The sequence below is a fragment of the Rhinoraja longicauda genome, chromosome 1 (genome assembly GCF_053455715.1).
Source record: "Rhinoraja longicauda isolate Sanriku21f chromosome 1, sRhiLon1.1, whole genome shotgun sequence".
Classification (NCBI taxonomy): Eukaryota; Metazoa; Chordata; class Chondrichthyes; order Rajiformes; family Arhynchobatidae; genus Rhinoraja; species Rhinoraja longicauda.
In genome coordinates, this window is record NC_135953.1 from 125,851,397 (window position 1) to 125,903,267 (window position 51,871).

General features: G+C 40.6%; 1 protein-coding gene across 2 annotated transcripts; it reads right to left on the reverse strand.

Annotated features, from left to right (window-relative positions):
* Positions 1-11,008: 11,008 nt before the first annotated feature.
* On the reverse strand, positions 11,009-31,954 carry htra3b (HtrA serine peptidase 3b). 2 transcript variants are annotated; one of them, XM_078406204.1, is made up of 10 exons: positions 31,703-31,954; positions 31,109-31,593; positions 27,524-27,623; positions 26,238-26,463; positions 24,463-24,657; positions 23,177-23,209; positions 21,356-21,470; positions 19,560-19,608; positions 16,912-17,007; positions 11,009-13,071 (listed from the first exon to the last, which is right to left on the reverse strand). In XM_078406204.1, the coding sequence occupies exons 2-10, from the start codon at positions 31,566-31,568 to the stop codon at positions 12,906-12,908; spliced, it is 1,440 nt and encodes a 479-aa protein (XP_078262330.1). In that variant the 5' UTR covers positions 31,569-31,593; positions 31,703-31,954; the 3' UTR covers positions 11,009-12,905. The 2 variants fall into 2 exon arrangements, with proteins under 2 accessions (XP_078262330.1, XP_078262322.1); XM_078406196.1 differs by having other exon boundaries at positions 19,560-19,614.
* Between the last annotated feature and the right edge of the window lie 19,917 nt (positions 31,955-51,871).

The following is a 51,871-nucleotide window of genomic DNA, read 5'->3' on the forward strand; positions in this document are numbered from 1 at the left end:
AGGTCACCGACTTCAAATATTAACTCTGCATTGATGCTGCCAAGATGGCAGAATATTTCTAGTACTTTCTCATTTAGTTTTGTGATAGTACTAACAAAAATGATATGTCAATGTCTCAGTAGAGACCAGTTATAATTGTGGTTGATAACACAGCTACATCAGAGTTTGTAGCTGTTGGCTCCTCAAAGCAACTGCCTATATATTGGGTGGGGTCATTTTCCTTTTCATTGTAAAATGACATATGAGGTAAGAGGCAACCAGTGAAATAATTTTGGTTGCTGGAGATGGAAAGGCACCAACAGCTTTGAGGAATAATATGGTCATTATTGGGAAACACGGTCCCGTTTTAGTCTGAAAGCTTAGCCAAGAATGAGTAAAGGGAAAAAAATTACAGAATGGAGGGAACCAAAAAGCTCTCCAGCTACCTAAATTTCACCACCACCTCCAGGTTACACACTGTAGAACTGCTGACGAAAGTCTTGCTACCACAGGAAAGAATACTCAGTTAATGCGTTAGTTAAATAAAGCAGAACTATTGTTTTCTACTTTAGTGTGAATCTGTTCTCTTTCTTCACCTTTCTTCAGGTGTACGATTGCAGATTACTGGCAAGAGCATTCATCGAGTTTTTCGTCAGGATCTTTCTTCAGCTGATTGGAGTGGGGGGGGGAGAAAGCTGGAAAAGAGATGGGAGTGGGGCAAATCCTAGCAAGTGATAGGTGGATACGCTGGAGTAACGCAGCAGGACAGGCAGCATCTCTGGGCAGAAGAAATGGGTGATGTTTCGGGTCGAGACCCTTCTTCAGACTGAGTGTCAGGGGAGAGGGAGACAGAGATAAAGAAGGGTAAGGTGTGAAAACGAGATATCGAAAGGAAAATGTACAATAGATCATTGTTAGCTAGGAGAAGGTGACAACAAAGCAAACAGAGATAAAATGTAATCGGGGACAGTCAAACTGGTCCGAGAACTGGGAAAGGGGAGAGATGGAGAGAGAGGGAATGCAGGGGTTACTTGAAGTTAGCAAAGTCAATGATCATACCACTGGGGTGTAAGCTGTGATATGTGGATACAGGTGAGGAGGGTTTGGAGGCAGATGAGTGGAGGAAGTGACAACAGCAGAGATGAAAAGGAAACAAAAGGGTGTCAAATATGGAGAGGAGTGAAATGTAAAACTTTTTTTTGCAAATTATTATTTTAGTGAAGAATAAATGCAATAAAAATGAAGTCAGCCCACCATTCTGACTTTGCGGTAAATGATGCCAACTTTACCAATGATCCTGTCAACCTCAGCTCCTGCACTTTGTTCAGACATAACAATCAGGTAAACTATTAACTTATAGAAACACCTTAGATTCTGTCCAATTAATGAAGATGCAGTAACCGAAAACTAGATTAATATTCACTATTCTGAAAGTGAAATGTGAATCCTTGTCTCTGGAAGTAAAATTAAAAATGTTGGAAATGCTCATCAAGTCAGCCAGAATCTGTGGATAAACAAAAGAGTTAACATGTTGTTTCAACGACTTTTCGCCAGGATATTCTAATTTGTATCCTTCTCCACATCTGATTGCAAGAAGTAGTTCAGGATTAAAGATGAAGGCAAAAATTAGGTGGAAATCCTGTAGAAATAAAGATCTGTCAATGCTAGTTTACGCAAAAGGACACAAAGTGCTGGAGACAGGCAACATCTCTGGAGAACATGGATATGTGATGTTTCGGGTCGGGACTGAAACGTCACCTAGCCATGTTTTCCAGAGATGCTGCCTGTCTCATTGAGTTACTCCAGCACCTTGTGTTCTTTTAGATGGAAATTCTACCTGACAGGGATCGGTGTGCAGTGTAGCAAAAATGAAATTCAAGTGACTTACTTTTAGGCATTTTGGTTTATTGCGCATCGTTTAAGTGGTAGTGCTTATTATGCTGTTTAACTTATTCAGGTGAAGCAAAAAAACGGTTGTAATTTAATAATTTTACAGTTCAGGTTGAAACTCTAAATACAAACCATATTTTCTTTCCACTAAATGTGAATTTTACTCTTGAGAAATGTAAGATTTTTCTTCAAAAGAGGAATAAATGGGTGTGTTTCTTTTTTGCTATATTTCCGGTGGATAGTTAAGGCTAGACGTTTTATGAAATCATTCTGTGTGGAAAATATATATATATTGGAACATTGAGGTGTGGAACCATGTAATTTAAAGTAGAAAGTTCTAAAATTACTATTTTAGCCTCTTTTTTATCAAGAGAGTTAGATAGAGCTCTTAATGATAGCAGAGTCAGGGGGTATGGGGAGAGGGCAGGAATGGCCAACTGATTGTGAATGATCAGCCATGATCACATTGATCAAAGGGCCGAATGGCCTACTCCTGCACCTATTGTCTATTGTTTATTGTCTTATAGTTAATTTGAAGAGTAAACATTACCACATGTCTGAATTACAAATATCAATTGCTAAGAGATGAAAGAAGCTTCGTAAATAATCAGAATCTGAAGCATTTACCTCAAAATGTCGTATAAGACAATAACTGCAGATGCTGGTACAAATCGAAGGTATTTATTCACAAAATGCTGGAGTAACTCAGCAGGTCAGGCAGCATCTCAGGAGAGAAGGAATGGGTGATGTTTCGGGTCGAGACCCAGTCTGAAGAAGGGTCTCGACCAGAAACGTTACCCATTCCTTCTCTCCTGAGATGCTGCCTGACCTGCTGAGTTACTCCAGCATTTTGTGAATAAATACCTCAAAATGTCTTATCATTTCCATTATGTCGATTATGTCAATTCGCTGTTTACTTACAGGAGGATATTTCTCAGGTGCCCAGCCTGCAAGGAGCTTGCAGAATTTTGTTCTAAACCTCTGTTCTCAGGTATGGTATTAACAATTGAATAACTGACTATTTATCATTCATGTTCAATAAATATATCTGATTAAATAATTTGTGCCTGCTTCCTGTTTGGTAAATTGTGCACAAAAGCATGATGTAAACGTGGAAGCCTTGCCTGTCTAAAAGTTGCACCAGGTTTTTCCTTTCACTGTTCACCAGTTATTTTAGTTTAGTTTACTGTCATGTGTACCGAGGTGCAGTGAAAAGCTTTTGTTGCATGCTAACCAGTCAGCAGGAAGACAATAGATGATTACAATCAATCTATTTACAGTGTAAATACACATGATAAGGGAATAACGTTTAGTGCAAGGTAAAGCCAGCAAAGTCCGATCAAGGATAGTCCGAGAGTCACCAAAGAGTTAGATAGTAATTCAGCACTGCTCTCTGGTTGTGGTAGGGTGATTCAGCACTGCTCTCTGGTTGTGGTAGGGTGATTCAGTTGCCTAATAACAACTGGGTAGAAACTGTCCCTGAATCTGGTGGTGTGCATTTTCACACTTCTATACCTTTTGCCTGATGGGAGAGGGAGTGGCCAGGGTGCCACTCATCCTTGATTATGCTGCTGGCCTTGCTGAGGCAATGTGAGGTATAAATGGAGTCAATGGAAGGACAGGTACCAGCTCCCCATTGTATTGCATGCCAGTAAAGGATGTGCAAGGCATACATTCATGAATACTCACTGAAATTGGACCAAAATTGACGTGATGACTGTTGCTGTTCACATAATAAAACAAGGAGAATGACACTGGAGAAAACCTGGATCCAAACTGGCTCATCCCTCTGTTTTCACTTGCTCACCCACATTAACTTATGAATAATGCCCTTCTCCAAATTAGTTGTAACTGAAAACCTCTGCAGTAGATGTCCAGAATTAAGAGTCCAGAGTGTTTAATTCTCATATATACTGGGAACGCAACAATAAAATTCTTACTTTCAGCAGATTTTACGCACATTAAATCAACAATACAATAAATATACAAAAAACAATAATACAATATGTTTTTAGTTACACTAGGTAACCTAGACAATAGTAGGGCAGCCCAAAGTACAGAGTTCAATCCTTATGCAAAGGTCATTGTAGTTCTGTGCTGAGGTAAGTTTGTGGTTTGGGTTAAATACGAAGAACTGCAGATGCCAGTTTACAAAAAAGACACAAAGTGCTGGAGTAACTCAACGGGTCAACGCTGGAGAACATGGATAGGTGATGTTTCGGGTCGGGACCCTTTTTTAGACTGATTGGGGGGGAAGTTGGGAAAGAAAGGTGGATGAGAGAGAAGGACAAATCCTGGCAGGTCATAGGTGGATACAGATGAGAGGGGGACGGGACATTGGGTTGGTATGCAGATGGTTAGACAAGGGTCAGAGATAAAAAGACAGAAGGTGTGAGACAAAAGAATTGATGAGTTGCAAATTGTGAAGTCCTCCAATTTGCGTTGGGCTTCACTTTGACAGTGGAGGAGGCCGAGAACAGAAATATCTTTTAACATTTAATTCCCAACTTTGGTCACTTTGTGACCGCATCTTAGTGGATATTAGTTTATACTGAGTCTGAAGAGTCCTGACCTGAAACGTGTCCTATCTATGTTCTACAGGGATGCTGCCTGAGCTGCTGAGTTACTCCAGCATTTTATGTGTTGGGGTATGGGCCAAACACAGGCAAGTGGGACTAGTGCAGATGGGACATGTCAGTCGGTGTGGGCAAGTTGAGCCAAAGGGCCTGTTTCCTCACTGTATGACTCAATGACTCAATGGTGGAATTGAGCAGCACTTTTGACAGCAGCATAAGTGCAAGTTTACATTGCAAAGTGCTTCAAGTAAGCTGTTTATAGGACTTACAACAGTTTTGTTAAAAAAATATCAACCTTGCACTATACAAGTTTTTTGTTTGCGTTTTTGCTTCAATTCCACGTTTTGTTTTCCATAATCATTTCAGTTCAGTTTATTTTATTGTCACGTGTACCGAGGTACAGTGCAAAGCTTTTTGCCGTGTGCTAACCAGTCAATGGAAAGACAATACATGATTACAATCGATCCATTTACAGTGTATAGATACATGATAGGGGAATACTTTTTTAGTGCAAGGGAAAGCCAGCAAAGTCTGATCAAGGATAGTCCGAGGGTCACCTAAGAGGTAGATAATAGTTCAGCACTGCTCTCTGGTTGTGGTAAGATGTTTCAGTTTCAAGAGATGACAGGAACTGGTGTGAGAGATGCGGAGATTTATTTTCCCAACATCAAGGCTTCTCTGCATAACTGTTATTCCCAATGCTGGCATAATAGCACACGGAAACTACTTGAACTACTGTGTTGTATATCTCTCTGCAATGCTGCTCCCAATGTCGTTTTTAAGATGTTTAGATTACAATTGTATTAACATTTTTAGCATTCTTCCCGAGACCAGCAGATTTCCTATTCATTCCTCAGCAGAAGTGCCACTGCCATCTGAGCTTCTCATTTCTGTGAAAGACTTATAATTGACGAGAACAAAGCAGTAAATTGAAGGATTGGGAGGATTATAGAATTCAGCAAAGGCTGTTCAAGAACTTTATGATGAAAGGGAAAATAGAGCATGAGAAAAAATCAGTGAAAATCGTAAAAATACTCTTTAAATTTTTTTTTTAACGATTTTTAAAAAACTTAATGAGATAGTGCTGCTTTATTTTATCTTTCAGACTCAATGTTGTCCTGATTTCTACAACAGTATAGCTTTAAGAATGGGGAAGGTTATTATTTCTAGAGTTTGGCTTGCTTTGACTCTGATACACCAGCATAAAAAAAGCAAATTAAATTGCGTTGATCGACATCAGGCCAGACTTTACAGTCTCACGGGGATGGGTGTCCACAGATTTCAGTCAGAAAACCTAAACAACCATAAAATATCTCTTGAATTAACTTTTACAGTCAGCAGAAATGAGATGACATGATTAAATATTGACCGTATACTGACCTCAGTGCAGACATTATCACAACAGAACTGCTGCTGTATCACGGACCTCACAGCATTTCCAGTGAATGCAGTGCAGTCAACATGGTTAACAACCAGCCCTTTAACCACATATTAAATATGTTTTGTGGAATTGCTGTATGGTTCTGCAAAATATTTGAAGACTCATTTGGGAAGTCTGAGAAAACTAGAAGTGAGACAGTTTTAAAATGGGATGAGTGATTAGAGCAGACAGGCGCACAGGCTCGCTGCTGTTGCTGGATATGTGGCAAGAAGAACAGACGGCTCACAGGCTCGCTGCTGTTGCTGGGGTATGTGGCACATTCTCGCAGTCAGCTCCCCTTCTAGTTGCTGGAGGCCAAATCAAATCTTATAAGAGCTGGTGCTCTGTCTGTAATCTATTAGGAATTTAGAAATGTAGACTACATCGACTGCCCTGCCCTCATCTTCTTGGTTATTTCTTTAGAACTCATTCGAATTGGTGAGACAAGATCTCCCAGGCAAAAAGCTGTGAGTACTAGCCCTAATCAACCCACTTTCCAAATGCATATGCATCGTATTCCCCATATTGAGGCTGCTACACCAATATAGGAGAGGCTTTGGGTCCAGGGCTCACTCAGTCACACCCTCTCCCCTTCCCTGTTCCCCTTCTACGAGGAACGGACCTCGTTATCTAGGTCCATCTAGTTATCCATAAATACAATCATCAAACTCAAGTAAGATAGAGCAAATGGGAAGATACAGAATGTAAAATATAATCCTTAGCAGTGTAGCACGTCAGTTCCAAAGACAAAGTCCAATGTCCGCAATGGGGTCGAGGTGAATCAGACAGTACCCTAGCTTATGGAAAAAAACCCCACCTGATAACAGACAGGAAGAGCTTTAGTCTACTGCATAAGGTGGTCACATGTTACCCTCCTCTAAATTGGAGAAACCAAATGCATATTAGGTGACATTTAACACGTGTCCCTGCACTCATTCTGCAGGAGTGACCCTGTGCTACCAATTGTCTGCTATTTTAACTCACCATGCACGCTGATCTCTCTATCTGTGGCTTCCTGGATAGTTACAGCCGGACCCAATGTAAACAAGAGGAGCGACACCTCATTTATTGTCTGTGCATGCTGTAGACTGCGGGACTCGGGATTGAATTCTCCAACTTCAGATAAGTCGCTCTTTCTTTTTGTACCATATCAGGCCATTTGTGCTTGCCGTCTGCTTCCAGTTGTATGTTCTGGCCTTCTGACCCCGTTTATGTAGCCCAACCATCCAAACATCATAACATTAAGGACACATTGCATTGACAAAGGAGCTAACACTGGCATTCTAGAACATCGAACGGTAGAGCACAGGAACAGGCCCTTTGGCCCATAATGTCAGTGCCAAACATGATGCTAAAATAAAGTCATCGCATCTGGCTACGGACGATGCATATTCCTCCATTTCTTCCATATCCATGACCCTACCTTAAACACCACTACCGTATCTGTCTTCACTACCGTTCCTGGCTGCGCATTCCAAGTGGTCACCTCCCTCTGTGGCACAAACATCTTTAAACTACTGCAGTTGTTTTTCTATCTCTGTACATAGAATATTAGATAATTTCAGATGTTGTGTGATAGGTGACCCGTTAGAAGATCCTGATAATTAAGATCACTGGCCTCAACGCAAAACGCAAGATCTAATGCAGAAATACAGTAAGTTCTACAGTATTGATAATTACCCTTCTTCAGATTAGGACGGTAAGTGAACAAATGGAATTTTATTTTTGTTTCTGGTCCAATGCTTCTGGAATACAGCCAAGATTTCATGCATAATAAGCCAACTGAGTTGCCCCAGAGAATAAATAGTGTTGGCACTGTTTTCACTTTGGATTATGGTTTGAAATAAGTGTTGGATTTTTTTTTTAATGCAATTCATCAACCTGCCAGACTTAACTATTGTTAATGTAACTGTCTCACCAGTTTAACAATGCATTGTGCCTTAAACTGAAAACAGATTAAGCATTTCTTCAGAACATGCAATTGCATATTCTTGAGGAGTATCTAATTATTTTGCCACTTTGAAGAATGGAGTCCTGGAGGTGAAGAGGCCTGCCCATTATAACGTCAGGTTGCAAGCATGTTGCCCACAATATTCTGATTAAATGGATCAAGCTTTCACAGATAATTTAGAAGATTTAAGCATTCCAAACAAAAACAAAAACAAAGAGTGCTCTCTCAAAAGTCATCAGCCTGACTCTATTATCTTCACTTTGGTTTAAGAACCACTTTCATGGTTACTTTCAAGTCAGTTTTGCTGCAAAATAAATGTGTGACTCTTCAGTGCAGCCTTTTTATTGAAATTTAAAGTTACATAGTTAGACATGCACAATTTAAGGCAAGTTATTATTGTATTCATGGTCAGATAGATCCCATGGCACTATTTAATGTATAGGGATCACCCCTTGCTAACGGTATTTTGGTGTGTGCAACACTGAAATAGCGATTATAGACAATAGACAATAGGTGCAGGAGTAGGCCATTCGGCCCTTCGAGCCAGCACCACCATTCAATGTGATCATGGCTGATCATTCTCAATCAGTACCCCGTTCCTGCTTTCTCCCCATACCCCCTGACTCCGCTATCCTTAAGAGCTCTATCTAGCTCTCTCTTGAATGTATTCAGAGAATTGGCCTCCACTGCCCTCTGAGGCAGAGAATTCCACAGATTCACAACTCTCTGACTAAAATACATTCTTTGAAATACATTCCTAATGTATAATCTTGCTGCAGTTGTATTCTTGGAGTAACATCATATTCCTTTTCAAGACTGATATAGCCGTCCTATAATGTAGTACCTAACACTGAACATTACAGTCAGGGTGTGGTTAAATAGAACTCTGTAACCTATATCTTCCCGCACTCCATTCTAGATATAAAGGGCCATAGTTCATAAATATTTTGATAATTTCTTACACTGATCCATGACACTTTATCGATGTACACATAATGATCAATGATCTCCAAAGTTCCTCAAAGCAATGTTTCCAACATTTTGAAAGCACTCTGCTCTAACCATTTTAAGTCAAAAATCAAAGACCTTACATTTCCATACATTTGAATTCATTTGCCCTCAATTGTCAATTTATTAGCTTGGTCAATAATTTTACCTTGATTTCAAAATCAACAGTGTCTCATATGGAAGTTCATCAACCACCTCTGGAAGTCTAAATGTATAAGTTCCATTGACATTCCCCGTTACACCATTTTAGCCCCATTCTTCAAAAGGATTCCTTTATCAAATCTAAACTGATCTCCCTGATCAGTTTAAAGTTCCGAGCCACTCAATCACCAACCTTACTTGTGGTCTCTGGTAATTTCTGGGATATTAGTCTAATATGAATAAACATAAAATGCTCAAAGTGCTGATGAGATCAGTAAGCATCCAAGTGAAAAGCAGTTTAGATTGGTGACCACCTAGAGCCAAAACAACACTGTTGCCCACACAAAACCTCAACAATGGTATAGATATGATATCCAGACCATTTGAATGACTAATTAGATTTGAAGCAGTCCTGTGAACCTCACCTGTAGCTGGAGCAGTCCAGTAAATCAGCCCTGTAAGCCAGAAGAGTCATGTAGTTAACTCACAGCCAGACCTCTCCTGTAAACCCACCTAAAGCCTGAGCAGGCATGAAATCCCCCCACAGCTAGAGCAAGCACCTGCCATCTCTTACAGTTGGAAAAGAGGTGTAACCCAACTAAAGCACGATGGCACAGCGGTAGAGTTGCTGCCTTACAGCACTTGCAGCGCCGGAGACCCGGGTTTGATCCCGACCACAGGGGCTGTCTGTATGGAGTTTGTACGTTCTCCCTGTGACCTGCATGGGTTTTCTCCGAGATCTTCGGTTTCCTCCCACACTCCGAAAACGTACTGGTTTGTTGGTTAATTGGCTTGGTGTATGTGTAAAATTGTCCCTAGTATGTGTGTGTAGGATAGTGTTAATGTGCAGGAATCACTGGTCGCCGTGTACTCGATGGACTGAAGGGCCTGTTTCCATGCTTTATCTCTAAACTAAACTAAACCCAGAATAAACCTGCAATCCACACAAAGTTAAGGCATCCCAGCAGGCCACACGGCCAAGCAAACAAAACACTTACAGCCAGAGTAAGCCAATAATCCACCTACAGTGGGCAAATGCACAATCCAATTAAGAATGAAGCTGCCTGTAACATGGTCATATTAACCATCTCCACCAGTTGGAATCATCATCTAACTCACCTTGAGACAATAAGCATGTATTCCTGGACCTTACTCATAGTCAGAGCAGCTATGTTATGCACATAAAGCTTGTGTGTCATATAACCAATTATTATTGAAGCATTTCTGTAAACTCATCTACAGACCATCGCTCACCTCCATCTTAAGAAGGTTAGTAATCCACCAGCAGACGTATAAACTGCACATGGAGCACTTAACCTACCTATAGCAAGAGTAACCATGTTTATGTCATCATTTGGAACAACCACATATACCGATGGGCAGATCCTCACTGTAACCCAGGAACGTCCAGGAATTTGCCCTGAAGACAATATGGGAATGGCAAATTTCCAAGTCAGGACAATGTGTTACTTGGAGGGGAAGTTGCTCTTAGACTTGATGGTAGAAGTTGTTATTGGTGAGCAAAGCAGCTAATGGAGAGTTTTCTCTTCAATTCCCATTGATTTCATTTTTACCAGCGCTTCTTGATCAAGGGCATCATTCCTTTGCTTCTTAATATTTGTGCACAGGCTTTCCTGCACAATGTTCAATTTTGTTGGTTATATGCAGGTTGTACCTGCAATGTACCAGCTTGGCCTGAGATATAGCTAGTTCTCAAATGTAAATGAGCTTTAGAACGGCTATCTGATTTGACCTCAAATAAGGTAATCATTTGTAGAGACGATTGATTGCCTTTTGCCTCGAGACAGGCTAACTCTCTTCAGAGCTGAAGATTGTAGCTTCCTTTTCATGGCTGATCCTGCTAATTTTTGGTTGACGAAGAGTTTACTTTCAGACTCACCATTCTTCACTGCAAGAGTTCAAGAGAATAAGAGAAAATAGGGATTTGAAGCAAAAGGCAGTTACACGTGAGTTTTCATTACAGTACGCCAAAGGAATAAATACCAACAAATATACAAGACACATTCTCCACATTCACTGCAGATTTATTTTTTTTGGTTGTTGCTTTTACAAAACGGTGGCAGTTTAATTATTCACAATAACTCCATAACAACTTAAACTTGTCTTGTTAATTGATTACTGCATCTTGTCACATTAGGAAGTACCTGTATATCTTTTTTATGCATTGCAGTATCCATTTGTCACTCAAAAGCACGCTACTTTATGAATGGTTACAAATACATCACATTTTCTGTAAATACTCTTTTGCTGTGTATAGAAGAACTCTCAGTTACAGTTAACAATTCAATTGGCGTTTCAATATAAAATACCATATGGTCATTAAAATATATTTTAAAATATGATTTCTAAATCTACAATTTGCCTGAAGAATAGGAACTTAACCCGTTGCAACCTGTATCAGTTTTGTGCTTTTCAACAATTTAATTGATTGGAATGGAATGAGACAGCGTGGAAACAGGTGCATTGGCCAACCATGTCCAAGCCAACCATTGATCACCCATTCACACTAGTTTTGTTATTCTTCATTTTCATCCACTGTCTAAACACTAGGGGTCATTTATAGATGCCAATTAACCTATAAACCCACACGTCTTTGAGATGTGGGCGGAAACCCACGTGATCACAGGGGAAAAAAATGCAAACCCCACACAGCACTGGGGTCAGGATTGAACCCAGATCTATGTCACTCTACCACTGTAACACCCTAAAGTTAATAAACTAGAATTTTAACATTATGGAACTTTAATATTTAAAACAAAATTAATTCCACCACTTCCCCATGCCAAGATACGCAAATGAGACAAATGCAACAGCATCTTTCAAATGGTGCATCAAGGTATAGACCACAATTCTACAAGCATGGCAGGTATGATGCACACATGCCCCAAAATGGACAGAGTACCTTCTTGCTCAGTGATGTGATAGTCCACCTAACCATGACCTGTATGGACCGGAGTGAAAGTTGGCACAAGACATCACCTCCAGAAACCTGTGTGGATGGTTCTCACCAACGAGTAAAGGCACAGGTCGCAGGACCAACAGGAGACTGTCAATGAGAAATTATGGAAATGATTGAGGGGGCAGGGATATTGAAGAGGTAATGAACTGTGGAGGTACTGAAGACAATCAAGGGGGGGGGGGGGGGGGGTGATTAAAAGACTCTGGCATCCAAATGTCTTCTTTGTGAGGCCTCCTCGTCCACAAGGAAACCAAGACAAAATACTGAACCTTACCTATTGGCAAATTCTGTCCACAATTCATCTCTCAGCCAGATTTACTGGATAGAAAAGCAGCCACTAGTTCCCCCCTTGGTCTTTTAAACAAGACCACCAATTAATCAAATCTACACAAATAAAGCTCGTCAGGTTAATGTTATGTTAAAAAAATGTGTTGAGATTGGGACTGAACAGGAAGGTGGTGTGTTCCAAGGAGTTAAATAACAACCTTCATTGTAACCGCATCTTCACCATCTGGCTTTTTGCTAGGCAGGGGCAGTCAACATTAGGCCCCCTAATTTCCAAGGCAGATGTGGAAGAGTATGAATCCACTAATCCAGACAGCAATGTTCTGATACAGAGGAGCAACTTTTACGGCACCAGGTACAATGGCGTGTCCTGCACTGTTAAGCAATTTCACTCCAATAATATGTTCAAAACCATTGAAGCAAATTGAAGACAAGAATGAGAAGAATAGCATTTATCACTTGCAAGTACTAAAATTGCAATGTAAGGTACTTTTATAAATCCTTTCCAGTGGAATGCAACCCGAAGACTACTTCTCTCCAGTTGACTGGTTACATTGTAAACAGCAGTTTTGCTCCATTTTACTCTCCGTTCAAGCAGCTTTATTGGCCCTTAGCAAGGAAAACAGGAATTGTGATCATTCCTGACCGGAAAGGGTTAACTATGCTGGCCATGTTTTAGTCAATTAAATCAGGCTCAATGTTAAAAAGTATGTCTTCGTTTCCCCTGCGAACCTCAAGCAACAGAGGAAATTTATTCTTCACTGCTTCCTGCAAGTCATTTGTTGTCTTTAAGGGTATTCCATTCACTTTAACAATAACATCTCCATCTTGGATTCCACTCCTGGTGGTAAGAAAATAAAATGTTTTAAAAAGTGACAGTAAGCTTACCGAGATATTTTCTTCAAGTGGAACAAGAGATCTTAATGTATGATAGAACATATTCGCCAGAGCCAAGTTAAATCCCGATTGATACCGAGATCTGTGCTACTAAAATTACTGCTTACTTTGCACAGGCTCGGGCACATTGCCTGGAAATTGTTCTCGATGTTACAGATTCAACAGCATAGCTAGAGTTTGCTCTCTGAGCAGTGGCATTGCTTTCTGTTGTCTGTTATGCAGTTTTATGGGTACGAGCATGCCCTTGATTTTAAAACTCAATACATGTGGGAGGGACAGTTAAACTATTAAGATCAAGCAGCCCAAACCCAGTTCCTCTTGCTTAAAATTTCGTAAACACATATTAGTTCATCACACGACCTCCATAAAATGAAAAACGCTAAATTCAATTCATCACCTGCTTCCTAATCAAGTTTATCCAAAGGCAAAGTGGGAAACTAGAGAACACATTCCAATAGCCCTGGTTGAGATATATGTTTAGTTTAGTTTCGAGATACAGTGCGGAAACATGTCCCTCGGCCCACCGACCAGCAATCCCTGCGCATTAACACTATCCGACACACACTAGGGGCAATTTACATTTATACCAAATCAATTAACCTACAAACCCGTACGTCTTTGGAGTGGGGGAGGAAACTGAAGATCTCGGAGAAAACCCAAGCGGTCACGGGGAGAACGTACAAACACCATACAGACAGCACCCGTAGTCAGGATCGAACCCGTGTTTCCGGGGCTACAAGCACTGTTAGGCAGCAACTCTACTGTTGCGCCACCGTGCCACCCATATGAATCATAGTTTGACACGGGTGAGGGGGAGGAAGACTAGAGGGTGGCTAATGTGCCTCTAATTAAGAAGGATTGTAGAGGAAAAATTGGGAACTATAGGCTAACATGCCTAACATCTGTGGTAGGAAAGGTACTGAGAGGTTTCAAGGTGATAAGATATATCCTGGTTTGGAAAGACAGGAGCTGATTAGCGATAGTGAACATGGTTTATATGTGGGAGGTTGTGTCTCACGAATTTGATCGAAGGTTGACGAGGGCAGGGCCATAGACAGAGTTGGCATAGACTTCAGCAATGCATTTGATAAGGTTCAGCATACGAGGCTGCACTGGAAGGTTAGATTCTATGGGACTTGAGAGAGCTAGCCAACTGGATACAGCATTGGCTTTATGAGAGGTAGAAGAGGGTAGGGGAGGTTGTTTATCAGACTGGAGGCCGGTTACTAGTGGTGTTTCTTGGAGATCAGTATCGGGTCCATTGTTGTCGTTATCAATATCAAAGATTTGGATAACAATTTACAAGACATATATAGCAAGACTTATTCCTTGGAGCGCAAGAGGTGATCATATAGAGATGTATAAAATCGTGAGGGGATAGCATGAATGTGCCAAGGAGACACTGTTGGTGGTTTGCATCCTGACCTCTGGTGCTATCTATGTGGAGCTTGCACACGTTTTCTGTGAACTGATGGCCATTGTAAATTACCCTTAATTTGGGAGTAAGTGGGGTGAGTTGATGGAATGTGGGGGAATAAAATGGGATTGGCATAGATGAATGGTCAATAGTCACCATGGACTTGGTCCGCTGGAGGGCCCGTTTCTTACTGTACGACACCATGACTCTGAGCATTTCCAGGAACGTCTCCCTTGAATAGGTGCAGCTCCTCTCCACGAGATGTATAAAATCATGAGGGGAATAGATTGGGTTAACGCAGTGTCTTTTTTTCTCCCCCAGGATGGGGGTATCAAAAACTAAAGGGCATAGGTTTGAGGCGAGAGGAAAAGAAATGAATAGGAACCCGAGGGGCAATTATTTCACACAGAGAATGGTGGGTATTTGGAACAAGCTGCCAGATGTAGTTGAGCTAGTACAAAAATAACATTTAAAAGACATTCCGACAGATGCATGTATTGGACAGGCTGAAAGGGATATGAAAGAAAAGCAGGAAAACAGGGTTAGCTTAGATGGGGCATCTGGTTGGTCTGGATAAGTTGGGCCAAAGGGCCTGTTTTCATGCTGTATGACTGACTGACTATGATTCTCAAGGTAGAAAGGTCCTACCGACCAATGCAAGTAATGAGGATCTCTTCAGGGGGTGCTCCTTATGTGCCAAGAGAAGTAGTGTATCACATAGGCCTCCAGAAAGGTGCAGCCTTCCACAGCCCCTAATGTGGATCCAAGATCCTGGCTCCCTAATAATAAATACATTGCACTCACTTACACCTACCAGTTTTCGCAGTCCTGATCTCAGTCCAAGCACCAATTAGTACTGGCATCTCCAAATTTGCAGGTTGGCAGTCCTTCCCCCACTAGCCAGGCTTTCTATATGGCCTGCACACTGAAGTCTACTTTAATGAAACCCTGCCAATCTTCACAGGGGGGAATCTAATATCAATCGCATCCCCACTCTATTCATTTTGGGTAAAAGGGCTCCTACAATCTTCAAAAATGAATGCTCACTTTCATTGCAACTTTTTAAAAGCACAGCAGAAATGACTTCTGTCACCTTCTTTGTCAAGGACACATTCGTTATTCCGGTTCCCACAAAAAATCAAGTGACCTATCTCAATTACAATTGTCCAGTAGCTCCAACATTGACCATAATGAAATGATGAATCACCGGTCATGGCCCACATTTCTATCAGTCTTCCAGACAATCTGGATACCCTGGACGTCTCCAGGAAAAATAGTCTATGGAAGACGCCATCTCTCTTACACTACATTCAGTCTTATTTGATAATAAGAATACCTATGTCCGGTTGCCTTCATTGCCATAATAGCAAATAACCGCATCTCTGAACTCCTAGACCTTGGCCCGGGACTTCCATCTGCAACTGGGTTCTGGATTTCTTGACCGGCAGACCTCAGTTGGTTAGAATTGGTCATAAAATTTCCTCCACCCGCAACCAGAGTGTTCCTTAGGGATATGTGCCCAGTCCCTTGCTCTGTCCACTCATGGCTGCGTGCGTGACCTCAGTCGTTAAGTTTGCCAATGGTACCACTGGCATCAGCTGGATGAGATGATGAGATGACAAACAACGATGAGACAAGATGCAGTAACGGGGTCAAGAATCCAGTGTCGTGATGACAGTAACCAAGTTTGGTTATTGCCATCAAGCAAAAGAGTTGGTTGCTGACCCAAGAAGGCAAAGGGGTGAACACAACCTTGTCCTTATCAACGGAGCTGCTGCAGGGATGGTCGACAACTTCAAGTTTTTGTCATCCATATTACACCAGCAACCTGACCTGGTCCCTTCACACTGATACAGTAATCAAGGAAGTGCATCGGTGTATTTACTAGGAAGACCAGATTTCTGAAAGGAGACATCAAGGAGGCTCGCCAGCAGTACATTGGAAGTCAAGTCTAGAGCTCGCAAAAGCATTTCAGCTGCAAGATAAGCCAAAGACAAGGGACACCATGGGAATGAAAAAAGGCAAAATTAGTGATCAAGGACATGAGGCCCAAATCAGTCCAGTTCAATTTCAGACAGAATCTCAACAAAGGGAATGTGTTCGGTGGCTTGGAAATGGAGATGGAACCAAAGACAGGGCTGTGAACTTTTCACGTTTAGTTGGAGGAAATTTCTACTTGTTCATATAACAATAAAGCAGCCTGGTAATTTGAAATAGAATTGAAGCTTTTTTAGGAATATTCCCAGCAACAGAATATAAAATAGCTGCAATATTCTGTCGAGATGCTTAGAAACGCTGTGCTATTCATTTATTTTACCATTCCTTACTGCAGGTTTCTTACATTGTAATGAAAAGGATAGACCTTACCTGTATGCAGGGGAGTTTAAAATCACTTCATGTACATAGATGCCAGTGCTGATATCAGGAAAATCAGAGTTCTTTTTCTTCAATTCCTTTCTTAGGCTGGAAAAAAATGGAATCAGACATGACTAAAATAGGTGGAGAACAAAAAAATCTTTACTTTTCTATTCAATTTCAATTTAAATGTATGAGGAGCAAGTCCTCAGAATGCACAAAATTAATGCTAATGGATCCCATTGACCTAATGAACATGAATAATGTGCAAAGGTTCTCCGATTAAAGTTTACCAATTATTACTTTTAGTGTATTGCCACCTCTTAATGTCATTAATATATAATCTGACCATGAGATGTATGAAGTAGGATTCCCTCCCCTCAATGTCCCCACACTGATCCTGCAACACTGCAGGCCATGACTTTAATCTGCTTGCCTGAGCAAAGCGAGAAAGAAGCAATCAATGTACTTGGGCAGGGAGGTTGATAATGGTTCATCGACAGGCCGAGCCAAAACAAAGTGCAATCGGGTTTGGGAGAGGCCCTAAAAAGGGAAATTGGGTACTTGTTTTCCAATTTCCATTTGTGACATGAAACACTAACAATCCCCCCCACCCTCTCAATAACAGTAAACAGGTGGGCAAAGAAGTGGCACTGAAACGGCAAGCAAAAATAAGAAAAATCCCAAAGCATTATATAAACATAATAGCGCTGGCAGCTCATATTCCTTCATTTCCACCTGCCGATCCCCAAACGACTTGAGTCCTGCAAAATCTCCTTCCCCACAGTACCTGTGCAGCAGCTGCCCCACCCAGCTTGCCTCCAATGTGCCTACCATAGAATCATGAAGAACAGAAACAGACCCTAGCCATCAGTATCTATTTAGGCTAATACTACAGCCTTCAACACCATGGCATTTCAATCACTGATCTAAATATTCCTTAACTGTAGTGAGAGTACCTGCCTCTACCACCCCATCAGCTAGTTAACTCTTCCGTGTGAAAAAAATATCTTCCTTGCATCGCCTCCAAAAGTCCTACCTCTTTCCTTAAACTTTGTCATTTCCCTTACTCTTGCTTGCCAGTGCCATATCCTGCCACATCTTTGCCCGCCTCATTACTTTTTTAGGTTATGCACTCCACCCTCTCCCTAAACAATACACATACTCTCTAAATCTACCATAAACTAACCGCTGTGCCATTACCCTGCCCTTGATATTCTCAAGTGGACAGGGCTGTGTTGGTGACTTCAGGGGTTTCAGGATTTCAGGCCTCTGCTTTCGCCCACCCAATTCCAGGCCCAACTTAAAAGTGTAATCTTCCAATGAGTTGAGGAGTAATTGAATTTGCCTTTACATTTCACTTCTCCTCTTGTTTCCTTGTGCTACCCTTTAGTCTCCTTTCCACCGCCAGCCTTCCACCCATCGACCAATTAACCCCATGACATATATGCATCTATCACGTGCCACCATTTGTCCTGCCCGCTTTCCCAGCTTTCTCACCCCTACTGCATCAGTCCGAAGAAGGGTTCCGACCTAAAACGTCGCCTATCCATTCCCACTGCACATGTTGCCTGATCCGCGGACTTTTCCAGCACTTTGATTTTTTGATCAAGTTTCCAGCATCGGCAGTTTCTTGTATCTGTCATCACCCCTCTGGTTGTATAGGAAGGAACTGCAGATGCTGGTTTACACCGAAGATAGACATACAATGTTGGAGTAACTCAGCGGGACAGGCGGCATCTCTGGAGAGAAGGAATGGGTGATGTTTCAGATCGAGATTGAAAAAGAATCTCAACCCAAAATGTCACCCATTCCTTCTCTCAAAAAATGCTGCCTGTCTCGCTGAGTTACTCCAGCATTTAGTGTCAACCTGCTGGTTGTACATCCATTCCAATTTATGAACTGACCACTATCATAGCCAGGGAAACACACAGAACCTCGAATATATAAGTTAGGTTCTGATAATGTAGAAAGGACACTAAATACCATTCTAACCTCTAAGTACTGTTACTTCCTGAGTTTGCCAAATACAGAGCTCATCAACTGCTGAATTGATTTTTAGGATTTGAGATATATCTTATTGCATATAGGATTGATGATAGTACTCTCTTGACTTTGCAGAATGGATGTAGAGACGATGTTTCCAGTAGTGGGAAAGTCTAGAACGGGAAGTCCTGGCAGAATTAAAGAATGTTATTTAAGAAAGGAGATGAGGAGAAATGTATTTAGTCAGAGGGTGGTGAATCTGTGGAATTCTTTGCCACAGAAGGCTGTGGAAGCCAAGTCAGTGGATATTTTAAAGTCAGAGATAGATAGATTCTTGATTAGTACAGGTGTCAGAGTTTATGGGGGAAAAGGCAGGAGAATGGGGTTAGGATGGAGAGATAGATTAGCCATGATTGAATGACAGAGTGGACTTGATGGGCCGAATGGCATAATTTTATTCCTAGCACATGACATTTTGACCTTATGCATTACTGGAAAACATTTCATTTAGCAAAATTTCCTCAATCAACATAATGCACCATGGGATTTTCAGTACCCATGAGCAAGTGCAGTGTAATATTCATTACAATGAAAAAATGATTTGCAGATCAAAGCAAGGAATTGCAGTATTGGGCAGACTGAGAAAGTTAACTGCAGCAATCAAGCAAACTTACGCAGGAGTTAAGGTCAGCATCCTCACACCAATGAACCGCTTCTTCACACCTGTGACTTCCCAATTATAAGCACAAGGAGAAAGTACAATTACAGTGAATTTTAATAAAAAGGTAATCATCAAGTTGTTTTCTACTTATTCGGGATAATACTTCCTAAAATGAGTCATATTCATCTTCACCCCAATGCCTCCTGAATCTGCTCAATGACTTGGTGGAGCAGATGATTACTGTCATTTTGTTTTCTAACAGTTCTCAGAAACGTTGAATGTACTACTACCACCTTAAAGAATTTTCCCAGTGGGAATCTTTGTTCTTTTCACCATCTTTCTTGAGAAAGCAAAGGATTGCAAAGAGACTAAACTGAATAAGAGATTTTCTGAAGCCATATGCCAGTAAGATCAGCTTTACATATCTCATTGCTAACATCTTCAATAGCACAATTATGTAATCAAAACATTGACTGGTTCTACAAAAATAATCTCTGTTTTTCAGGATCTTAGTGTTGCTACATGAAAGAAAGCATGTTTGGCCGAATAATGAGAATTGAGACATTGACACGCTTGGGTCATCTGCCAAAATATAACATTCATAATTGATTTTATATTTATAAAATGAATTGTTCTGATTTTATTCTTTTTGCATGCACGATCGGTATCCACAAACAGAAAGAAATGCACATAATCCATGTCTTCATCAGCTTTTAGTGTTAATCGCAACAGAGTTCATACTCTAAGCTATTTATTACTTATACTTATAATACTCAAGATAATGTTTTTAAACTATAGCATGTGCATGTATGATTTCGATGGAGGAATTGAAGGCTTTGTGGCCAAGTTTGCAGATGATACGAAGATAGGAGGAGGGGCAGGGACGCTGCAGAAGGACTTGGACAGGTTGGGAGAGTGGGCTGAGAAGTGTCAGATGGAATACGGGGAAGCAAAGGATGGAGTCATGCAATTTGGTAGTATGAATAATTACTAGGGGTAGACTGTTTTCTAAATGGGGAGAGAATTCAGAAATCTGAGGTGCAAAGGGACTTAGGAGTGCTGGTGCAGGATTCCCAAAAAGTTAACTTGCAAGTCGAATCGGTGATATGGAAGGCAAATGCAATGCTGGCACTTATTTTCAGAGGACTAGAATATTAGAAACAGGGATGTAATGCTGAGGCTTTATAAGGCACTGGTCAGACCACATTTGGAGCATTGTGAGCAGTTTTGGGCCCCATAACCGAGGAAGGATGTGCTGGCGTTAGAAGGGGTCTAGAGGAAGTTTACAGGAATGATCCCTGGGATGATTGAGTTAATATACAATGAGCGTTTGATGGCACTGGACCTATACTCTCTGGAGTTTAGAAGGATGAGGGGGGACCTCACTGAAACTTACCGAATAGTGAAAAGCCTGGATAGAGTGGATTTGGAGAGGAAGTTTCCTCTAGTGGGAGAGTCTAGGACGAGAGGCCCATAGCCTCAGAATAAAAAAACGTACCTTTAAAAAGGAGAGGAGGAGGAATTTATTTAGTCAGAGAGTGGCGAGTCTGTGGAATTCATTGCCACAGAAGGTTGTGGAGGCCAAGTCAATGGATATTTTCAAGGTGGAGATTGATAGATTCTTGATTTACGTGAGTGTCAGGAGTTCTGGGAAGAAGGCAGGAGAATGGGACTGAGAGGGAAAGATAGATCAGCCATGAATGAATGGCAGAGTAGACTTGATGGGCCGAATGGCCTAATTCTGCTCCTACAAATTATGAACACAGTTAAAAATAAACTAGCTTAATTTATGCTCTGAAAAATTCTTACCTTTGGTTCGTTTATGCAGAAAATCAGTAAGAAACATTGTAATGCGATCTGATGGAATTGCAAATGATATTCCTGCAGTCACCTTCAATGTGTTTATTCCTATAACTTCCCCATCCTGTAGATGAAATTTTTAAATTAAATGTCAAAACATCTGGGTATATTATGATCATTATTATTTCCTGGTTAGATTTGGAGAATGAATTGCATTTTGACGTTTTACATAAACTTATTTTTGTAACAGATAATATAATGTCCTTTTTTTTTTTTTTTTTTTTTTTTTTAAATTTTTATTCTTGAAAAGCATATGTACAAATCGAAATAAGAAAAAACACATTTGTTACAAAGTTCTTACATAGCTTCAATTTTTAAATTTTTGAAGAGAGAAAGTATAAATAAAAATATAAAACTATAAACTTGGGGAGAGAGAGAGTAAGAGGGTTAAAAAAAAAAGAAAAAAAGATCTAACAATAAAAATTAACGGGAGTAGATCCGGGAGACAAAAACCACAGCTGTACATCCAACCCCCAACTCAAGTTTCAACTTTTTATTTAAATTTTTTTTTTTTATTTTAGTCCTGTGCCAAGCCCATTTACTTTTCTAAAAATTCAATAAATGGAGACCATATTTTTAAAAATAACTCAGGTTTGTCGATTAAGGCAAACCTTATTTTTTCCAAATGCAGGGTCTCTGTCATTTCCATAGTCCACATTTTAATTGTGGGGGTTATTGGTTTTTTCCAAAATTTAAGTATTAGTTTTTTCGCAGTTATTAGACTGTAATCAAGAAAATGTACCTGACTTACTGTAAAATTTGTAGTATGTTCTGATAATCCTAATATAATTAATTTTGGGTCCATATCTAATTTTTTATTAATAACTTTAGAAACTATTTTAAAAATCTCCAACCAGAAGTTTTGCATTTTTATACAAGTTACGAAAATATGAGTTAAATTAGCTTCTTGAAATTGACATTTATCACACATAGGAGAGATACTAGGAAAAATCCTATTTAATTTCGTCTTCGAATAATGTAATCTATGTATTATTTTAAATTGTATTAGGGAATGTCTAGTATTCAATGAACATTGATGTATATGTTGTAAACTTTCATCCCATATATCTTGCATTATAACTTGATTCAATTCGTCCTCCCATGCTCGTCTATAAGATTCTGATGACGGAATGTCAATGTCAAGGAGAATATTGTAAATAAAAGATATTAATTTATTTGAGTTATTTGAGGATTGTTTACCATTCGATATTGGTGCGATCCTCTTAGCTCCAATAAATTTAAATAAAAAAACATATGGAGGTAATTCCATTATACATAGTGTTATCCGTACCTGGAAACAATTAAAGCTTACGTTAAAATTGAGTAAATTATCTGTTTTCCTTCCTATTGCGAATAATCCTTCTTTTAAACCGTCTGTCTTAGATAGAGGCTTTGCTCAATGGAAAAGTTATGGAATCAAAAGGGTGGGAGATCTTTATCATAAGGGAACTTTTCTTTCGTTTCAGGAGTTACAGCAGAAGTACGGATTACATGTTAATAATTATTTTAGATATTTACAACTTAGAGATTATGTAAAATCACACATGCAAGAATATAAGTTTAGAGGTCCAGAAATACTTGATGTATGCCTGAATCGACATTATAACTCATATAATGTCCTTTTTAAGCAAAATAATTTAACTATCTCAAGATGTTAAAGACAGTTTCGAAGAACTGGAAAAATGACAAAAACGCTTGGAATGCAGTCAATAAGGTGCACTGACTTTCAATAGGGAGAAGCGAAATGGAATGAAACATAATTTGGCTTACCAAATTCACCAATGGGCCTCCCGAGTTTCCGTACTTCAGATATGGGCAATGTGGAAAAGACAACATAATTTATCAGATTACGGAAATACAACATTCAACAGCATTGGACTATGCAGCCTCATGTACAAAATTACTATTGACTGCCATGTCTTTAACTATTATTATAGTCCAACATGTGAGATTTTATTAAAACAAAAATCAATATTAACTCACTCTCCCATTTTCCTCTTATTATTACTTCCACAAGGCAGTGACTCATTGTTCTCCAGCAGCCTACCCGTGGGTCTTTGCAAATCTTAATAATGAGTTGCATTTTGTATTTGCAAATCCTAACAGTGAGTTGCATTAAATAAGCATAAAGTACTAGAGTAACTCAACGGGTCAAGCAGCATCTGCAAAGAGCATGGATAGGTGATGTTTCAGGTCAGGACCCTTAATCAGTCTGAAGAAGGAAATCCATGTTCTCCAGAGATGCTGCCTGACCAGCTGAGTTATTCCAGCACCTTGCACCTTATCGTGCAATTAACATTTGTGCCAATTATCCCAAATTGTTTTTGGCTACATAACAGAACAGGATCCAGCACATTAATATCGTACTTTAACCTTGCACTGAATAAAAACAACCTGTAAACACAAACCTGCTCTTCCATCACTGGATGTTTTCAAGAGAGAGTTGGATTTAGCTCTTAGGTCTAATGGAATCAAGGGATATGGGGAGAAAGCAGGAACAGGGTACTAATTCTGGATGATCAGCCATAATCATATTGAATGGCGGTGCTGGCTCGAAGGCACCTGCACCTATTTACTATGTTTCTATGTATCTTAATTCATGGGCAGTAGCATCTGCTGCAAGGATCCAATGTTTATAAAGTAAATCACACTCAATAAGGTGGATTAAAAATACGCACATTGGAGTTCAAGTTAACAGCCACCGAAAGCATCAAAAACACAGGCTTGTTGACTTCTAGCTGCACAAGCCTTCCAGATGCCTGGTCTCAAAGTTTACTCTTACTGTTCTCCAGGTGTAATCTACTATGCGGAAGCCAGGTCCCATTGACGAGGAGGCCTAATTTTAACAGGTAGCCCGACCCTCCACAGTTGCTTTCAAAGTTGATAAAGCCCCCCTTCCCTCACGCCTCAGACTCCCTAGCTATCAAAATTATCAAAGAGTTTGAACATCTGAGAACATCCTGACATTAGCTTGAACTTGACCTTCTCTCACCAATCAATTTTAGCCCTTGAATTCAATGGGTTTACTAAATTTTCAGTGGTTTATTTATACTTACATTGATTATGGCATCTGTTTGTATGAAGTCCATGTCGGAGTCTTTTAGACCTAGTTCCTTTCCATCCCTCTGAGCAGAGCTGACAATCCCTGTTGTTACTGTGTTTTGTAAAGCAAAAGGACTTCCAATCGCAACTACAAATTCTCCTGGTCGGAGTTCAACTGACCGACCCAGCGGTAGCACAGGTAGCTTTCTCTGCAAAGGATCATATATTTTATAACATCACTATTATGTTTTTCTGTCAAATAACATCCCATTTCCTGATGGTAGATAAACATTAAATTTGATATTTTTAAACTTGTAGGAACTTTCCAGATTATATGATTTATTTGCATTATAACAGGAAATTCACATCAGAATTTTGTCATTGACTATGCAGCATCTCAAGTTAGTTAAACAACATTCTCTCTCTCCCCCCCCCCCCCCCCCCCCAGGCATTCCCTCTAATATCTTGAATCTTATTCATAAATTCACATGGACTTAACCATTCAGCGATGCAGAACATACAGCTTAATGGCCACTAGAATACAGTGATGAGGAAATGTGTTGTTTTGTTGAGCCTGATTGTGATCAATTTAGAAGTCTACTCATTTGTGAGAATGATGTGGAAATTCCAACACTAACTATTCATCCATCTGTCCATAACCTTCGCTGCATTTTGTCCAAATGCAATTAAGGCTCAAAATCAATTCTTATTGATGTATTTTAATTGTAAAATAGGAAATGATTTCAGCTTGCCATCTGCTACTTACTTCTAAAAAGCATCATTCCAAAATCTATCTTAATTTTCAAAATTAAAGGTCTCAGCGCAAAGTGTACAAAAAACGAGTCACATCAGCTGAAAGACTACTTATCTGCTTAATCAAATACACAAGAAAGATAGACACAAAAAGCTGGAGTAACTCAGCGGGACAGGCAGCATATCTGGAGAGAAAGAATGGTTGACGTTTCCAAAACGTCACCCATTCCTTCTCTCCAGAGATGCTACCGGTCCCGCTGAGTTGCTCCAGCTTTTTGTGTCTATCTTTGGTTTAAACCAGCATCTGCAGTTCCTTCCTGCACATAAGAAGGATGTCCACTTAAATTTGTGGATCACCTGCGCCTGATATGCATTGTTGGTGAGGTTAAAGTTACCTTTTATAGAAATGTATGTTTTGTGGTTTAAAAATGAGCGTGAAATTTGTTTAATAATGTAGAGCAAGATGAATGGTAGATTCTTCGATTTTCCTTTTCGCCTAATGGTTAGCTTCACCCAACTGCTATTAGACTTCTGGATTCTGATCCAGCCCTCCAGATTGGATTGAAAGCTCTTTCTCTCTCTCCAATAATTGTGCTTGTTCTAATTGAGACTCTAGTATGTATTGATATTAATACAATAAATGTATTAATATCAATACATACTAGAGTCTCAATGTATTGATTGTATTGATCAATCAATGTATTGATTTTATTGTATTGACTATGCAATACTATGCATTGCATATTGTATTGATGTATTGATTTTAATTCAACAATGCCCAGGAGGGAATTTGGAATCTCATTTAAAAGACACGAGGAAAATACCATAGGAAATGGACACATTTTCATAAATGCAAAAGAGAAAGACAAAGTTCACTCTTGATATCAGAGGTGAAGAAACTTAATGAACTAAGCATTACTGTGCATCTGACCAGGTAAATATCTAACCTGGGAATGACTGATATTCTGTGCCTTGAATGAGTGAATGTACCAAACTAAAAGAAACTTAATTTCAAACTAAAAGATGATTTATTCACCTTGGAATTAATTTTTATTGTTGCTATATCTGCCTTTGTATCAATATCTTTTATTGTTGCCTCGTAGAGTTTTCCATTGTGTACTTGGACTTTTATCAGTTGTTGACCTGACATAACATTGTTACTGGGTACAACCACATGGGCATTGGTCACAATTAACCCACGTTCTGATATTATAAAACCAGAACCACTCGACAATGGGATGCTTCGTCTCAGCAGTGGATGCCTGTACAGATGAAGAAAATTGAAACAAGGCTATGACAACTTATTTTTACATTCTTTACAGCATACAACGAACATTTTGTTGCCAATACTTAAACTTTACGAAAACTGTATCCTTGCCAACATCTTCACGTATTAAACATTAGGAAAATATTTTAAAAAGCATAACAATTTGATAAAAAGTATCACATTTCTACAAATTTTACCATTTCATTAAATTGCAATTGTGCAATGAGTTATTGAATTTTGACAACAAAAAATATATATTTGGAATTCTGTGTATTTTACCAGGGATTCTCAGGTTCAGTTTATATTCAAGGCTGAAATTGATATATTTTTGGGACTAAGGAGCCAAGGGATATGGTGATTGAGCAAGGAGTATTTTAATATTCTTGTCCTTATAAAGTATTTTTATGACCTGATCTTCTAAACCTTTTCAACCTTAACCCAGTGACTCTGCTTCTAATCCTGTCTCTCTCGCCCATTTCCTAGCCTCTGTCATCTCACCCCAGACTTGCCACCCCAACCCTTGCACAAACTGGACATAGACTGATCTGAATTCTTTCATATGCCTGGCCGTGGTGACGAATGCAAAGGCTTTTCCCTGAACAAGATCTGTTCACTGAAATATATGACTCCATTTCACATTGATAGATCTTGGAACAAAACTCTAAAATGGACCACCATGAAATTACTCTCTAATGTGCCTGAACAGGTATGTTTCAATTTTAACATAGTTGATGACTTTAATAATTAAATGACTAAAGCTCACTATTTAGAAGATTTTGCGACACGTGGAATAAATGCTAGCAGGGCTTGGAGGGGCATGTGAATTCAAGTCCACATCATGCATCAACCAACGTGTTGTTAGAACTCAATTGCCTAATTGGGCTTTTGAATAGTCCTCTATGCTAAACATTTATCCAGGAACTATCTTTGCAGGGCACCTAGAAATGGAAACAAAGCACAAGCCTTCCAAGCTAGTCTGGTGTCGCAAGGAAGAAAGATACAAGTGTACTGTACCTAACATATGTCATTTTCAAAGCACTTATTTTCAGACTTACCTTAAAACTAGTTCAATGTGAACAACTGCAGGTGCAATCTTTTCCACCACATCCGCAATAAAATTGAATTTATATCTTAGACTGTTTGGATGTGAATGATCTATACTACGCAGAAGAAATGTTGGATATTATTTATGAAATTCATAGTGCTCCTGTCTTATAAAATCAGCGATATCCATTTAAGTGATAAAGTACTGTTTGTACATTGAAAATACAATTCTAGCCCAGTTAAAGCAGTTCGACTAACAACAATTTTTAAATGCCGAATAAATTTTATTCTTCAGAATTTGTGAGAAGAAAACGAACTAAAAATATATACAAAATGTAAAAGATACAATAGATTTTGTCAATCTTCACATGATGGAAAATCATAATATGGACAATATTCAAAGAAAGTACTGCACTGTACATGCATGTAGGAAAATAACTGTAGATGCTGGTACAAATCGAAGGTATCACAAAATGCTGGAGTAACTCAGCAGGTGAGGCAGCATCTAGGAGAGAAGAAATTCCTACTCTCCTAGATGCTGCCTGACCTGCTGAGTTACTCGAGCAATTTGTGGTACCTTTGACACTGTACATGCAGATGTGTACCATGTAATCCATCAATGAAAATAATTTGCCAAAAGAACAAATTAAACGAACTAAAAAATTACACAACTAAAGGATGCGAGTACATTGGTAATTCTTAAGAACGTTGAGAAATTAAAATCTTATTCAACAGTGGGTATCCGAAATTTATATATTTTTTCTGAGAAGCCATGTCAATGAACTGTTTACTAAGTATCTGATTCACAAATTGATCTGGAGAATAAAAGGACATCTAATCGTACAAAAAAAAAATTTGAACAATAAACTTTCCAGTACAGTTAGTTCTAGGAAAATATCATTCATGTAATATGTGGGCAAAGTTATGTATTGTTGGAAATATTGGATTTATGTCCTTGAGTTTCGCCCAGTTACTTTGAGTGGTTGAGTGAACATTCTAAGGAATATTATCTTTTAAGGTTTTTTTTGCCAAACTTACTTTGCTTAAAATATTAGCATAAAGTGTTCTGGATCACATGGGATAGTGAGATTTGTAGGTTTGCACAAGGTCAAAGTTATATAACGTGTAAAAAGGAACTGCAGATGCTGGTTTAAACTGAAGATAGATGCAGAAAGCTGGAGTAACTCAGCGGGACAGGCAGCATCTCTGGAGAGAAGGAATGGGTGACGTTTCGGGTCGGTATCCTTCATGCTAATTATTTTCCCACTTTCGCATATACTCCCTACACTTCTGAAGAAGGGTTTCGACCCATTCTTTCTCTCCAGAGATGCTGCCTGTCCCACTGAGTTACTCCAGCTTTTTGTGTCTATCTTCTTTTATATAACGTGTATTGTAGTTCAGGTTTGTATCTGGTTTGGCTCTGGTTACTCTCCAGTGCAGGTGGATATGAGACTAAATGTAAGGGTACAGTGAGCATTTTGGAGATCTAAAAAGGAATTGGATAATTTGAATTCTAATTTATCAAAGCCAAATAACACTAGCCAAATCACTAATCTGACCAAATAGGATCATATGCGAACATGTTTAAATGGTCACATATGTAAGAAAGAAAACACAAAGCGCTGGAGTAACTCAGCGGGTCAGGGAGCATCTTTGGAGGACATGGATAGATGATATATTGGGTAGTGACAATGAAGGGTCCTGGCCAAAATTGTCACCTTACCATGTCTTCCAGAGCTGCTCCCTGACGCGCTGTTACTCCAGCACTTTGTTCTTTCTGTAAACCAGCATCTGCAGTTCCTCAAGTCTCCATTTATGCAATAATATGTACAGTGCCCTCCATAATGTTTGGGACAAAGACCCATCATTTATTTATTTGGGAACTATGTATAAACACTGCTGTAATTTCTACATGGCGAACCCAAATGTATAAAATGGCCTTTATTGAAATCTGACAATGTGCACTTTAACCACATGTGATTTTTTCTATTACAAATCTCAAATTGTGGAGTACAGTAGCAAATAAATAAATGATGGGTCTTTGTCCCAAACATTATGGAGGGCACTGTATTTAATACATATCAACACAAGCTGGTAGTAAATCTCATGCGCAATAACGAACAATAATATTCAATGTAAATTGATGCGTTAAAATATATCCAAAAAACTGATACTCAAGAAGTTATTTTCAAATTAAACAATAGAGTAAATATTTGCGGGCAATTCTTTTACTTTTACAATACTCTTTATTTATATAGTGGTAGCTTTATTTTAGTTTTGAGATACAGCCCTTCAGCCCACGGAGTACATGCCAACCATTCACGCTCGTTCTTTTCCCACTTTCACATACACTTCCTACACTATAGGGCTAATTTACAGAGGCCAATCAACCTATAAACCCGCACGTCTTTAGGATGGGGAGCATCCGGAGAAACCCCACAGTCGGATAGAGAACATGCACATGGATAGGACAGGTTTGGAGAGTTATGGACCAAGCGCAGGCAAGTGGGACTAGGGTAGCTGGGACATTGATGGCCGGAGTGGGCGAGTTGGGCCGAAGGGCCTGTTTCCACACTGTATCACTCTATGACTCTATGCAAACTCCACACTAGCAGCATCCAAGGTCAGGTTCAAACCTGGATCTCTGTTGCTGTGCAGCAACAGCTCTACCAGCTTCACCACTGTGCCGCCCTTCGCATGTTTTAGAACTTGTTGGAAGAGACCGCAAGTGTTTTGAAAAAGTATATTATGCCTATGTTTTATTCCAACTGTGGCATGAGTTTCCAATTTGATGTGCAAGTACCTTAAGATTGAAAGATGTAGTGGTGCAATACATTATTGTAACGTCGATATATTGTATCTGTTAATACTTAAAAATTGCTAAGAGTGGGTGCATAACAATATGTTTAGGAAGGAACTGCAGATGATGGTTTAAAACCGTAGACACAAAAAACTGGAGTAACTGCGGGTCAGGCAGTATCTCTGGAGAGAAGGAATGGGTCGTTTCGGGTCTGAAGAAGGGTCTCGACCCGAAACGTCACCCATTCCTTCTCAATACAATACAATATATCTTATAGACAATAGGTGCAGGAGTAGGCCTTTCGGCCCTTCGAGCCAGCACCGCCATTCAATGTGATCATGGCTAATCATTCTCAATCATTACCCCGTTCCTACTTTCTCCCCATACCCCCTGACTCTGCTATCCTTAAGAGCTCTATCTAGTTCTCTCTTGAATGTATTCAGAGAATTGGCCTCCACTGCCCTCTGAGGCAGAGAATTCCACAGATTCACAACTCTCTGACTGAAAAAGTTTTTCCTCATCTCTGTTCCAAATGGCCTACCCCTTATTCTTAAACTGTGGCCCCCTGGTTCTGGACTCCCCCAACATTGGGAACATGTTTCCTGCCTCCAACGTGTCCAACCCCTTAATAATCTTATACGCTTCGATAAGATCCCCTCTCATCCTTCTAAATTCTTTATTGTCATTGTACAGGGGGTACAACGAGATTGGGAATGCTCTCCATAGATGCTGCCTGTCCCGCTGAGTTAATCACTCCATGACAAAGCGTTAACGGCGGCGGAATATGAAAGCTCACCTGGGTCACATGCACCTTTGTGAACTTGCACCACCGCTTGCAGCCTCAGGTGCAGGGCTCTCCGGCTGGCTGACTTGAGCTTGCACACGTTGTCGTAGGTTATGCCGTCGCCGCCGCACACTTTGTAGCTGAGCTTGCAGCGGCACACGCCGGGACCCTTGTCCGCACGCTTGCCGGAGAGGGGCTTGCATTGCATCCCATCGCCGCAAGCCACATCTCGGGCTCTCCCGCAGGCTTGGCCCTCGGCGGCGGCGCACACCAGGCAGCAGTGGCAGGCGTCGTGCACATAGCCGTGCAGGCAGCTGGGGCTGGGGCACACGGACACGTCGCAGCGCTGCCGACACACGGCCTGGCCCTGGGCTGAGCCCCGGGGGAGTGCGGACAGGAGCAACGAAGCCCCCACCACCAGAGACCAAAGACAGCTGCTCATCCCTGCAGCAGAACCCGCCACTGCATTCATAGGGAACAGACACCGTCTGGGAAAGCTGAAACAACAACAAAAAACACACACACACACACAAGGTTCAAGAGAGCAAACTAGAAAGATGCTTTAAAAAAAAACATTGCAACTTGCAAGATAAACCGACTACTTACAAAATACAGTAATCTTTTTTTTTAAAAAAGAATGTAAATTGGTTGTTGCGAAGTGGAAGGCGAATGCAAAAAAAAAAAAAAAAATCTTGTTTAAAACCTGAGCTTTTTATAAGTATTTAAAGTTTGCACCAGTGACCAAAGGGCATCAAACCTCTGATCACAGAAAAATCGCAACGAGGACAAAGACTTGAATCAATCGATACTTTTCTAATTGTAAAATGAAAAAAAGAAGCTATCAGAGGATGGAATCAGTCTCCGTGCTGCTGCTGCTGCTGCTGAAAATGATGTGTAAGCCTTGAAAGCAAACGGTGAAAAAGAAGCCTTGATGAGCTTTCCGGCTGACTCACCAAGCTTTAGCCAATGTTTATGAAATTGGAACGTGGTTCCAGATGCCTACAGCTGGGCTGACCCAACCCATCATGACACATACCAAATATAGCATTCCGTCTGTAATCTTTGAACTTGTTTATGTTCTTTAATTTTCCTCATTACTATCCAGTGATGTACTGTATGGGAGATTATCTGTACGCCAGAAAAGTATCACTATTACGCGGCTATCAGCATCTAAGAACTGACCTATTTATTTGTAGAAGATTTAAATATATACAATGCTACGATAATAAGACAAAATAAGCAATGTAAGTGGTTACCTACAGGTTATATTTTAATATACAAAGTGGTTAATTTAGCCATTTAGAATTTGCATTTCAAAGTTAGCTCACATTGAACTGAAATCAATTATTCAATTAAATATTAGTTATTCATATTAAGCAGTGACTGCAGTAATATATCATTTAACTGTACAGGAAAGAACTGCAGATGCTGGTTTACACCATAGATAGACCCAAAATGCTGGAGGAACTCAGCGGGACAGGCAGCATCTCTGGAGAGAAGGAATGGGTTCTCTCCAGAGATGCTGCCTGTCCCGCTGAGTTCCTCCAGCATTTTGGGTCTATCTCAATGTGGGCTCCACCTCTCCTTGATCATCGTTAGCTTTTTGCATGTATTTCATTCATTTGTTCTATATCTCCATATCACCGTTTATATTTCTCGTTTCCCTGACTCTCAGTCTGAAAAAGGGTCTCAACCCGAAACGTTGCCCATTCCTTTAATTTAACTCTCCTGACTTTAGAGTAAATTAATAAACAAATTAACTGTAGATATCCCAATATAGTATATAAACATCAAAAGTTCTGATTTATCATGTAATAATATTTGCATTTTGAATTTTTAAATATTCCGAGGCTCTTCAGAGGAGAGAAGAAAAATAATTGTATCAACAAGTAATGGGAGCGATTACCAAAATATTGGTCAGAAGTTAACTTGAATATGCATCTGAATGGAGGAGAGCTAGATAAAGTAATAAGGTTGGAGATAGATTTTCTAAAAATCAGGATGATAAATCTATCAAATAAGGGGGCTAAAAGAAACTAGGATTGGGAGAGTGCAAATATCTTGGGTTTGTGCAGCTGAGTGAGATTACAGAAATAGAAAAGGGCAAGGTTAAAAAATAAGAATTCAAAAATTAATCTGTTGCTATCTGTGAATTGCCAATGTTGGTCAGCATGCAACAGGTGAAAGAGTCTTCACTTAATAAATGATATTAGGTGCAGAATCTCAAATTTACGGGATGTCAGCTAGGTGAATAATGAGCATCCAAGACAGCAGCAAATAACAACAACGTGCATTTATTTGCACCAGGAAAAAGTGACACAGCTGTGCTGCAGTGTTGACGAGAAGTAAGAAAGCCATGAATGAGGATTTCACCAGCAAATGAGTTTAAGCAGAGGTGAAATAGAACAATGTTATATAGAGATGAGGAAAAGGGCTGGTTCCTGGGGGGGGGGAGTGATTGAAGAAAGTTCAGAAGCCGGAAAATAAGTTTCTCTCCAGCCATAACAAGATGGAAACTGCTTCTGAACTCAGACTTGCAAGGGACAGGGTTCTAGATGCTGACAGTCTGAAAGAAGTCCCAAATGCAGAAATAGTATATTAAGATACCATTACCACATGTATGATCCTGCAGTTTAACTCATGTTGACACATTTTACATAACCTCCTGGAAATAATTAAAGCTGTTTTTTTGTTTCCGTGTGCTGAATAAAATAACTGCAGCTGCATAACATTAAATCTAAGGCTTTGATACTGAAAATACTGTTCAGGATCAGAACCAGAATCATCCCTTTGGAAATGGTTTTACTGTGCAGGAGCATAGAAAATTTAAAAAAACAATGAACTCCCATCACTGTGAACTCCAGGAAAATGAGAGAAAAAGACTTAACATTTACAAAGCATTTTTCACAACTCAGATGCCCCCAATGTGCTTTGGTGCTAATATAAGAAAACAACAGCCATTTTCCACCTGGCGAACTCTCACAAACAGTAAAATAATAAGAAACTACTAGGTGACACAGTGTCACAGCTAATAGGCCCAATGCCTCACAGCACCAGAGACCTGGTCAATCCTGATTCCAGGTGCCATGTTTGTGGAGTTTGCATGTTCTCCCTGGTGCTTCAGTTTCCTCCCACAGTCCAACTATGTGTGGTTACTGTTAATTGGACACTACAAATTGCTCCTAGTGTGTAGGTGAATGATAGGGAGTTAACTCTGGAGGGAGCTGATGGAAATATGGGAAGAATAAAAAGTGGGATTAACAAAGTGTTAATGTAAATGGGTCGTTAATAGTCAGCGTGGTCTCGGTGGGTCAAAGGGCCTGTTTCCATGCTGTGTGACTGGTTGTTCTGACATAAGGTAAGAATTGGAATCTAATGTATTTCAATTTATCTGTTCCTTCTTCATGTTCCTCACTGCTTATCTCCTTTAAATATTTTAGATAAAATAATCAGTCTGAGCTTAATATCATTCCTGGCTTCATTTTTCTCTTATTATGAGTCATCTCTGAGCTACAGTTTTGCCTGGTGTTTCCACGTGTATTTTTTTAAGAAAGCATTAAATGTTACAACTGAACTATAAACCAGATGTTATCCAGCTGAAATTTCTCTTTCAAAATCAAAATCATTAATTTTTTTGTGAATGATATTGGCAGAAGGAATATCATCCAAATTTTTAAGTTGCATGAATACAAAAGTTTGACATTGTAATTTGTATTAATGCAAGAAAATACAATCGCTACTTTTCTTTATGCAAACATTTTTCACCCTATAAAAGTTTTTTGCTCATTGTGCGAGATTTAGAATTAACATCATAATCGAAACAAACTGCACAATGCAATGAAATATTTGTGATATTTATGGGCTGGTCTTTCCCAATTAATTTTACCCAAAAGATATATGTGAGTATATAAGCAGGAGCGAAAGGAGGACATCAGCTCTGTACTGTTGTTAAACAAAACATTTCACCAAAAGGTAAAGTACATAATAAAATAAAATATTAAAGTATAGCCTTAAGTCATGTTAGTTTTCCAAAAGGACTTAACCGTTATAATAAAATGACTGCATACTTTTCAGCAAAGACATTAAAACACACATTATAATTAGACCCATTCTTCATTTAACTGCTATCAAAGGAATTTATCACTGAGCTATTTGTGAGTTAATATTTCAATTCATTTCAATCTTTATCATTAAAATTAAAGTTCTTCACCTCAGGAGCAATGCAACTTTTAGTTTTGAAGCCTCGATATCATACACAAGCCCAATGAAGAGTAAAGAACTCACTTGCGCTTTGATAGCTTTCTTCATACATATTTAGACGTCTACAACTGTTTTATTGACCAATGAATGAAAGTGGTCTAAAGTCTAGAGAGTAAGTCTACATGTTTTCAGACATAGAGCTGAGGAAGACTATTGAAATGTCATGATGAAGTAAGAATGATTGAAAGTATAAACTTAGATCAATCCACTGGGGCTCAAAAAGTGCGTGAAATGTGGCCTTATTAAGCTATTCAACATCGTACAGGTGTACTTAAGGACAGAATTCTGTGATTTATTAATTAAATAATTGCAAAGGTTCAACAATTTTATTTTGCAGTTCCGAGAAAGCTGTAAATAAACTGTGGTAGTTAGTTTGGCGAAGTTCCCGAAGACTGGACAGATCTAATCAAACACTGCATGCGCAGTAACTTCTCAAGATTTGTTAGTCCATAGTGCTGTGCTTCCAGAGTATAGTGAACACATTCATGCTCCAAGCTCACTGGACCTGCAGTTTTTTTTTGTTATTTACATACTGGCTTCAAAATATCAGTGTTGCTGGCAAGCTCTCAGTTGTTGTCAATCCCACATTACTTTTTAGAGAGTGGGGGTGAACCACTTTCTTGAACATCTGCAGTCATACTGATGATCGTACTCCCACAATGTTGTCAGGTAAAGAATTCTAGGGATTAAAATTAATGCAATGAAGGAGTTACTCGTATATTTTCAAGTAAGCATGATGTGCAACATAGAGAGGAACCTTAAGATAAGTTCATGAGTCCATTCTCCTTGTCCTTTATTATGCTTCTGGAAGGTGCTATTGAGATGACTAGGTCAAGTAACAGCAGGCACATTTTGTAGATGGTACCTGTTTCATGATGCCCTTGTGCCAGTGTAAATGGTGAAAGGCTTTGGGTATCAGCAGGTGTTCAGCAGGTGAGGATACTCAACCTCTGACCTGCACTTGTAGCCCAAACATTTATGTGCCTGGTCCAATTGAGATTCTGGTTGATGGTGATTCCCCCAAATAGGAGGAACGGAATGGAATGCCTTTGAAAACCAACGGTAAGTCCTTTTAATGTCTCTTAGAGGGGTATATCCTGCCTGGCATTATACATTGCCTGGCACTCATGTCATACGAATGTTCCCTGTTGCTTGTTAGACCATGTCAGAATGTTATCCAAACATTGTGCGCACAGGGATGGACGTCTTCATGTCTTCAGGAGTTGGAAATGGAAATGAACATTTGCACAATCATCAGTAAACATTCCATCTCCTTCACGACTTGACTTCATGGCAAGGCAAGTTTTCATCTCCTCTGTTAGCTCTGTTTAATGCACGGTGTTTTTTTATTGACACCATGTGAATACCTATTGTGTTAGTTGCACGCAGTGTGGCTGAGAGTGTTCCCAGTGAGCAGGGCCAAGCCCTCCGGTAGGCTGAGCTCACCTGCTGGGGATCGGAACCTGCCCGGTAGGCCATCGCCTTGGGTGACGGGGATATTGATGGGACCTGCACCACGAGAGTGAAGGGGGACCCGCGAGCCAAACCCGAGAGTGAACTGGGTTGTCAAGGAGCGAGGAAGGACGACGAGGAGGGCCATTGGAAACTCCCGGTAAACACTGCGGAGCGCTCCAACAGAGGACCCGACGGCGGGCGGCTGAGAGTGGCCCCACGGTGAGAGCCAGAGGTCGGACAAGAACACCACCGAGAACAAAGGGACCTGGTGTGGGGGAACCGCCAGGAGAGCAAAGCGAGACCATTCATTGAGACTATAATGAGTAACTCAGTGATTCAAGCAGCATTTCAAGAGAAAATGGATAGGTGGTGATAGTAGGGGAGGGGAACTGGAAGCAAGAAAAGGGACAAACACTAAAAAGCTTTCTTGCTTCTCGTTCCTCTCCCACAATTAGTCTGAAGATGGGTCTCGACCCGCAACACCACCTATTCATTTTCTCCGGAGATGAGCCTGATCTGTTGAGTTACTCCAGCATTTTGTGTCTATCTTTGGCACAAACTAGTATCTGCAGTTCCTTTTTATTATATTTTAGGGATGACTTCTATATGGAATCACAGGTGTCCTGTGCATTGTTTCTCGCTGAGGTGAAAGAAAGTTTACTGCTGGAAGAACCATGCATGATAAGAATTCTTGCAGAAAGCAGTTTTATCCTTCTTCTTCCCTCCATCGTGCAGGTTCTCTGTTTGACTTCCCTTCATTCTCTCCATCATTCTGCATTTCAAGAGTAGTGACTACTATCGAAACTATCTCTAAACAACAGGCAGTCCAGTAGTCAAACTCCTTGAGCTCCTGTCAAATCACACCTAGTAGATTTTGCATACTCTGAGGAAGTTTGTGTCATCAACATTTTTTTTCAAACCGACACTCTATAAATCAATCAACAGCAAACTAATAGGTATTTCAATTTTCCATTTAAATAGCAGAGAAGGGGTTTGGAATTCTGCTGCTGAATGCTTGGTCATCGTATATGTTGAACATATGGTGTTGGCTGCAAAAGTTGAGCTGCAATTTGTAAGCACTATAATCAAATCAATGTCACATGTTGATCAACATTACAATCTGCTGATGGGCCAAATGCGGGCAGGTGGGATTAGTTTAGATGGGCAATCTTAGATTGATTAGTAGGACTGGATGTTACAATCTCTACGGTTTGCGTTACAATTGACTGGTGTTGTTCTTGGGGGTGACCACTAGGTGATGTTGCAACCATTCAGACACATCTTCAGTTGTGTACCTCAACGTCACTGGGTGCTTCGACCTTTTATCGCAAGACACCCTCAGTCGAGGCAGGCCCACTGCAGGGTGATCAGACCTGGGTGCGTGTCTTATGGTTAGCCTCCAGATGGTCACGTGGCAGCCCAGACAGCATCTCTTCTTTTCAGCCACAGCCAGTGACTGCTCCGTTCGGCGGCATTGGCAAGAGTATGTAGGGGCAATTTGGGCCAAAGGGCCTGTTTCTGTGCTGTATGTCTCTGTGACTCTATGACATCCAATGAGATGTTTGCACAATCTGTATGGCAATATGCACCTGTAAATTGGACATACAATCAGAACCTTAGTCACAAACTAATAATGTAATGCAGCAGACTGCTGTAACGAAAATATTCTTCAAATATCCATGCTTTTTGTTTCTCGGATTTGCACATACCAGACCTTTACATATTGTGAAATATATCATTTACAATATCGTAGTGATTAATTGAACAAAACACAGATTAACATCATTATTTATGTGGAACAGCGATAGAGTTGCTGCTTTACAGCGCCTGGGACCTGAGTTTGAACCTGACTATGGGTGCTTGTTTGTGCAGAGTTTGTATGTTCTCCCTGTGTCCTGCGTGGGGGTTTTCTCCGAGATCTCCTGTTTCCTCCTATACTCCAAAGATCTACAGGTATGTAGGTTAATTGGCTTGGAATAATTGAAAATTGTCCCTCGTGTGTGTAGGGTAGGTTAGTGTGCGGGGATCGCTGGTCGGCGCGTACTTGGTGGGCCGAAGGACCTGTTTACGCACTGTACCTCTAAAGTAAACTAAATGAATTTGAATTTCTGAAAGTCAAAAGAACTGCAGTTGCAGGAAAACGGAAATAAAAACAGAAAGTGCTGAAAATACTCAACAGATCAAGTTGCATCTGAGGATGCTTTCAAGAGAGAGCTAGATAGAGCTCTTAAAGATAGCGGAGTCAGGTGGTATGGGGAGAAGGCAGGAACGGGGTACTGATTGTGAATGATCAGCCATGATCACATTGAATGGTGGTGCTGGCTCGAAGGGCCGAATGGCCTACTCCTGCACCTATTGTCTATTGAATGGTGGTGCCGGCTCGAAGGGCTGAATGACCTTCTCCTGCACCTATTGTCTATTGAAAGAGAACTAATTAACATTTCAGGTCAGTGACTTTTAATACAAATTTCTACCAACTATTGTGCCTTAGTGAAACAACCGTTACCTCTGGGGGTCTCTGCTGTATGTTGTACAGAGCTATATTATGACCCACTTAACTCATCATTACTGTTCATCAGTAAATGATGCAAATATCCAGGGTATTTGAAGTTATGGAAGTGCATTTCTGACAAAATAAAGGCTTTTTAATTTTGGCCTTTTACAAATTGAGGTATTTCATACTATACTTCATATTTCCTCAGCATACAAGGAAGCTGTTCAACTATCATCTACTCTGGTTCTCAGATAAATTTTATTCCCCCGTTTACTACCCTATAACTTCTCTTGGGTTCGGCATTAACAAACCCAATTATCCCCACAACCTCCTGTGTTAATTTGCAGTAGCCAATTAACCTAACGAGCAATTGGGGGAAAGCCAGACCACTGGGGGGAAACTCACACAGTCACAGAGAAAGTATGCATACTCCATACAGACCACACCAGACATCCGGATCTTACCCGAGCCACTGGGTCTGAGAAACAGCTGACCTTCCTATGGTGCCACAGTGTGTCTCCCCATGCAAACATTGGAATTTGGCACATATTGCCATTTACCTGGTTACATGTAGAATTTTCCATCTAGAATTATTAGCATTAAGCAATAATTTCCAGACAATTCATTGGGGTTGTGGATATTGAGAAAGATACTTTCACACTAGTGGGAGAGTCTAAGAGGAGAGGTCATAGCCTCAGAATTAAAGGAGGTTCCTTTAGGAAGGAGATGAGGAGGAATTTCGGAGGGTGAATTAGTCAGAGGTGGTGAACCTGTGGAATACTTTGCCACCGAAGGTGGTGGAGGTCGTCAATTGATATTTGTAAGACAGAGATAGATTCGTGATTAGTACAGGTGTCTGGGGTTATGGGGAGAAGGCAAGAGAATGGCGTAAGAGAGATAGATTAGCCATGATTGAATGGCAGAGTGGACCTGATGAGCTGAAAGGCCCAATTCTGCTCCTATCTCTTAGGACATTACGACCTACAAGAAGATATTCATCAGCTGGTAAATTTGGCAGATCAAAAGCAGATGGCATTTAATTCGGAAAAGTGTGCAGTTTTGCATATTGGGAGATCAAGTAGGGTAGGACAAATGACAAACTGGTTGGGCCATAGGCAGTACTGGAGAATAGTTTGATCTGGGGTGCAAAGGTAGCACATGTAGTTTTGATGGTGAAGAATCATATGTAATGCTAGTTTTCCTTAGTTGCAGCACAAAATATAAAAGCATGGGAATTATGGTACAGATTTATTAAACATTGGTGAGACTGTGTGTAGAATATTATGAGCATTTTGATCATCACAGTATAGAAAGGGTGACTGCTCTGGTGAGGGTTCAGAGGAGATTCACCAGGGTGTGCCTGGGCTGGAATGTCTTATTTATCAGGAGTGACTGGATCGCAGGGTTTATTTTTCATGGACACAGGCGGCTGATAGGGGATCTAATAGAAAAGTACAAAAAATGAGAGGCATGGATAGGGCAGATGGTCGTAACCTTTTCCCCACAGCAGAGGAGTCTGTAACTGGAGGGCATAATTTCAAGAAAGAAGTAAAAGGAAGAATTTTATTCACTCAGATGGTGGTTGGTGTTTGGAAACCTCTGACTGAGTGAGTTGGAGGTGGAGATTCGTGCAACAATTTAAACGAGTATTAAAACACATTCTTGAATGGCAAACAGCGAGTGATAGCTGCACAGCGCAAGGTTCTTGAGATTCATCCTTTGGCACACAGCAAGTAATAGCTGTACAGCACAACATTCTTGAGATTCATCCTTTGGTGGGTGGCTGTCGATAACGGAACAGCACAAGGTCCTTGAGAGTTATCTTTACTCAGATTAAATTCAAATGGAGGATTGAAAAGCATAGTTTTTATTTGATATTAGTGCTTTTAAGAACGTGTTGTGTCTGGTGATAAGGAATTAGAGAGTGCGCAAGATTTTATTCAATCAAAATCTGTATAAAAGTGGGACACTTCCGAGCAGAATTTTAGAGCAATACGGTGACTGAGACTGCACTGCTCTCCTTGTGCACAAGTAAATAAAGTCTGTCTGGGAAACTAATGCAAACTGTCAGAATCCAGTTGATCAGTGACGAAAAGTGGAATTAGTACAGAGAGACATTGAAGATTGGCATGAGAGATATAGGGTGAACCATAGGGCTTATTTATATGCTATATGATTGAATGACTGATAACATTTTAGATATGCCACTTTCACATTCACATTTGACGTTTAATCTTGTTCCAGTTTATTTTCTGGGCTATCTTTGAAGCTAAGAAATAAATGATGTATTTGTAATTGCACACCTATTTCAAAGCAAGTCGCTGGGTGTTTGGTTAGATTGTAGAAGGTTTTATCTTTTGAATATTTCATTAATCCCTGAGAAAATAAGCTGAAAAGCCACATTTGGACATCAACAAGGTTAGAAAATAAGTAGAGTGATGTGGCATGGGAAACGGACTCTTTGGCCCAATGAGTCCACACTCGCTCGCCATCAACCAACCAGTTACACTAATCCTTCCTGAGTCTAATCCAATTTTATTCTCTCCGTATCGTTATCAATTCCCCCCCAGATTCTACCAGTCTCAACAACACACTGCGGACAATTTACAGAGGCCAATTAATCTACCGATCCCGTACGTCTTTGGGATGTGGAGGAAACCTGAGTACATGGAGGAATCCCACGCAGTTGTAGGGAGAATATGCAAACTCCACACAAACAGCACCGAAGGTCAGGATTGAACTCGGGTCTCTGGTCCTGCGAGGTAGTGGGTCTACAAGCTGTGCCACTGTGCCAACAAAATGTAAAACTAATTGCTCAAAAGGTGTTGACCAGGAAACACCAAACTTGTCTGCAATGGAAAAAAATGGACGATAATTTGAATTATGGGGATGAAATGGGATGGAGTAAAAACCCTCAAGAGAGCCAGTGAGTACATTTTCAAGCACAGACTGCAATAGAAGGTTTTTCTTGGCAACACTACATCTTAGAAATAATTCCCTGGGCTTTCAGTCTATTGAAATGTAATCAAAGTGCCCACAATGTTGCAACATCTACAGTACTGGCATCTGATGAGGTCACATCTACATACTTAGAAAACCACATGGGTTTCCTCTGGGTGCTCCCCGGTTTCCTAAACTCCCAAATATGTGTGGGTTGGTAGGTTAATTAGCTGCTGTGAATTGCCCCCCAGTGTGTAGGTGACTGGTAGAATCTGTGGGAGAATCTGGGGGAAATTGATAGTAAGATGGAGAGAATAAACTTGGATTAGATTAGTGTAGGATTAGTGAAAATGGATCTCAAAATGGTACGATATGGGAAGACATTGGGGCAACACGGTGGTGTAGCAGTAGAGCTACTGCCTTACAGCGCCAGAGACCTGGGTTCGCTCCTGACTACAGGTGCTGACTGTTTGTACGCTCTCCCTTTGACCTACATGGGTTTTCTCCGAGATCTTTGGTTTCCTCCCACACTCCAAAAACATACAGATTTGTGGGTTCATTGGCTTAGTATAAATGTAACAAATTGCCCCTAGTGTGTTAGTGTGCAGGGATCGCTGTTCGGTGTGGACTCGGTCGGCTGAAGGGCCTGTTTCCGCGCTGTATTCTCTAAACTAAACTAAGAAGTGAATTGAGTGGAAAGGCATATTTGAGCCTGGAAGAAAAATTAGTAAAGTGCGGGTGAATATTAAAGGACTAAAATTGCTAAAATGAATGTTCTAACAGAGAGTAAAGTTGACTTTTAAGGGAATTATTATTCCTTTTTCTTGTATCCTGTATATGGGTGCAAGAAAAATTACCTCCAGATACAACAGTAAATTGACGGTTTGGTTTAACATTCACTTCCTGTAGACTTAAAATGGTGGAGAATACCAAGGATCTTAAAAGCCGCAGTAGAGATGAATTAATTAACAAAACTTTTAAAAGTAACTTGACAAGTACATAAAATAATTTGCTGATCATTTAATATTAAATTGAAATTATCAACTGTAAATTCAGTAGCCGCACAGTTTGGTGAAGATGCTCAGACATTTTTCTACCTTTCTTTATACTTACATATCTATTATTGGAAAATAGGCTCCACTGAGCGTGGACTCTATGTCGGTGGAATTTTCCCTTATTTATGATGGAGGGAATTCAGCTCAAACCTTCAGACAGTGACAGGTTCAGGATGTTGAGGTTAGCATCAATACAGACAGCTTTTGGTGGTTCACAACGTACAGCAGTAATATTTTAAAAAATGGTTCCAATGAATGGAGGGCATTCATCACATCTGCAGGTGGAAGATTACTTTGTTTATTTTGGGTATTTGGATCATGTTTACTGTGGTATGGTTACTGTGGTTAATTTAAATCTGTTTCTTCTGCATCCTATAAAGGGAATATTGATTGAGATTTTATTTAAATGTTGCTTAGAGGGGGAAGAAAAAATCAAATTTTGTTTTTTTATGCAATCAACCCATAAATACATTCCTTATAAATAAAGGTGGTTATGATTCTGGTGCTCATAATTGGTAATATAATTAATAGGACATTTTCCCCAAAATCATTTTATGTGGACATTGGTAAGATAAAAATACAAGACATATAGTTTTTAACTTTACACATTTATTGTCATGCTCATCCTCTCCTGCCCCCATGTTATTTTCAGCTCTGCTTGTGATGTGCAAGCAGTGTGCAAGTGACCTTTTCACAGATTTTCCAAGTAAACCTACAACATGCAACAACTACCTGCTAAGTATGTAGGAAGGAACTGCAGATACTGATTTAAACCGAAGATAGACACAAAATGCTGGAGTAACTCAGTGGGGCAGGCAGCATCTCAGGAGAGAAGGAATGGGTGACGTTTCAGGTCGAGACCCTTCTTCAAACTAGAGACAGGGGAAAGGGAAACGAGAGGTAGAGAGATATAGAGAGATGGTGTCGAGCGATATAGAACAAATGAATGAAGGATATACAAAAATATAATGATGATTAGGAAACAGACTATTGTTAGCTGTTTGCTAGGTGAAAATGAGAAGCTGGTGCGACCTGGGTGGGGACGGATTAAGAATGGGAATGAAGGGGTTACTTGAAGTTAGAGAAATCAATATTCTGACCACTGGGTTGTAAACTGCCCAAGTGAAATATCAGATGCTGTTCCTCCAATTTGCATTTAGCCTCACTGTCATTGCCAGATTGAGGCTAAACGCAAATTGGAGGAACAGCATCTCCTCCCCCCCCCCCAACCCCCCACACCATTTTCAGCTTTCTATACCGATCATTGCCTGATATCCAATTTAAAGTTAGCAGCAAATACAAATCAGGCCCAAAATTTCACACCAAATAATCTCAGCAAGTTTACCACATTCTGCCTCCTCAGGGCCAGGGGTGTTTATCCGAAATACATAGAGCTAATGGGTATCTATAATACTACAAAAATATGTAAGTCAGCTGCCAGTCCCAAGCTAATGGGAAATCCAGCAGTTCTGTGAGGAGGAAATTCACTCAGCTCTGTTAGCAACAGAGCTCCTGTTTCAAAAGAAGTTTGAAAACAAAACAAACGATCTTCAGTGTACCCAGGACAACGTTAAAATGCAGTCATCTCTTAAACTCTCCAAAGCTATAGAGCGTATTTGTTTGAAAAACCAAGGAAAATTAACCCTATATTAACCAATGTTTTTCTTATCTTCACAAAACTTTCCATAAACAGAAGTCATTTGACGAGAGATAAATTGAAGAATTCAATGTTCATATTGTTAAGTTGTAAGTTGGTCAAGTAAAATATGAATTAAAATGTGAGGTTTTCAATGTTTTCTCTTTGAAAACATACGCAAGTAAGTACTCAGTTTAAGGGCAGATTTTTAACCAGTATGGACTATAGATTGGCTTACACCATTAAATGTGTGCTAACATTGCAGAGTCCCAATGACCACTTTGTTTCTGGGCCAAAGATTAACACAAAGTGCTGGAGTAACTCAGCAGGTCAGGCAGCATCTCTGGAGAAAAAGGATGGGTGATGTTTCGGGCCAGGAGCCTTCTTCAGACTGAAAGCCGCCCCGAAACATCACCCATTCTTTTTCTCCAGAGACGCTATCTGACCCGCTGAGTTACTCCAGCACTTTGTATCTAACTTTGATATTAACCAGCATCTGCAGTTTCCTTCTACACATTATGACAGGGCAGCACAGTGGTGCAGCGGTAGAGTTGCTGCCTTACGGCGCCAGAGACCCGGGTTCGATCCTGACTACGGGTGCTGTCTGTGCGTAGTTTGTACATTCTCCTCGTGATCGCCTGGGGTTTCTATGGGATCTCTGGTTTCCTCCCACACTCCAAAGACGTACAGGTGTGTAGGTTAATTGGCTTGGTAAAATTGTTTATTGTCCCTAGTGTGGATAGCAGGATAGTGTTAGTGTGTGGGTATCGTTGGTCGGCATGGACTCGGTGGGTCGAAGGGCCTGTTTCCATGCTGTATCTCTAAACTAAACTAAACATTGATTGCGGGCCTGTTGCAGTCCAATTAAGTACTGTCCAGGGCCGTCCCGTGCGTACTTTCCCTCATCCACTGAAGCCAATATTTTTTCCTGCAATGGTCAGCTGGCTACGATACGATACGACAGAACTTTATTTATCCCAGGAGGGAAATTGATAAAGTTCTATCATCATGCTCGTCCCAATCACTGCTAACCTTCCCTCCATGTTGACCATTGGGTGGAATCCACCTATTTTAAGCTCTGATTGTTCACGTTAGTTTCAGTGTTTATACCAAAATTTATGTCCCGAAGTAATTTAAGTTTCTCAGGAAATTTAAGAATAATGTTGATGAAAAGATGTAAATTCAATGACAATTTTCCCATTAGAAATTCTATCCCATTTGTAATATCAGAAGAAATAAACAGTAATAATAAAAATTATGTAGCTACAATTGATGTCACTTTTGTTTTAAAATCAGGTCTATAATGACACCAGGCATTAATAAACTGATCGTACACAAACCAACTAACTCCAAACAATTACCAGTTTATTATCTGCTCTTATCTTATGCAGGGATGGGTTATCTTATGCAGGGATGGATTGCTTTATTTGCAGAGTAGTTGTGAATGGAATTGAACTTGTGTACTTATCAGTGAACTTTCCCATTTCTAACTTTCCCACTTCCCACTTCTAACTTTGTTGAAGAAGGAAAATTATCAAAACAATTGAAGATTATTCGACCCAGGACACTGCCCTGAGGAATTCTTACAGTAATATTCTGTAGGAATACTTGGGATTCTTGACCTCTGACAACAACTACCCTCTTCTTTTTTATGAGATTTGACTCCAACCATTAAGCTGTTTTCCCTTTGATACCCATTGGTGTTAATTTTATCAGGATATCTTGACAACACATTTTTGTCAAATGCTGCATTGATGCGAAGCATTTTCACTCTCACCAGACCTCCAGAGTCAACTCTTTGGTGTATGTTTGGACTGAGGCTGTGATGACATCTGGAACTAAATGTGTGGTAAGGAACTGCAGATGCTGGTTTACACCGAAGATAGACACGAAATGCTGGAGTAACTCAGCTGGACAGGCAGCAGCCTGAAGAAGGATCTCGACCCGAAATGTCACCCATTCCTTCTCTCCAGAGATGCTGCCTGTCCTGCTGAGTTTCTCCAGCATTTTGTGTTTATCTTCTGGAACTAAAAGTCCTCTTCACTGTAAAACAATCGTCAGGCCACTGCTAGGGTACCAAAAATAATGCTGGTCACCATGCTGCAGGAAACATATAAGAGAACAGGAGAGTTGGAATACAGGAATTTTCGAGGATATTGCCAAGGCTAGAAAATTAAACTTCCTTGAAATAAAGGAGACCAATTGTAATATTTCAATTGTTAGAAACTAATTGTATTAATTTATGGGATTAACAGGGATAAACAGTAAGGTCCCATTTCATTTCAAGAGGTTAGTAACTGGGGGCATGGATTTAAGTTAACTGGTAGAAGGATTGGAGGGATGTTGTAACAAAAATAATTTCACTCAGAGGAGGTCTCACACCTGCTCCAGTGATCCATGTGCTGTCTGAGAGTTGGATATTGCTCTTAGGGCTAACGGAATCAAGGGATATAGGGAAAAAGTAGGAACGGGGTACTGATTTTGGATGATCAGCCATGATCATATTGAATGGTGGTGCTGGCTCGAAGGGCCGAATGGCCTACTCCTGCACCTATTTTCTATGTTTCTATGTCTATGTTTCTATGAATGGGGTTTTCACATTCTCTCTATTTCTGCATGGATGTCCTTCAGATCCTCGATCCTCCACTTTCCTCCCACATCCCAAACACAGGCGGGTTAATTGGCTGCTGTAAACGACCCCTGAGTGTAAACTAATGGCAAAGTAAAGAACCAAAGGGGAGTTGTCAAATATGGATGAGGGAGAAGGAGTTGCAAAGATGCAGGGAATAAGAGTGGGAAGAGGACTAATGGCTTTGTTCTGGGATCAGACATGGATCTATTAGCCTAAATGGTAATCTTCCATGTAATTAAAAGCCTTTATAAGAAGTCCTCACTACAGTTAAAATGTATCTGGATGAACGCTTTGATGAACCATAAACTGTGAGGCTATTGACCAAGAGCTCGGAAGTGAGGTTAACCTTGAGTCCATCTGGGGTTAACCAGATAGTCATGTTAGGCTAAATGGCATCCCTCTGTGCAGTAAAGGTCTATGACTCCATGAAAAGTGCTGGGCAAAATCTAATCTATCTTCCAATAAGCAATTTAGTGCTGCCATGCTCTGGTGAGTGAAGGTAATGTTTCTTGTTACTTAGAACCATAATAACTGGATAAAGTATGCCAGATGCCTATATTGCCTTTCCCTGGAGCTTTATCTAATCTTCCATTGAATCTATAGTGAATGATTGTATCGATTCCATGGAAACTCTCTTACATTGCTCCATAAAGAACATTTCTAACATTGGGACAATACAGAAATAGAAAAGTTCAACTATGAAAAATACGGAATCTACAGCAATTGAAGGCTATTTGCTTATCTACTTACTTCCTCTGACTGCATTATAAAATCTCTACACACTTAAGGTGTCATCTTCTGGTGTCACTTTCAATAGACAATAGACCATTCGGACCTTCGAACCAGCACCGCCATTCAATGTGATCATGGCTGATCATTCACAATCAGTACCCCGTTCCTGCCTTCTCCCCATACCCCCTGACTCCGCTATCTTTAAGAGCTCTATCTAGCTCTCTGTTGAAAGCATCCAGAAAATTGGCATCTACTGCCTTCTGAGGCAAAAAAATCCATAGATTTACAACTCTGACTGAAAAAGTGTTTCCTCATCTCATCTCTCATTTCAGATCTCACACTTTAAATGTCGATAGTGTCGCCTACATTATTATGTTCTGCTGCAGTGCTTTTCTCTCATGCCTCAGGTGAGGACTAGAAGCAGCACATACGTGATCAAGAATGGGAGAGGTAAGGCCTAGATGCATCAACAAGACCATCAACACCTGCGGGATTGTTGACAACAAGTTATAGCAGGAACACCAGGTACAGTGAAAGCAGCCATTTTGGGAGGGTATCGGAGGTGGAAGTGCCGCTGTGTGGGCCTTTGGAGAGCATCAGGCTTTGGTGAGGAGGATGAACAATGATCACGTAAGGTATAGAAGTGTGAAAACGCACACCTCCAGATTCAGGGACAGTTTCTTCCCAGCTGTTATCAGGCAACTGAACCATTAACCAGAGAGCAGTCCTAAACTACTATTTACCTCATCGGGGACCCTCGGACTATCATTGTTCAGATTTTATTGGCTTTACCTTGCACCAAACGGTATTTCCTTATCATGTATCTGTACACTGTGAATGGCACAATTGTAATCATGTATTGTCTTTCCGCTGACTGGTTCGCATGCAACAAAGGCTTTTCACTGTACCTCACTCAGTACACGTGACAATAAACTAAAATGAAACTGTTTTGTTTGTTTCTTATTAGAAGGAAGGTGAAGTGTGGAACTTATGCCAGGGTAGATAGGATTAATAGAGGAAGTGGACGGGTGGGGGAGGATATCCAATGGGAGGAATGGTGGTCGGTGGGGGGGGAGGAAATAAATAGGCTGACAGGGGGTTTTAAGATATTGTGTGAAGTAGTACCTTTGTGACAAGACCAGGTTAAATAGAATGAGGCAGAAGGGGTGTGGGTTACCTGATATTAGAGCATTCAATGTTCTTGCCATTGGTATTAGACTAGCCAGGTGGAATACGGCTGCTCTTTGGCTCACCTTGGCAGTGGAGGAGGCCGAGGTGTGATGATGATGATGATGATACTTTATTGTCACGTGTACCTACGGACAGTGAAATTCTTTGTTTTTGTATACAAAGTACACCGAAGAGTCACCACAAAGGCGGCACAGCGGCACAGCGGTAGATTTGCAGCCTTACAGTGCTTACTGGGTTTGTTCCTGACTACGGGTGCTGTATGTACGGAGTTTGTACATTCTCCCCGTGACCAAGTGGGTTTTCTCCGAGATCTTCAGTTTCCTTCCACGCTCCAAAGACGTACAGGTTTGTAGGTTGATTGGCTTGGTGCATTTGTACATTGTCACTAGTGTGTGTAGGATGGTGTTAATGTGCGGGGATCGCTGGTTGGCGTGGACTCGATGGGCCGAAGGGCCTGTTTCAGTGCTGTATCTCTAAACTAAACTAAACAATTGGGTCGACAAGGTTACAAACAGTACTCATCCCTTCTTCATCACCCCATCGTGTCTCCCTTTGTTCTCGGTGCCCCCTTCCCCCCCCCCCCTCCCACCAACCCCCCACCCACACACACCGTCTTCCTCGGTGGCACGGCCCATCCACCTCGGCCCAACCTCAGCCCGACCCACTTTGACCTCGCGGCTCTGACCTCGAGGATATCCAGGAGGGATCAATCTTTCATTGAGGCCAACTATGCAGAATGTAGGAATACATGAGGTGCAATCACTGCTGCGGTTACACTACTGATGTTGTCCGAAAGGGTCAAAATGACTTAGCAGGACAGATATGTAAGCACATTGCAGAAAGGTGTAAAAGTAATAGCAGAGAAAGAAGGAACTGCAGATGCTGGTTTACACTAAAAGACACAAGATGCTGGAGTAACTCAGCAGGTCAGGCAGTATCTCTGGAGAACATGAAGAGTGACGTTTTGGGTCAGAACCTCGTGATCTTCACTTCAAGACCATTGATACAGACTTGGGCATACACAGCTTGCTTTGTGAAGTCAATAACTCGCCTTTTATTTGCTGACATCGAGGGAATTGTCTTGACACCGTGTTACTTAGCTCTCTATCTCCTTCCTGTATTCCGTCATTGCTATTGATCCAACCCACTAGGGTAGTGTCATCTGCTAACTTTAATTGGAGTCAGAGCAGAATTTGGCTGCATTGTTGGGAATATACACCGTTCAGCCAAAACATTATGACCAGATGTGCCAAAACATTATGACCACCTGCCTAATATGCTGTTAGTCCTCCGTGTGCAGCCCCATACGCAGCAGGGTGCGATGCACTGTGTATTGGGACACATTCCTCCTGTGACCACCATTATTTTCTGTGACTTGTGCCACAGTAGACCTTCTGTCGGTTCGGACCAGACGAGATAGCCTTCGTTGCCCTCGCGCATCGATGAGCCTTGGGCACCAAACACCCTGTCACCAGTTTGTAGTTTGTCCCTCCTTGGACCACTGTCAGTAGGTACTCACCACTGCTGACCGGGAGCACCCCACAAGCCTTGCTGTTTCAGAGATGCTCTGACCCAGTTGTCTGGCCATAACAATTTGCCCCTTGTCAAAGTCGCTCAGGTCTTTACTCCTGCCCATTTCTCCTGCATCCAACACATCAACTTCAAGAACTGACTGTTCACTTGCTGCCTAATATATCCCACCCCTTGACAAGTGCCATTGTATCAAGATAATCATTGTTATTCACTTCGCCTGTCAGTGGTCATAATGTTTCGGCTGATTGGTGTATAGGATGTTTTGTAAGGGGTTAATACATCCTTGCTGGGCACATGAATTATCATGGAAGATATTTTGATGTCTATCCTACAGATTGTAGTCTATGGATCAGAACGTCAAGGATTCGGACATAAAGGTGTTCCTGAGTCCAAGTTCCAGGAGTTTGGAGATGATAAGGTCAATAACCGTGTGTCTTACATAGGTGTACTTTTTATCCTGATGTTCCAGGATGAGCATAGGGTCAGAGAGATGACATCTTTCATGGACCTGTTGCGACACCAAGCAAATCGCAGTGGATTAGCGCTGTCTGGGGGACTGGAGCTGATGAGCACCGTGACTGATCTCTCGAAGCACTACGTGATGGTGGCTGTCCAAGCCACCGGGTGGAAGTCATAAGATCATACGGTCATAGGATCATAAGTGATAGAAGAATTAGGCTATTCGACCCATCAAGTCTACTCTCCCTCCCTCCTAACCCCAATCTTTTGCCTTCTCCCCTTAACCCCTGACACCCATACTAATCAAGAATCTATCTATCTCTGCCTTAAATATATCCACTGACTTTGCCTCCACTGCCTTCTGTGGCAAAGAATTCCACAGATTCAC

Coding starts and splice junctions, on each gene's coding strand:
- htra3b (XM_078406196.1), bottom strand. CDS start 31,568: ATGAATGCAGTGGCGGGTTCTGCTGCAGGGATGAGCAGCTGTCTTTGG. Junction 27,624..31,108: donor CAAAGGTGCATGTGACCCAG/GTGAGCTTTCAT, acceptor TGCGTAGTATAG/ATCATTCACATCCAAACAGT. Junction 24,658..26,237: donor CAATAAAAATTAATTCCAAG/GTGAATAAATCA, acceptor GATCCTTTGCAG/AGAAAGCTACCTGTGCTACC.